General features: G+C 47.2%; 1 protein-coding gene across 2 annotated transcripts; it reads left to right on the top strand.

Moving 5' to 3' along the window:
* Positions 1-44,163: 44,163 nt before the first annotated feature.
* Positions 44,164-61,702, top strand: SSTR5 (somatostatin receptor 5). 2 transcript variants are annotated; one of them, XM_075899799.2, is made up of 3 exons: positions 44,164-44,274; positions 45,785-46,036; positions 59,527-61,702. In XM_075899799.2, exon 3 carries the CDS (start codon positions 59,584-59,586, stop codon positions 60,694-60,696), a length of 1,113 nt encoding a protein of 370 aa, XP_075755914.1. In that variant the 5' UTR covers positions 44,164-44,274; positions 45,785-46,036; positions 59,527-59,583; the 3' UTR covers positions 60,697-61,702. The 2 variants fall into 2 exon arrangements, with proteins under 2 accessions (XP_075755914.1, XP_089625447.1); XM_089769321.1 differs by lacking the exon at positions 44,164-44,274 and having other exon boundaries at positions 45,439-46,036.
* Positions 61,703-71,753: the final 10,051 nt, after the last annotated feature.

Raw genomic sequence — 71,753 nt, 5'->3', positions numbered from 1 at the left:
TAAAAATGGCCACCACATTTTGCCGACTCCGCACGTTGTCGGCAAAAAGCGGCAGTCTAGAGGGGGATCTGTCGAGAAAGAAAGCCTTTTTCGACAGATCCTGTAAACCTCATTTTTTGAGGAATATAGGATCTGTCGAAAAAGGCTTTATTTTTTGACAGATCTGCATCTAGACTGCCATTTTTTTTCTGAAAAAAACTCCGTTTCGGAAAAAAACAGCGGCCATGCTTATGCTAATGAGGCACAGGATATTTAAATCCCGGCTTCATTAGCAATTTCGACATGCTTGATTTGCATCCCTTTGTCGACAGAGGGATGCAGTCTAAGATTCACCCAGCCTTCTGCACTAAGCTCTGTGGTGACCTTGCAGCTAAGTCTATCATCCAACAGCCAGGGTGAGATAGCACTAATTTCAGCAGAGGTGTAAGTGCCAATAAGGCGAGGAAAATAAAGCCCCGTTATGGATCTGTGGGGTCACGTTTCGTGGGTGCAGCTGATGGTGGTTTTACCGTTCTGATTTTCACTCATCTTCAACCTCTCATCAGGGAAATGTATCTTTTTCTCCTTCTGAGATCCACTTGACTTATTCCAGGGGTAAAAAAAAAAAAAAAAATACACACAAAATTGACTATAGACAGGTCATCCTGTTGCCAGCAGCTGAAAGAAAGCTCTTAAAAGTGTTTCCACACAATTCATTTTCTTTTCTAACCAGCAGCACTTACACACAAAATGCAGTGACATTCGAATATAGTGTTGAATGGGATTTTAAAGCACAGACCTTCCGTGAGCATTTGTTTCACGATCTTTTAACTGAAGATACATCCACTTTCTGCAAAACGCACATATACACACTGACTGGTAGATTCCACATGCAGTGAAATGGAACAACGCGTCTGGCTAAAATTAAATTGGGACTAAAGATCAAAGGAACGTAAAAACCCTTTCCAGTCCTACTCAGGGTACTCAGACTTGGGGTCCAAACACATGAATCATAGAACCCTAGAACTGGCTGGGACCTCAAGTCCAGTCCCCTGCCCTCACGACAGGACCAAGCACCATCTAGAGCAGAGCTACTTAACTTTGGAAGCCCCGGGGGCTACGATGATACTCATAGCACATACTGAGGGTTGCAACTTGAGTGTGGGTGCATGTACATGCAAATATATATGCAAATACATACAAATAGTGTCTTTCATGCTAACCAGCAGGAATACAAAGATTAAGGCAAAACGACCCAATACACAAGCCCCATTTAAGTCAGTTCTGCTGATATTAATACAATGCAACATTTACCTGATTTCCACTCATCTGACAGCACTTTTAGTGAGCAATGACAGTCCAGGAATTTAACTACTAAAACGCAGCTCAACAGAAGACCGTTATATCGACTACTTTTTTGTTTTGGCTCCCACCAGTTGAGCCCTGCGTAAACCCAAACCGCACCCACAGGCTGCAAACAAACGGGCCACATGCAGCCCATGGGGGTCACGTATTGAGTAGCCCTGATCTAGATCATCCCTGACAGGTGTCTGGCCAACCTCCTCTTAAATCTCTCCAGAGATGGGGATTCCACAACCCCCCTAGGCAATTTATTCCAGTGTTTCACCATCCTGACAGTTAAGAAGTTTTTCTTCATGTCCAACCTAAACCTCCCTTGCTGCAGTCTAAGCCCATTGCTTCTTGTCCTATCTCCAGAGGCCAAGGAGAACAATTTTTCTCCCTCCTATACATGGGGATACAGGGACAAAGAATGGGGACAAAGAATGGGCAGGAGCTTAGCTTCATCCCCCTGCCTGACGGCCAAAGAGGAAGAGGCCAAGCACCAAATTACTACCCTGCTTCCCCAGGACCAAGACTGAAATAGGAAAAGGATTGCCCCAAAGAGGGGTGTCTGAGCCTTTTGGGACTACTCCCTGAAGAATGCTGCTGATGCACCACCCCTGGCTTAGGAGAAGCTGGGCCGAAAGTCATATGCGAACACTTACCTAGTTTTCCTCTTTAGAGAAGTCTAACGCATTGTCCAGTTGCAGAAACCAATTCCTCTTTCACCCTCTTCCTCACAGTGACAAGACTGACCAGCAGAGGGGGAGGTGGGCACACTTGGCGTGGACTCGTTTCTAGTCCTAATGTCTTTCTTTCCTTGGCACTCATGTTGAACACCAACTTGGAGTCTCATGCAACCAAGCTCCTCTTTACGCAGGGGGAGTGCGCCTCTCTTTGCCCCAGCACCCCCTACTCCTCCCCTTTTCCTACCACCCCACCACTGCCCCACCTCCTTCCATCCCCTCTCCTGATCATGAACATAGGAATGGCCACACTGGGTCAGACCAAAGGTCCATCTAGCCCAGTGTCCTGTCTGCCAACAGTGGCCAATGCCAGGTGCCCCAGAGAGAATGAACAGAACAGATCATTATCAAGCGACCCAATTGCAGAGGCTATGGACACCAATCCTACCCATCCTGGCTAATAAAAATGGATGGACCTATCCTCCATGTATTTATCTAATTCTTTTCTGAACCCTGTTAAAGTCCTGGTCTTCACAACATCCTCTGGCAAGGAGTTCCACAGGTTAACTGTGTGCTGCATGAAGTACTTCCAACCCTGCTCCTCACCCTCCTTGCCAGTGATTCCCACATGCCTCTGAACAGCTGATCTGTGGTGGGCAGAAGCCACTAGGAGGGAGCAGGAAAGTTGATCAGCTATGCTGCTGGCAGGGAAGAGGCACTAGAGGGAGGAAGGGATCTTGGCTGTTGGCGGGTGCAAAGCAACCACCATTTTTTTTGCCATGGGTGCTCCAACACTGGTTAGACACTCCTGTGGACAGGATGCTCTTCTACATGGCCCATTGGTTTCTTCCAACACGCCTCTCCTTGTGTTCTGGTATCTGCCAGCACCCAGGCACACTGCCTGAGGCCACAGTGAACTTTGCACCCATCTCTCTCAGAAACACGGTGGTTCCACTGCATTCCCTAAGACACAAGGAATGATCCCACAAGCACTTATGGATAGCTAGCCAAGGTCTTTGAAATGCCCCCATTACCTTAGTATCTGAGCACTTTAGGGTTCGGATTATCCTCTTAACACATCCGGGAAGTAAGGACACTGTATGTACAAAAGGGAAACTGAGGCACAACATAGCTAAGTGACTTGCCCAAGGTCACATAGGCAGTCTGTTGCAGAGAAGAGAATGCACTATGGCTCTCCCATGGCCAGGCTAGTGCCCTAACTATTGTACCACCCTTCCTTTTATGCCAGCAAACATCCCTGGGCTGCATTAAGTAATTGATTCATCTGTAATTAATGTTGAATATGATAGCTAATGAGCCAACGCAGCGAGGGGCTACCAATACAAACTGCTTCTCAGAGCTGCCTTGCCGAGCCTAGCTCAGAATGGCAGATCTCTTGCTTCTGTTTTCAGTCATGGTGAAGGAGGGTCTCTGAGGCTGCCATTAAAGGTTCAACAAGGACAAGTGCAGAGTCCTGCACTTGGGACGGAAGAATCCCAAGCATTGTTACAGGCTGGGGACCGACTGGCTAAGTATCAGTTCGGCAGAAGAGGACCTGGGGGTTACAGTGGATGAGAAGTTGGATATGAGTCAACAGTGTGCCCTGGTAGCCAAGAAGATGAATGGAATATTAGGGTGCATTTTGGGGTGCATTAGGAGGAGCATTGTGTGCAGATCTAGATAAATGATTATTCCCCTTTATTTGGCACTGATGAGGCCACATCTGGAGTACTGCATCCAGGTCTGCCCCCCTCCCACTATAGAAAGGATGTGGATGCACTGGAAAGGATCCAGCAGAGGGCAGGGGTGGATATAGGGCAGGGCGAACGGGGCGGCCACCCTGGGCCCCGCGCTTCAGAAAGCCCCGCGCATGCACCGTGGCAAAGGGGGGGGGCCCCACGGAATTATGCTGCCCGGGGCCCCGCAAAACGGTCATCTGCCCCTGGCAGAAGGCAACCAAAATAATTAGGGGGCTGGAGCACATGACCTATAGGGAGAGGCTGAGGGATTTGGGCTTATTTAGTCTGCAGAAGCGAAGAGTGAGGGGGGATTTGAGATCAGCCTTCAACTTCCTGAAGGGAGGTTCCAAAGAGGATGGAGAGAGGCTGTTCTCAGTAGTGTCAGATGGCAGAACAAGGAGCAATGGGCTCAAGTTGCAGTGGGGGAGGTCTAGTTTGGATATTAGGAAAAACTATTTCCCTAGGATGGCGGGGAAGCGCTGGGATGGGTTCCCTAGGGAGGTGGTGGAATCTCCATCGCTAGAGGTTTTTAAGTCTTGGCTTGACAAAGCCCTGGCTGGGATGATTTAGTTGGGATTGGTCCTGCCTTGGGCAGGGGGCCGGATTCAATGACTCCTGAGGTCTCTTCCAGACCTAGGATTCTATGATTCTATGAAAAGTGCAATATTTGGCGAAAGAGTATTTATCTTGCAAAGAAAGCAACATTCTGGGTCTTATCGATATCACTCAGCCATGAATTTATGGAAGCCCAGGCCCGTGCTGTGTGTGTGTCCAAGGTCGTATGAACCCGAAACAATTAGACAGTTGTATGGCTAATCGCTATTTATGGGCTTTGCTCATCCCTGATGAGCATTTGAGTGGCTTCACTTACCACGATGAAGCAGCACCCGAAGGCATTTGCAAACCACAGTCCGTTTAGAAGAAGGGCAACCAAAAGGTCACCCTATTCTTTCACAGTAATTGAGCCCTCAAGGCTTGGTAACTAATTATAAGGATACTAATACTTTGAGAGCACTGATAAGATTGAAGCTACTCGTTCTAGCGGGGCGTTTCAGTGAGCGTATCGATTTAGTCATTTCTCAAGTCTCGAAAGCCCCTTCACAGAGAAGGAATGTGAAGGCTTGAAATCCCAAACCTCCACCGGCCCATTCCAAAATCCACGGGCGCCCATTTGGTCCTCAAGATGTTTTCCTTCTGCTTCGAGCTACGTTTTGTAGTTCTAGTCCGGATGCAGAAATGTGAAAAGAACATAGAAGCATAGAACTGGAAGGGACCTCAAGAGATCATCAAGTCCAGTCCCCTGTCCTCATGGCGGGACCAACCACCATCTAGATCATCCCTGATAGATGCCTGTCCAATCTGCTCTTAAATATCTCCAGTGATGGAGATTGCACATCCTCCCTAGGCAATTTATTCCAGTGTTTGACCATCCTGACAGGTAGGAAGTTTTTCCTAATGTTCAACCTAAACCTCCTTGGCTGCAGTTTAAGCCCATTGCCGAGTGAGCAGCTGGGTGGGCGGGGCCAGGAGCTGGGCAACGTGGGGCCCTGAATGTGCCGTGGGGCCCTAAATGTGTGGGGCCCAAGGCAACTGCCTCTCTCCCCTTGCCCAAAGGCCGGGCCTGGCTCCCCTGTCCCGGGAGACTGTCTTGGTTATGACCATCTTGCGGCCCACAGGGATGAAGGAGGGCCGCTCATACAGCCCGCTCACTTGCCTGGGTTGCCCGTCGTTGGTTTAAACATTTCACTGCAGTAGTGAGACCCGTGTTGAAGGTGCCTGTTGCTAGGATACATCTGAGATGGGGGCCTAAGGGGGCCCTCGAAGAGGACGGGGTGCACAATCAGCCACTGATGGAGATGCTGATGGGGGATTGCTTGGAGGAGAGGCCTCTTGGACCTTGCCCATGGCTTGAACCAAGGAGGGTCACCTAGGAAAGTAGAACCTCCATATGGGGATAGGGCTTAACAGGCCGGAGCCTGAGGCTTTGGCCTGAGGCGGACAAGCCCCCAACGCCACAGCCCAGAGGTAGTACATGAGAACAAGGGAGCACAGCCGACCGTTCAGTGTGACACAGAAAGGCACAAAGAAACGCAACTAGAAATAACCATGAAACATGAGAGCCGTGACACGTCCCAGCAGCCCATCACGATCAGGGGTTGCTTTGCAGGCACCCTGCCTCATTAGCCCCCCTCTTGTGGGCCTGTGGTGCACTCCACACCCCTTCTCAGGGTCTGGTTGCTGTGATAACACAAGGTTTCGAAAAAGCAAGCACACAAATGTGGCACAGCCTCTCCTCCTGAGATAGCGCCCCTTCCCGCTGCCTGGGGAAAATGCAAGGTGTAACTGGCCTTCTGTCAAACCCACCCTCCCACACCCAACATTTAGCTGGGTCTTCTTACCTGACCCCAACTCCCTTCTTCTGGGGTCCCTGCAGGAGACCTTCTAGCTCTGTCCCCTCCAAACTCTCTCTGGTATTTTATAATCTAGGTGCACCTGCTCTGGCAGGGAGAACAGCACCTCTTTGAATCACTGCTTCCAACCATGCTTGTTGAGGGCCAAGATTTTGAACAGCAATTCCTGAAGTGGGGTGCTCCTGTTTGAGGGGCCCAAAGAGATGTGTCGCAGGGTGTGTCTAGACTACATGGTTCCGTCAACGGAGCCATGTAGATGTGGCAGGACGACAAAGGGAAATGAAGCGGTGACTTAAATAATCGCCTCTTCATTTAAATCAAAATGGCCGCCACACTGTGCCGATCAGCAGTTTGTCGGCACAGCATGGCAGTCTAGACGGGGCCTGCTGACCCCCAAACCATTTGTCGCCAGATCCTGTAAGCCTCGTTCACTAGGCATAAAGGATCTGCCGACAAAGGGTTCTGGGGTCGGCAGATCCCCGTCTAAACTGCCGCGCTGTGCCGACAAACAGCTGATCACCACAGCGCGGCGGCCATTTTGATTGAAATGAAGCGGCGATTATTTAAATCACCGCTTCATTTCCCTTTGTTGAGTAAACTAATCTACATGGCTCTGTCGACGGAGCCATGTAGTCTAGACGTACCCATTGGGTTCTGACATTCAGCAAGCACTGAGAAGCCAGCCTCAGAACATCCACCTCTTTCAGGTGTCACAAGTTGGAGACTCAACATCAATTTAAACAGTCTTGGTGAGATTACAGCTCATCGCTGTATCATGCAAGGAAGAGTCTAAGATCACCCTGGACATCTCTGTGGGAAAAATGACTAGTTCTTTGGCATGAAGAAGACATAGAACAGCCTTATCTTGTCCTTCAACCTGACTACTTTGGCCTGGAGGCCTCAGCTTATGGAATAATTCCTTTTCTCTCCTTGGGCGGAAGAGAAATACCTCAGTGTGCTGCCTGCGCTGTGTCCATGGGGAAGGATTAGGGCCTACATGGTGTACGCAATCTATTGCCACTAAAGTCGAAGCAAGGAGGTAGCTAGGCAACCCTGGAGAGAGAAACGTTGGACATGTCTGTCCTGAAAACCATCTTGAACCCTAAAACTCTCTTCAGCAGTCTGAAAAACATGCATTCACAGGGCACCTCAATCTATTTTTCTTTTTGAAACTCGAGAAATACGAGACATGGCTTTGAAATACAAGCAGTGGGCGTCCATCAGTTCTGAAGATCAAGAGCCAGAATTGACACCGTGGCACCGTTGAAAAAAAATAAAAAATAAAAAATAAAAATAAAAATAAAAAATAAAAATAAAAAAAACCCGTGGGGGAATGCATTAATAGGAGTATTGTGAGCGAGACACGAGAAATAATTCTTCCACTCTACTCTGTGCTGATTAGGCCTCAGTTGGAGTAGTGTGTCCAGTTCTGGGCACCGCACTTTAAGAAAAATGTGGAAAAGAGCAACAAAAATGTTTAAAGGGCTAGAGAACATGAACTGTGAGAGGAGAATGAAAAAACTGGGTTTGTTTAGTTTGGAAAGGAGAAGGCTGAGAGGGGACACAATAGCAGTTTTCAAGTATCTAAAAGGATATTAGAAGGGAGAAAAATTGTTCTCCTTGGCCTCTGAGGATAGGACAAGAAGGCAATGGGCTTAAATTGCAGCAAGGGAGGTTTAGGTTGCACATTAGAAAAAAGCTTCCCTTAAGGGGGGTTAAACACTGGAATAAGTTGCCTAGGGAGGTTGTGGAATCTCCATCATTGGAGATGTTTAAGAGCAGGATAAATAGACATCTATCAGGGATGAGCTAGCTCAGGGGTAGGGAACCTCAGGCCTGGGGGTCGGGTGCAGCCCTCGGCTTGCCTGGATCTGGCCCCCCTTGCTGTCCCCCTGGGATCTGGAGTGCATCAAATCTACTAGGTTTGGCCCCTCTAGGCTCTGGTACGCAAGGGAAATGTGCGGAGGTTCTTTCTTCTTCTCAGTGGGGGGGTCACAGTGAGGGGTTTTTCCACTTCTCACTTGGGTGTGGCCCTCGAGTGGTTTTTCTGTGGGTCAGGGGCCCCTGACTCAAAAAAGATTCCCCACCCCTGCTCAAGGAGGTGCTGGGTTCTTCCGTGGGGGCAGGGGACCGGACTTGATGACCTCTCAAGGCCCCTTCCAGTTCTAGTGTTCTGAGAGTCAATTCTATAATAGAGCCAAGCTGATTTATACCAGCTAAGGATCTGGCCTGAGGCGTCTCATTTGGGTCTGGGATTTTCAAAGGTGCCTGAGGAAATTGAGCCCCCAAATCTCTGAAAACCAACGGGATTTAGACGCCTCGTTCCTTTGGACACCCAAGCCCCAGCGCTTAACTTGAAAACATTGGCCTGGGGCAATCATTGGGGAAAACATAGCGAATGGCCAACACTCGCTGGCAGCCAAGCCCCGCCCTCTACCGAGAAGACGAGGAAGAGGTGGGGAGTGGACCTGAGCTTGGGAGAAGAGGTGAAATGGGAGCAGGGCCTGGAGCAGAGGGGGTATTTGAGTAGCCCCCCTACGCAGCAAGAGAGGAACCTGGCACCTATGCGTTGGCATCTATTCTTTTTGGCTAATGGATTTGTTAAATTCCAGCGATGCGTTCACAATCTCTCTTCTAGGGATCTGGCCCCAGCTACTTGTATTGTGTCGGGAAGCCTCTGAAACCAGGGAAATGTGTTTGAAAAGACAGCTCCTGGCCCCTCCCACGTAGTTCAGTGGCGGGGCAAGGGGAAAGTCCAATTACCTTTCAGTGTCAGCACAATAATGTGATAGAGGCAATTAAGGAAGGGGTTGCTGTCAGGCTCCGTTTTCTTTTGCAGGTAGCCCCTGGAGTTTCCCACAGTCAACCTCCCCCTCCACCCTTCCGCATCATGAGAAACTAAGTCAGAGTTGAAGTATAGACTACAGAAGGCAAAATAACCAAGGTACTTCTGGACACATTTTCCTAACATCTTCAACTGACGTCAGCTGAGAATCTGGCCTCAGTCCAATGAACTCTTACCTGTAAAAATTCAGGCAAAGGGAAAACCTAGTGGCTGTGTCTACACTGGCAAGTTATTCCGGAAAATCAGCCACTTTTCTGGAAAAACTTGCCAGCTGTCTACACTGGCCGCTCGAATTTCCGGAAAAGCACTGACGATCTAATGTAAAATCATCAGTGCTTTTCCGGGAAAACTATGCTGCTCCCGTTCAGGCAAAAGTCTTTTTCCAGAAAACTGTTCTGGAAAAGGGCCAGTGTAGACAGCTCAGATTTGTTTTCCGTAAAAAAGCTCCAATCACAAAAATGACGATCGGGGCTTTTTTGCGGAAAAGCGCGTCTGGATTGGCCATGGACACTTTTCTGCAAAAAGTGCTTTTCCGGAAAACTTTTCCGTTAAAAGCATTTCCGGAAAATCATGCCAGTGTAGACGTAGCCAGTGTGTATTCTGTGCACCACAGAGCTTCTTAAATGTATAAAAATCACACGCAGGACATTTGCTCACTACCAAGAGTCAAGTGTTTCTCAAAATCAAGCAGCATTTTTGGCCAGCAACGCCTAGCCCTTTGATGAGAGCATGGCATGGCACTGTAGAGATTTTTCTGAAAGTTTCCTGTAGTGTCATAGGTTTTTATAGCAGTCATTAACGTCTTCCTCTTTTTCGGTGTCGTGGGATTCTTGGTACGTAAGCATTTAGAGTGCAGGAAAGATGGCTATGACAGATAAATTCGTCTCCCCATGATTTATCGCTGATATTTGACTGCTGTTGTTAAGAATGAATTATGAGACTCATACGAACCACATTGCTTTCTATGCAGGGCAGGCTAAGCTTTGCTCAGTCTAATATCACAAGCCAGAACACCTAAGATGTGAACATTGAAAAGCTAGGAGAGACCAAAGGCAGATAGCTCAAGAGCAGGCCTCATGGGCTACGATACAAGGAGAGCCTCTGGTGTCATCTAATTCCTACCACATCCTTACAGTCAGCCCAGAGGTGCCTCTGAGGTATAGAGTATAGCTCACGAAGGCTATGACTTCACTCTGCAGAAGAATGCTGCTGCTGCGATTGATCTTCCAGAGTTTGATTTAGTAAGTCTAGTTCAGTCTTGCTAAATTGAACTCAGAAAGCACCTCTGCTCTTCCCAGTAGTAAGAGAAGCCAACGGGAGGATTTGCTCCCATCCGCCTCCCCCCATGAGGACACTGCCAAGCTCGGCTTAAGGGAAGCCAACTCCAGCTACGTATTCTACACAGCTGGAACTGCGTACCTCAAGCCGAGCTGCCAGGTCTAGTGTAGACTTGGCTTAAAAGATCATTTGCAGCTAAAATAACTTATGGGAGGGGAATGAGAGGGATACACCCCATGCTGGAGAAAGAAAGGTGTAGAAACAACTCTGGGCCTGGGAAGCTCCAACCTGACAGGCCTACTGGGCATGCTCCAATTGGAGAAGGGGCTTGAAAGGGAACGTCTCCTGCCCAGCAGAGTGGTGGATGGAGAGAGGCTGGTCTGTGCTCACAGCTGAAGAGGAACTGGGTCGGGGGGCCATCCCAAGAGAGGGCTGTTGCTGACCCGCTTGCTGGGGCTGTGCGGCCGGCGGTTGGAGGAACTGATTGTGTTGAGGCGGCAGAGGAGTAGCCAGTCGCTGCGGGGGACCACTGCCCACATCAGCAGCTTCTCGCCTCCCCGTGTCTTTCAGCAGGACAGGCCGCCATGCCTGTGTGCGCCACCACTTGTGAGTGGGAGCGGGCATCTCCCCCGGCCGTCTGAGTCTGAGGCAGCTGCCTTGCCTGGTGGCTTGGGGAACCATAGACCCAGACACATAGAATCCTAGGGCTGGAAGAGACCTCAGGAGTCAGAGTCCAGCCCCTCTGCCCAAGACAGGATCAATCCCAACTCAGTCAACCCAGCCAGGGCTCTGTCAAGCCGAGACTTAAAAAGCTCTAGGGATGGAGATTCCACCCCCTCCCTAGGGAACCCATCCCAGTGCTTCCCCCCCCTGCTAGGGAAATAGTTTTTCCTAATATCCAACCTAGACCTCCCCCACTGTAACCTGAGACCATTGCTCCTTGTTCTGCCATCCGTCACTACTGAGAACAGCCTCTCTCCATCCTCTCTGCAACCCCCTTCAGGAAGTTGAAGGCTGCTCTCAAATCCCCCCCCTCACTCTTCTCTTCTGCAGACTAAATAAGCCCAAATCCCTCAGCCTCTCCTCATAGGTCATGTGCTCCAGCCCCCTCATCATTCTGGTTGCCCTCTGCTGGACCCTCTCTAATGCATCCACATCGTTTCTGTAGTGGGGGGCCCAGAATTGGACACAATACTCTAGATGTGGCCTCATCAGTGCCGAATAAAGGGGAATAATCACTTCTCTGGATCTGCTGGCAATGCTCCTCCTAATGCACCCTAATATGCCATTAGCCCTCTTGGCAACCAGGGCACACTGTTGACTCATATCCAGCTTCTCATCCACTGTAACCACCAGGTCCTTTTCCGCTGAACTGCTATTTAGCTAGTCGGTCCCCAGCCTGTAACAATGTTTGGGATCCTTCCTTCCCAAGTGCAGGACTCTTGTCCTTGTTGAACCTCATCAGATTTTTTTTGGCTTAATACTCTAATCTGTCAAGATCACTCTGGACCCTATCTACGTATCTACCTCTCCCCCTAGCTTAGAGTCATCCACAAACCTGCTGGGGGTGCGATCCATCCCCTCATCCATGCCATTAATAAAGATGTTGAACAAAACCGGCCCTAGAACCAATCCTTGGGGCACTCCGCTAGAAACCTACCGCCAACCTGACATCGAGCCATTGATCACTACCTGTTAGGACTGACAATCTATCTGGCTTTCTATCCACCTTAGGGTACGTCTAGACTACATGGCTCCGTCGACGGAGCCATGTAGATTTGTTGTTTTGGCAAAGGCAAATGAAGCCGCGATTTAAATGATCGCAGCTTCATTTACATTTACATGGCTGCTGTGCTGAGCCGACAAACAGCTGATCAGCTGTTTGTCGGCTCGCATGCTAGTCTGGACGTTCCCCCTGTCGACATCAAAGCCCTTTGTCGGCAGCCCCGGTAAACCTCATTCCATGAGGAATAACGGGGCTGCCGACAAAGGGCTTTGATGTCGACAGGGGGAATGTCCAGACTAGCGCGCGAGCTGACAAACAGCTGATCAGCTGTTTGTCGGCTCAGCGCGGCAGCCATGTAAATGTAAATGAAGCTGCGATCATTTAAATCGCGGCTTCATTTGCCTTTGCCTATGTGTCTAATCTACATGCCTCTGCCGACAGAGGCATGTAGTCTAGACACAGCCTTACAGTCCATTTATCCAATCCATACTTCCTTAACTTGCTGGCAAGAATATTGTGGGAGACCATATGAAAAGCTTTGCTAAAGTCAAGGTATATTACACACACCGACTTCCCTATATCCACAGAACCAGTTACCTCATCATAGAAGCTAATCAGATTGGTCAGGCATGACTTGCTGTTGGTGAATCCATGTTGACTGTTCCTGATCACTTTCCCCTCTTTTCCCAGGAACAGGGGCCCTCCCACCAGATTCTGACTCAGGAACCTTTGAGAAATGGTTAGATCCAGTTAATTCTCTCCCCTGGGTTTCTCCTTGCCTTCCATACCAAGAAGGAACGGGCTCATAGGAGACAACTAGAATGGAAAGGAAGCAAAGGTGTCTTAAAACCACCATTGCTCACACTTACACCTCCCTCCTCCTGTGTTGTTCTAGGTGGTCCTTGGCTACAGCCAAATATCTGCTGCAACAGCTCCTGGATTTCTTTGGTTCATTCCTCTGCTTCATCATCATTGGCCTGGAAAATCCAGGACGTTTTGAAATTGCCAGCCACAGCAGAATCGAACTGCAGAGAACCCCACCCTTCAGATACTTGTAGACAGTTTTGATTTCACTTAACCCATCACTTAGAGGAATGGTGCACAATGGAACTGCCCAAAGGTAGGGCCAAGTCACCCTAGACCATCCCTGACAGGTGGAAGCTATTCCAGAGTCCTCATGGACAGAAGGCAGGAATTTAAGAGAAGGCGGGAATTTTTAAATCACTTTGGGAAAGAGAAGACTCTTTTTCCAACTTGGGTTTTCGGACAAACAAAACAAATGACCAAAAATGATTTTTCCTCCCACAAGACATTTTTTTAAATGAAATCTCCATTTTACGACTGAAAAAAACCCAACAAAAAAACAAAAAATGAATTGAGGACAAAGTAACAGCTAGTGCTAGCCCAGAGTCTGGAGCTAATTCATATGTTCCTTGGCTGTTTTCCCCCTCCGCATTTCTTGTATAATTTTCCCATCCCCGTTGATATTTTGGGCTTTCTTGTGGCTTTTAAAGACAGACCCAGGCTGCAGGGGAGACCCAGCAACATGACACCTGAGCTGAAGTTGTTGGAGGCATTTTGCCTGTGCAATGCTGGGAGAAGGAGACTGTCTCTGTGGGTCTTTGAGGGGGACATGTTTAGGAACACAAGAACAGCCATACTGGGTCAGACCAAAGATCCATCTAGCCCGGTATCCTGTCTGCTGACAGTGGCCAAAGCCAGGTGCCCCCAGAGGGAGGGATCACAACAGGTAATCCTTACCTGATCCCTCCGCTTTCACCCACCTCCAGAGAAACAGAGTCAGGGACAACATTCCTACGAATCCTGGCTAATAGCCATTGATGGACCTAACCTCCATGAATCTATCTAGCTCTTTTTTGAACCCGATTAAAGTTCTAGCCTTCACCACATCCTCTGGCAAGGAGTTCCACAAGTTGACCGTGCACTGAGTGATGAAAAACTTCCTTTTGTTTGTTTTAAAAGGAGTGGTTGCTAAGTGTGCAGTGGGCACTCTTCCCACACCCATGCTGGCCTCACGTCACCCAGCCAAGCGAAGAGAGAGTGGGACCTTCAGCCAGTCCTTTGGGGGGGAATAGTGACTGAAGAGTTCGAGAAACTGTGCCACTGGCATAAGGTCCATAACACGTCAGCTTCTGTGGCACATCAATTGAACTGGGGCTGGGTTGCCCCACAACGCACCCGCCTCCCTTTTCGGATGCAGCTACACCCGAGTATATAGAAGAACTCACCGCAGGCACCTTTGGGTTCACTTTGCGCCACACCAGGGAATTTGCTGGACCAGAGAATCCAACCCTTCGTCAACCTCTCTAAACCAGGATTCTCTGCTCCAGCAAGTTCTGTGGTCCACGGATGTTGCTGGAACAGAGTCCTGGTGGAGGGCTGGTGGCTGGGAGCCCTTCAGACCAGGAGCTGGGCTGTCCAGTATGGCAGGAAACGGAGGATGGGGAGTGGCAGCAGAAGGAGGCTAGTGACAGGTGGGGCAAACCAACAGTCAGGCCATGGATTGGGTGGCTTGCTAGCAGAGGGGGCCGGATATGACCTGCCCTGGTTGGGCAAAACCCTCATCCAGGACTGGTCAGGTCCCAAGGGTGCCAGTCCCAAGATGTCCAACTTTTACTTGAAAGGTGGCTTGGTATGTGTAGTTTTCAAGTGTTTTAAAATCTATGAACCCATCAGAGGGAAAGGAAGCAAGCGTGAGTTCTGTAGGACACCCATGTTCCCTGACCACTAGAAACTTAGGGTATGTCTAGGCTACACACTTCTTTCGAAAGAGATTATCTAGACAGCCACAACTTTTTTCAAAAAAAAATCCGCTTTTTTGAAAGAAAGCACCCAGGCAATCTTTTGAAAAAGCCCTGTTTGCGGTCAAGAATGCCTTTCAAAAAAAGAGCGCTTTCGAAAAAAGGCATTCTTCCTCATATAATTAGCTTTACTGCGGTCGAAAAAACCGCTATGTTCTTTCACTTTCATTTTGAAAGAACGCGGCGGCAGTCTAGACGCAGGTGAAATTTTTTAAAAAAAGGCCACTTTTTTCGAAACAAAATACAGGACTATGTAGCACTTTAAAGACTAACAAGATGGTTTATTAGATGATGAGCTTTTGTGGGCCAGACCCACTTCCTCAAGAAAGCTCATCATCTAATAAACCATCTTGTTAGTCTTTAAAGTGCTACATAGACCTGTATTTTGTTTCAACTGCACCAGACTAACATGGCTACATTTCTATCACTTTTTTCGAAAAAACTCTGTAGTCTAGACATAGCCCTCGGGTTGCTTGTCCTGGGTGCAGAAAGAACTTCAGAACCGCCTCCCCTCTGCCTTGCGACAAGGATTTTTCACATCGCCTTAAGGCGAGCGGAAGCACTTGCAAGATGACGGATGGGAGATGGAAGCAGACCGACAGAGCTCGAATGCTTGAGAGATTTTTCCCTGACTTGTCCTTCACTTCACTCTCTGGAGGCTCGAGCGGGGAGGAACAATGATTTTTCATCCTTGCAGGCATTTGCTTTGGCGGTTCCTTGCTTTTCTCTCTCTCCAGCTGCTCATTGAAGATAAGCAACTGGGCAGCGTGTCCTCAAAATAAATTAATTAATGATCCCAATTCTGGGGAATAAAACCCGAGTGGATTGTATAACAAACTAACGGCGAGCGAAGAGGCTGCTTCTTGCACGGGTTCGGTTGGAAATCTCTATGCAAATGTTGCCTGGATGGATTCCACAGGCTTTGTCTAACCATGGTTATTAATCCCTATGGCCAGACATGTTTTCTCATGGGGAAATCCAAACGAGGAATCAGTCAAACTGCCTGAAGAGTAGGACATGCGGGTGGCTACACGGCCAGAGGACCAAAATGAAGGGAAATAGCAAAGTCCTCTGGTGTTGATGGCAATGTCATCTTATTGCTTCCTTTTGTTTGGTTTAAACCTGCTGCCTATTAATTTCATTTAGTGACCCCTAGTTCCTATATTGTGGGAATAAGTAAATAACTTTTCATTATTCACTTTTTCCACGCCAGTCATAATTTTATAGGCCTCTATCATATCCTCCCTTAGTCTCCCCTTTTGTAAGCTGAAAAGTCCAAGTCTTTTTAATCTCTCTTCACATGGGACTTTTTCCAAACCGCTCATCATCTTTGTTGCCCTTTTCTGAACCTTTTCTGTTGCCAATATATCTTTTTTGAGATGAGGCAACCACATCTGTACACAGTATTCAAGATGTGGGCATACCACGGATTTATATAGCGGTAATAAGGTATTTTCGATCTTATTCTCGATCCCTTTTTTAATGACTCCTAACATTCTATTTGCTTTTTCGACTGCCGCTGCACACGGAGTGGATGTTTTCAGAGAACTATCCACAATGACTTCAAGATCTCTCTCTTGAGTAGCTGTAGCCAAATTAGTCCCCATCATTATATATATATATATATATTGTATATATACACCTATCAAGGATGGTCTAGATTGGACAGTGCTTGGTCCTGCCATGAGGGCAGGGGATTGGACCTGATGACCTCTCAAGATCCCTTCCAGCTCTAGGATTCTCTGAGCTCCATGGTTCCAACGAGGTAGAAGTAACAAGAACTTCCCAGCATCCCATCTAGATTCTCTGGGAAACTCAGCCCTTGAGGGCACCCTCCTGGATAACATGGAAGGTGCCCTTGGAAGAGAGGGTGACCCTCCTGGCTGGACTGCTTTTTGGCCAGAATCTGATGGCAGCATGAGGCAACGCAGCTGCCCTGTACCCTCAGATCTGTCCCTGAGGGTTTCCTGCCTCAAATTTTGTATTTAAATTCCAATTCATGTGGAGGCTTCTCTCCTGTTCGCTTCTCACGAGGCCAGGGATGACCCACAACATTTTGGCACTTGAGGCGGGGAGCTCAAATGACGCCCCCATGCTCCTTCGCTTGGGCCAAAACTTTGAAAGGTCTCAGTTCTGCCTTCTTCCTGTTCTACTCTACCACCATCTCTGGGCATCTAGAGCAGAGAGAATACATGTGCAACAGTGGCAGACACAGTTTTCTACGCTCTGGGTCCTAGTGGTGCCCACCTACAGTCTGGCACCTAAGGTGGCCGCCTCATTTCACCTCATGGTAAGACCAGCCCTGCACTAGGCCTTCCCTCTTATTTTCAGTTGCAAAATGGAGGAAGAAGAGATGAAAGGGAAGCCAGAGAGGGCAAAACTTCAAAAAAAAAAAAGTGGCTTTAGAAACTGAATGTTTTGGTAACAACCTTTCCCAACATTTTTTCAAACAATCGTTCCCTTTCCAAAACCTGCGGAGGGTGAATTTGTTAAAATGTCTGAATGTTAATTTTGCAAAGAGAATTCGTGGGATTTTCCCTGCCCTGTCTCTTGGACAAAGAGGTCCCAAAACTTAAGGCTCACCACAGAGCTCCTACGTCATGGAGTGACTGTGAGCCTATCAATGGATCTACACTGTCTCCAATCCCCCTCTGTCAGGCGGGGATAATATTTTGCTGACTCCCATGAGTGTTGTGATGCAACGACACTCAGGCTGGCTATGTCTATACTGCCTCTTTTGTCAGCAGAGAGTATGCTAATGGAGCGTTCATTAGCAACTTCTTGCACTTCATTTGCATATTCTCTGCTCGAGGCTTTTTGCGCAAAAACAAGCAGTGTAAACCTCTTGTGCAAAAAGCATCGGAAGAGATTATGCAAATGAAGCATGAGAAGTTGCTAAAGAGCGCTTCGTTTGCTTTGCCTCTTCTGCAAGAAAAAAGGCAGTGTAGATGTAGCCTCAGGGTCATATATGGAGGTAGGCAGAGTCCCTGGATGAACAGATATCTGAGACTGTGTCCTAGCTTTTTGAAAACAGATAAGGAGACAACGCCTGAGAACAGGTTCAATGCAATGTCTAAGGGAAAATAGAACAGTTAATATGCTGAGTCACTCATCCGCTGAGTTCTAAGTAATAGAAAGCGCTTACTCATAAAAGTTATTGCACAGGCGGGGCTTTTGCACAGAGGCATGTTCTCAGATAACGCTGGCAAAGGTGACTGTCATAAACGCAACATTGTCTTATGTTTTGCAAGCTCCACAACTCCGCCTCCATTATCCGAGGGCCTGCACATTGCATCTACGGCTGCAGGATTTCAAAGAAGCTGTTTGACAAGAACTGCCGTCATCTTGTGTGTAGGCAGTGGTGTTGAAGCCGTGTTGGTGCCAGGATATTAGGCCAGGTCTACGCTACCCCAGAATTGTGTAGCTGGAGTTGATGTACCTTAAACTGAAATTCTGGGGTGGCCCCATTGTGGGATGTCAATGGGAGAGACTTTCCTATTGACTTCCCTGACTCCTCAGGACTCTGAGGAGTTATCTGGGTTGATGGAGGTGCCCACAGTACTCGATTTAGCAGGTCTTTACTAGACCTGGTAAATTGAACCCCGAACGATCAACCTCCAGCACGTTGAACTTTCCGGAAGTATAGACAAGGCCTTCGAGAGACAAAGAGGGTGAGGTGGTATCTTTTACCTGAACAACTTCTTGTTGGTGCCAGACCTCCTCTTCAGGTCTGGGAAATGTATTTCTGTGTGACATTTTGAAGGTGAAAGAAAAACAAAGTTAAAAGTGCAGGGAGATAAACACCGGAGAAATTACACTTTGGCAACTGCTCTGCGACGGCCACTGAAGAGATAAAAAAAAGGGGGATGAAAGAATACAATTTAGAGTAAATGCTGGACCTTTGCAGCATGTTATCACATCTGATTGAATCCAGGGGGAAATTGTTGCTGGCAAGGAACGTTCCTTTTCATGGGAAAAAAAAAATCTCGTTCTGATTTCCAAACTAAAGGGAAGTTTCACTGGCGTAAATGAATAGAGTTAAAGCCAAGAACAGGACAATCGCTTGCCACAAAAAAATAAAGTGGACCACATTTGCAGATCCTCTACAGGAGCTTTGCAAGCTTGAATAGGCCTGCTGATGGAGGACAGGACAAAAGAGACAACTGTCCCATGCTTGGAGAGTCAAAAGGGCCACTTCTGCATTAGCAGCGACGGAGCCCCGGGGCCTTTAAATTGCAGCTGTGGCACGCTCCAGGCAGCACTGAGGGCTGGAAGGTGTCATGTTCTGGGTGGTGCTAAGGGCCAGCTGTCCAGGCCTTGCCCCTTCCAGGATCCCACATCCACCTCTCATCCACCTTGCCCAGTGCCTGGTGAGGCTGTGGGCTCCTCTGCTCTTTGATTAATGGCTGCCGTTTAAAGAGGTTTTGGGTGATGCAACGGCGGCCATAGTGTCCGGAGCGTACCAATGAGCTGGACTCAGAATCGCCACCGTCTCAGGGGGATTAGCATGGATTCTCCCTCCAAGCCACCTTTAGTAAAGTAAGTGGCATGTTCTGTAAATGGACTGGACCGTGGCGCACAAACTCTATGCAGGCCTGTGGTATGGTACTTGACTCTTCGCCAAGAAATTCCCTCAGTATTCCCCGGAAGAATGGGGCATAAGAATTGTGAGCCTGGGTCCGTACCCCAGGCTTATCTGCATTAACATTTTGTCATCAGCTGCTTCAGAGGAAGAGAACCCTTCAGGTGATGGGGTTGGGCTGGTCTGCCCCCGCGCCTCAGGGCTCCGAGGGTGTGGCTACACAAGGCGCAGCGAGTCTCAGAACCCAGGTCTATGGGCTTGGGTTCCTGCTCAGGTGCTGAAAATAGCGGTGTGGGCATTTGGGTTAGAGCACTGAAGCCAACAGAGAAGGGTGGGCATCCCAGACCATGCCCGAATGCCCACATGGCCTTTTTGAGCACCAGAGCGTGAGCCGGCGTCTGTAAAGCAGGCTCTGAAATGCACAGTCCCACGGTGCTGTTTGTTGGGCCGACCCTGATAGCTCGGAACGGCGTGAAGCCTGAAACACAAGGTTTAAGATTGCGAGGGAATGCAGGCACAGAAGGCCCCTTGAGTCTGCTTCCCCGAGTGCTGATAAAGCCACTCACCCTCACCTCGTTGCTCTCTGGGGCTTCTCACCACCCTGTCCTAGTGGGCCAGATCGTCTGGTCTCTCCTAGTCAAGCCACAGAGCTAAGATCATTGCTCTGCACAGTCGGCCTGTGGAACTCCTTGCCAGAGGAGGTTGTGAAGACTAAGGCATTAACAGGGTTCAAGAAAGAACTAGGTAAATTCATGGAGGATATGTCCATCAATGACTATTAGTCAGGATGGGTAGGAATGGTGTCCCGAGCACCTGTCAGAGGCTGGAGATGGATGAGAGGAGAGGAATTGCTTGACGAATCCCGGTTCTGTTCACTTCTTCTGGGGCATCTGGCAGCAGACAGGATACTGGGCTAGATGGACCTTTGGTCTGACCCAGGTTGGCCATCATATTCTTATGTTCCCCTGAAGAGCAATGCAGACACTGAACCTCTTCCGGTCGGAGGAGAATGCAGTTCCAGGCACAGCATCCAGGAAACCAACCCAGAGATAGAACCAGAACCTCAAATAAACCATTCTGGCAAGTCCCCTTTAACAATGAAAGGAGCATCCACATGACCATTATTTCAAAATACAGGCAGTCCCCGGGTTACGTACAAGATAGGGACTGTAGGTTTGTTCTTAAGTTGAATTTGTATGTAAGTCGGAACTGGTACATATTGTAGGGGAAACTCTAGCCAAACATTTCTCCAGAGCTCAGTTTTATTCTCCCACACCCCACTTCCCTCAGTCCTTTATTCTCAAGCTGAGGTGTCTGCTGAGAAAAGCCGCTCCGCGTCTCCCTGGTCTGCTGGGAGGGGCGCTAGCTTTGCGTCTCCCTGGTCTGCTGGGGGGAAGCAGCTAGTGTGGGGTTGCCTCACCCCGTTTAAGTAGGGATCCGATGTAAGTCGGGATCCGATGTAAGTCGGATCCGTGTAACCCGGGGACTGCCTGTAACGATGGCAAAATAAGAACTATTCCCTGAGGAAAGCAGGAGGACAGATTTCAAAATAACCCAGGCCGTTATTTTGAAATAACCGCCTTGGCAGTGTGGACGCTCTGCTTATTATTTTTGAAATAAGAAGAGTTATTTCAAAATAACTCCCTAGTGTAGACCAGGGCCAATTGACCAGCCTGTAATTGGCTGAGCTGGACATTTTTTTGCCATATGGACATACTTCATGTGGCACTGAGGGAGTCACATTCTTTATGCTACACTTTACCCACCTGTCAGATAAGCACAATAATTCTCAGTGACTTAATCCATATTGGTAAAGGTCTTTGAGACATTTGGACGAAAAGTTTCAGTGTAAGGCATTATAGCTGCTTCGAAATTATGAATTAAAAGGAATGAAAGGTAAAACAGCCTGTTTAAAAAGCACAAAATGCCTGCTCTTCCCAAAGGAAACCATGCAACCCACCAGTAATGATACAAGAAAATATATTCCTCTGATTAGATAATCATTCTAGCTCTGAATAGATGGCCGAGCTAATGAGACAGGCTCTCTCCCATGATCAAGCAAATGTAACGGTATGATTTAATCATGTTGCTATATTATTCCACAAACATCACTAGCATTTAGGGTTTGCTTTTACATTTTATTTATTTTTTCTCTTGTCTGCTTCTCATTAAATGCAAAGCTATAAAACCCAGCTTTTCCGGAATAAGCTGCGAGCTGTCTACACTGGCCCTTGAATTTCCGGAAAAGCAACGATGCTCTACTGTACAAAATCAGCCGCTATTCCGGAAAAACTATTCTGCTCCCGCTCGGGCATAAGTCCTTATTCCGGAACACTGTTCCGGAAAAGGGCCAGTGTAGACAGCCCAGTAGTCTTTTCCAGAAAAGCGCATCTACATTGGCCACAGACGCTTTTCCGGAAAAGGGGCTTTTCCGGAAACGCAGCCTGCCAATGTAGATGCTCCTTTTCCGGAAAAACTGAAAACGGAATAGTATTCCGTTTTAAGCAGTTCCGGAAATTCATGCCAGTGTAGACACAGCCAGCAAGTTTTGTCAGCAGCCTTAATTTTTAACAAGCCCAGACACAGGGCAAAGTATTTTACATTAGCACATGGGCCGTGTCCACACTCAGGGGTTCTTTCGAAAAAAGTACCCTTTTTTCGAAAGAACTTCCCCTGCATCCAGACTCAAGCCGCGTTCTTTCGAAATTATTTCGAAAGAACGCGGCTTTTCTTTCGATGGCGGTAAACCTCGTTTCACGGGGAAGAACGCCTTCCTTCGAAAGTTCCTCTTTCAAAGGAAGGTGTTCTTCAATGTAAAGAGGCCGTCTTCGAAAGAGAGCATCCAGACTCGCTGAGTGCTCTCTTTCGAAAAAGCGGATTTCCTCTATCGAAAGATCCGCCTGCTGTCTAGACGCGATCTTTCGAAAGAGGCTCTTTCGAAAGATGCTTTCGAAAGAAGCCTGCAGTCTAGACACAGCCATGGTTAACTGTCTGTTAACTAACACCAAGGAAAAAAACAGCAAGCAAATGGTCTGGTAGCACTTTATAGACTAACAAAACATGTAGATGGTATCATGAGCTTTCGTGGGCACAGCCCACTTCTTCACCAAGGAGAAACATAAAAAAACAAGAACAAATAAATTAGTAAAGGGATATGTATAGAAAAATGCTACTTGCTTCCAGGGGTGGGGGTATCAAGATGCACTCTCTGCAGGCTACGTGCATGCACAGTTACAACCATTACAAGATGGTAGCGTGTTGCTCCAAATACAGCCAATGAAATCTGCTGGCCAATGGACAGAGGAGGAGTTGTCCTAGATTTGAGGTCTCCTCATCTCCTCTGAGCACTGGGTGTTCAGGTGTAGTTAAGAAGCAACCTCTGCTGTCATTTCTGCCTGCCTTCAGCAGCTCATACTAAGCTACGTCTATACTGCACAGTTATTTTGAAATAAGATATTCCAGAATAGTTTATTTTGAAATAGCACGTCTACACTGCAGGGGAGTCTCAAAATGAGTCCGAGGCAGGCTTCCCTAATGTAGATGTGCTATTTCGATTTAGAGCCCCAGGAGGCATAACTTAAAATGGCCCTGGTGAGGAGCATCTATATATGCCTTATTTCAAATAGCTATTTTGGAATAGGCGTTATTCCTCATTTACAGAAGTCAAAATAAGCCATCCGTTATTTCGAAATTATTTTGAAATAATGGAATTGCTGTGTAGACGGTTGCATAGTTATTTTGGAATAGCAACTGTTATTCTGAAATAACTTTGCTGAGTAGACACACCCTAAGAGAGCACGGCTCAGTCTTATCTAGTGGCAGGTCCACATAAGAAAATAAGGCCCAGATCCTCCAAGGTAGTTAGACTCCCAATTCTTAGGGATTTCAGTGGAATTTAGGACCCTATGCACCTGTTTGCGGAGTTGTTGCAGCCCTGTTGGTCACAAGGCTGGAGATACAAGGTGGGTAAAGTCATATCATAGATTGGACCAAAATCTGTTGTTGAAAGGGACAAACTTTTGAATGCCACAGAACTCTTCTTCAGGCCTTTTTTTGAGAATCTGGGGCTGTCAGAGTCTACTACCACTGCTAGCTAATGGTAGGTCCAGAGCTAAAGTCCCCAATTAAGTAGGTTCTACTTCCTCACTCTAGTCCCACTCAGGACTGGTGGAACCTCTCTAGTCCGGCACTTTCTAGTCTGGAAACCTCTATGGTCCAGCATGATCTTAGTTAGCCGGATGTCCACTTTTCATGTGTGTGGCCAACTGTCCCAAGATCCCATCAAGTTCGTTTACAGCCACCAGTGCTGGCTCTCAGTAACTAGAAAGTTAAAGTCTCTCTATTTTTGGATGTCCATCCTGAGACCATCTTCAGGACGAGTGTTCGTTACATGAGTGTTCAGACTTCTTTGTACAACCAAAAGTTGAAGGTACCCAAAATCACTGATTGTTTTTGAAATCATGGCCTTGGGCTTGACTCTTCTCACAGTTACACCAGTGTAAATCAGAGGCAAGTCCTATGAAGTTCTGGTCTGTATGATGTATACAGTCCGGTCCTTTCTGGGCTTAAAAATCTACAAATATAGCAAAGTTCCCCCTGTGTTAGCTAATATATAGTTCTAAAAGGCTTTTGTGCTTATGCCAACCATGCACCAAAATCCCAGCATGCTCTACACTTATTCCCTGCTGAGGGTGAACTGAATGTAAATTCTGCTGTTTGTGAATGCAGAACATTTCAGAAGGGATGCCAAATATAAACATTATGCTGGGATAATTAATACAAAGTCTTGGTGACCTTCACAATGATTAAAAACTCAGGAAGACAATAGGAATGATCAATACAAGTGCTACACATAAGGGGGATAAATATCACAGTATTCTGAAAAAAACAAGAGGCACAAGAGAGATGCATGAAAATAATGGTTTGTGTTGATTGGAACATTTTCCATATTGTTGTAGTGTGTGTGTGTAGGTGTGCTATTTGTGTGTGTAGGTGTACATACACACACACACACATACACACATACTACAACAAAATGGAATACACACAAACACACACGTTAAATCATCTTTTATGGTTTGGAACAGTGAAAATGTAAAGTTGCAGATCTGTTCCCTAGATTGAGTAATGGTATTAACCCTTTTGGTAGAGTGCCGATTTATTTTTGACTGATAAACATCAATTGAACTGAGCTATCAACATCTTATCAATAAAATAATCTAACAAGGGTGAAAGTGAGTCAACTCTTTTTCAAGTCTATACCCTTTTGGAGCCACTGTGATGTCCAGTTTATTCATCTTAACCCTGGTCTACGCTAGGGGTTTTATTTCAAAATAACCCCCCTTAGGTTGAATTAATAAGTGGCGCATCTGTACGCCACTACGAAGCCCATTATTTCCACACTACAAAGCCCATTATTTCAAAACAACGGGCCACTTAATTCGAAATCTGTACTCCTGCTTTTCATCGTGTGCATCTACACTGCATCCGTAGGTCAAAATAAGCTATGCAAATTGTACCTTATTTTGATCTATTTTCGAAATAAAGCACTATTCCAAAAAGTCCCTGAGGGTTACAGGGATGCCAGAATAGCATGCCTGTTATTTCAAAATATGTTTCAAAACAACGTGCGCATTTAAAGATGCAGAATAGCTATTTCGGGATACTTCCAGTATCCCAAAATAACGCCACTGTCTAGACGTAGCCATCAGGAATAACACTAATTCTGAAATAGTTATTTCAAAAAAATAATGGTACTGTGGATGTTCCGGTGCCGCTATTGCAAAATAACGACTCCCCAGAGTAATTCAAACTAATTACTCCCCAGTGCTTCCTGGGGCTCTAAGTCAAGGTAGCGCATCCACATTAACGGAGCCTGCCTTGGACTCATTTTGAGCCTTCCCTGTAGTGTGGACACGCTACTCTGATTTTGTTATTTTGGGAATTATCCAATCGATTTTAGTGATTTCGAAATAGTTTCCTAGTGTAGGCATGCCTTTAGTGTCCTAACTAAGGAAATTAGAAGAAATAACTCATGAGTGATTTAAACTCACTACAGACCACAGTCAGCAGCGGAGTAACCGGAGTTTTATTAAACAGATGGTATCGTTTAACTCTGTTACGTGATGGCAACTGTTGTGCTAAATAAGTTCACAATCTCACAGTCTAGATCCAAACCGATGGGTGTCCACATCACACCTAGCAGGCGCTGGCACCAAACTGAGCTGAATGGCTGAGGACTGAGTTGATTAAAGAAGACAAAACAGGTTAGGAATGTCCATTCACATACATGGGCTTCAACGTCCTAGTGTATCAACACCTGTAATGGCTTCTGTCCCCACATCTGGTGAACACCCCTTTCTGGCTGGGTGCAGCTGCAGTCTTTCAGTTTATGGTGACCTCTGTCAATGGTTTCTCTGGTACTCGGCCCTCCTGCAGGTTCACACACACAGTATGTGAGTCACCACAGAGCCCCTCTGGGATATATAGACACCTATCTCTGTTGGTGTCTCTAGGGCGCAGTCTTTAAGTGGTATGGGTCTGTACCTCCCACAGGGCTTCCTCCCGGGAGAAACCATCTTCCTGTGGTCCTCCCTGGTCTCAGTTCTTACTCAGTCTCAAAATTCAACCGGGAGCTCCTTCTTCCCCCACCCCTGCCATTCCTGCCCACATCAAGCAGTCCATAATCCAGCTGCTCTACCAGCCATTCAGGAAAAACCTACTCTCCTGCCCAGCTCCAGGCAGCAAGTGACTGAAGCAACTTTTATATGGCCCCGAGTGGCTGCTCCTTGCAGCCTCTCTCATTGGTTGCTCCCGCCTACCACTCTAAGACACTCGTAGGACTTCTCTTCTGCTCCTTTGGGAGTGTGGCAGAACCCGGGGCCCTCCAACAGGGGGCCTCTGGACTGCCAGTCCTCCATCACAGCCCCTTGCAAATCCAAAGGGAACGTCTCCTCTCTGTGAGATGGGGAAGTGCTATTGACCCATGTTACACATGGGCCACCCAAGCAAGAAAAGATGAACGACTTGCCCGTGTTCATACAGCGCGTCTACGCCCAAACGGGGAATTGGATGAGATTAAAAAAACTGCTGAGTCACAGCCCAGCGCCTTCACGATGGGCGCATGCACCTGCCTGTGAACAAAACGGTTTACCCAGAAGAAAACCTTTTTCAAGGACGTCTTGCATCCTGTGATGTTACAGCCACCCAACGTGGTGCGTCTGGCTAACGCTTATACATGCTCTTCGGCCTTGTAACTTTCCCACTGGAGATGGCGGCAGTGTTTAATCGCTGCTGCTAAACCAAGTCTCTTTCATCTTCAGAACACTTCGTTTGAGGCCAGCATCCCTGGCAATTCTGTGGACCGGCTTCAAGCACAGAAGGATGCGGCATCAGAGCGTCGGAACTTTCCATTTAACGAAGCGGCCCTCTTCATCGAAAAAGGACAGCTCTGCTCTACGGCTCGCACCAGTTTAAAGAGGAGTCTGGCAGAGAATCAAAGGAGGCTGGAGACGGGGAAGGCTAAATGGTTGCTCACATCGGTAGTTACAAAATGAACAATGAATCACTAGGGAACTCCGCTCCAGCAATTACAACGCAACAAAGAGTCACGCAGGAGGTCTTAGAGGCTGTGGAGAGATCCATCTGCCATCTGCCACCTTTGGATAATAGTCCCTCTCTGTGCAGTGAGCCGGCACTGGCCCTCTTCACCATTTCAATCCCTTTAAATCGTATTTTGAGGGCTTGTGTGATGTATCTGCCATTTATTAACCTCTTGCTTCAGAGTGAACGTTACTCTATGTGCAGGGTCAACCCCAAAGGGGGCATGGGACCCGGATAACCTGCCCGCCAATTCCCCAGGCAACCCCTCCCGCTACAGGCCATGCCCCGCCCCTTCTCTGCTCCCTTTCCCCTTGACGCGGAGTGTGGGGGAGTCACCAGGCCCTGCAACCTCATCTGCAGCCAGATGTGACTCTCAGCCATCAGGTAGAGCGGAAGGATTATTGGTTCACAGGGATACAGTATAGCACAGACGTGTTGTCAACACCAGCACCAGAAGCAGTGAGTGCAATCCAACCTGCGGAGAGGGGGGCCCAGAGACAGCATCCTGGGGCCTTGTCCCTGCATCCTCAGCCAGCCAAGACTAACTCACACCCTCAGCCACCGGTCCCAGCCTGCAGGCAGCCCCGCCTCCTCCTTTGGTCAGCTTCTAGGGCAAAAGGTGTTTTCTGGTTACATCTCCCATCCAGGCTCGGGTTACAAGACAGCCTGAGCCATTGTGTACATGCTGGGCTGGCAGCCTCCCTCAGTGAGTCACACCCAAAGCTCCTATCCCCAGCCGGGCACCAGGGTAGTGCCCAGGGAAACTGAGGCACACACCAACACACAAAGAGTTACTACAGAACAGCACAGGACAATAAGAATCACGTGCAATGTAACGAAGCAAACAGAGTGAACACAATCCCCCCTACGTCAACCCTCCAGGATACTGTGCCCCTGTCACCCTCCCCCGCCCAACTCACCCTATGGGCGGAAGAAGCTGGAACAGTCCAGCAACTGGCTCCACTCCACTGCACCATGGTGCCCCCCTCAAAACCTAGTGGTCCTGAACCAGGGACTTTGCCAGACCAAAGTCAATGCTCCCCTGCTGGCCACTGGCCCTGCTCCCAGCTGCCAGCCCCGGCCACTGGGTTCTCCTACTGGTCTGGCCTCCTGGCGCATGAGGCTACTGCTTCCCCCCCTGCTGCCAGCCTGGCCTATGGCTTCCCACCGGTGCCAGCCCTCTCCCGCCAACTTGGCCTGGGGCTTCCCAGAGGCTGGCACAGCCCCCCGCTATTGGCATCGCTGGGATTTCCTCTCCATTGCCGTCACTGGTCTGGCCCAGGGCTCCCAGCTGCTGCCAGCAGGCCCCCACTGCCAGCCCCTGCTGTGGCTGCCTGGCCCCAGGCGGGGGATCTTGGTTCCCAGATTCCCAACAGACCCTGCTTCCAGCTTCCGGGGCTGTCTGGTTCAGCAACATCCATGGTTCTGCTGGAGCACCGATGTTGCTGGACGCAAGAGTCACAGATGTGAGACGTTCATCCGGTAGCACTATTCCTTTGCCATGGCTGGTGTTAAAAATAGCTGATCCCTGCAAACGTCAGTCAGGGTGCGTCTACGCAGTGTCGCTTTGTCACAGTATCTCTCTTAGGGCCTGGTCGCCTGCCTGGTCTCCAGGAGAAAGTCCAAACCGGGCCAACTAAACACCCAAAGTTTTACCCACCTGTTATTTTATTGACAATTTCACTGTGCACGCTCTAACCAGTCACAGTAACTAAGTTGTCTCCAGGGGTATGTCTACACTACCCCACTAGTTCGAACTAGCGGGGTAATGTAGGCATACCGCACTTGCAAATGAAGCCCGGGATTTGAATTTCCCGGGCTTCATTTGCATAAACTGGGCGCCGCCATTTTTAAATCCCCGCTCATTCGAACCCCGTGCCGCGCGGCTCCATGGGGCACGAACTAGGTAGTTCGAACTAGGCTTCCTATTTTGAACTACTGTTACTCCTCATTCCACGAGGAGTAACGGTAGTTCGGACTAGGAAGCCTGGTCCGAACTACCTAGTTCGTGCCCCGTGTAGCCGCGCTGCACGGGGTTCGAATGAGCGGGGATTTAAAAATGGCGGCGCCCAGTTTATGCAAATGAAGCCCGGGAAATTCAAATCCCGGGCTTCATTTGCAAGTGCGGTATGCATACATTACCCCGCTAGTTCGAACTAGGAGGGTAGTGTAGACATACCCCAGGTTTCTCTATGGAGTGGAAGGGAAACCTGAGCCCACCCTCTTTCCAGGTCTCGGCCCAGGGCCCTAAGCACGGGGTCCCTTTCTGTCACAGCTGGTGGGACGTTATCCCTAAATGTACCAGCCCTTGGGCATCCACTCAGCCCTACCCTAGGCTAATTCCCCTCAAGCTCCAGATGAGCTCGACCTCCCTCCCTCTCCCTCCAGACTGTCTCCTTCCCTGTTTCTCCTCCACTCTCCCTAATAAGCTCCCCCCGGTCTCACATGCTCCACCCCCTTGCCTTATGTCCCCCCCCCATCAGAGTGACCTTGCTCAGTGTGCTGTTCCTTCTGCTGGTGAGTCCCACCCCATCTCGGAATGCCCTGCGGCCTTCGGATTCAACTGTGCCGTGGCTTCCGTTTGCCACTCGCGGACACTGTCCACCGGCGGAGAATCCCCCTTCCCTGGCGCTCACAGCACTGCAGCAGGGTGTTCCCCATTGCCCTGCCGCTCTCGCCCCATGACCCCGTCACACGCTTATTTTGAGGTAATTTCGAAATAGCTTTGTGATGGGCTGGACTAGGCCCCAACACCTCCTACAGGAGGCCTTGCCAGACCCCATCCCATGGGAGGAGTGGAGAAGAGATCCTCCAGACACTATAGAGTGGCTGTCTCTGCGGCAGCCAATCAGGATCCAGCAGAGGGGTATAAAAGAAGCTGCAGGGCTGAGGCCTGGCAGTTCACTTCAGGAGCACAACCCAGCCAGGTCTATACCTTGACTGGGAGATCAGCACTACAGCCAGCTCCCAGTGTGAGCTGAACCTAGATCCAGTGGCCAAAGACCAGCCACAAGCAGAGACTCACTAGCACTGTGGACAGGGCTAGTCAGATCCTGGTTCCAGGACTTTGAGGGCGACCAGACAAGTAGGCAAGGACCCTGCATGGCACCACTTGGCCGCAGTGGGGTGCTCACCAGCGGGTGGACCCATTACAAGCTTCTTTCAAAATTTGGCGCTGTTTACACAGCACCAAATTTTGAAATAAAGAGCAATTCCGACAAGTCCCTTAGCCCTCGTGGAATAGCGCGCCCATTATTTTGAAATAGATTTTGATATAACAGGCGCGTGTAAAGACGAGGAATTGCCTATTTCAGGATACTTCCGGTAGCCCCGCTGTGTAGACATAGTCTCAGATAAAACTAACACAATATATTGCTTGAAAGTTCTGTCTCAAAAACCTATGCTTGTAATAACTGAAAATGCCTACCATTGTATTTCATTATATTCTGCAACGGGGTAGACAACAAGCAGCCTGCAGGCCAGATGTGGTTTGCCAGGGTTAGCCCCCTGTGGGCCGTCAAATGTTTTAGTTACCTGAGCTGCTCATAGCTCCCATTGGCTGTGATTCACTATATCCAGCCAATGGCAGCTGCAGGAAGCAAGCACGGGCCAGGACACTGCTATAAGAAGAACCCATTAAATCATTTTTGAATGCAGCAAGGGCATGTTTGTTGACCTGAAACACGAGTAAAGTGATCTATTAAAATTCTCTCACTTAAATTCCCTGTAATCAACTGGTCCTCTGACACACATTTGGGTCATCCCTTCAGGCTTTGTCCAATGGAGTGCTAGTAATTTGCATGCCAGTTTGGAGAAGAAAACCCTGACGAAGAGCTCAGTGAAAGCTCGTCTCTCGCACAAACAGAAGTTGATCCAACCAAAGATATTTCCTCCCTCGCCTTTGTCTCTCTAATATCTTGGGACAAACTACACTGCAGAGAAGAACATTCTAAGCATCTCTCATGACCTTACTGCATTGGTGAAATTCTCCCTCACTGAGTCTAGTCAGCGGTGTTCAATAAAACACAAAATAGAAGAAAGAGAGAAGTGTGAGGGAGGAGGGGAAGTTGTTCTCTTAAAAATGATAGTAGTTAACTTTTGCCAAATCCTCAGTCCATACGGATCATCCAGAATCACAGCCTCTGCACTCAGGAGTTACAGGAAAGGGGGCAGAAGGAGGAGGAAAAGGAAGTGGGGGAGAGAATGTAGAATTGGGTCACGGCCCTCCCCCCATGCTGATTGTTTGTATAGCTCTTGGAGCTCACAGAAGCCTTAAGTCATGGAATGATTTGAACATGACCAACTAGCAATTGGTGGCTGTGGTCACCAGTGGGGTTGGCAAAAAACATGCTCTCCAAACTCATTTTGGACAGAAAGCTTTCCTAAAAAACTCAGGGCATGTCTATACTTCACGAGAAGATCGACACGCTGGAGGTTGATCTTCTAGTGCTCGATTTAGCTGGCCTAGGGTAGACCGCCTAAATCAAATGCCGAGGGCAACCCCTACCGGTCTTGTTTTCCTTCTTCTATGAGGAGTAAGAGACACCAAAGGGGGCATTTTGCTCCTGTTAGCCTCCTGCCACTGCTCGGCTTAAGGTAAACTGACTCCAGCTATGAATTTTGAGTACCTCCTACAGTGACCAGCCTGGTCTAAAATAGACCAAGCCTCAATACCCCTCACATGAGAATCCTACAGCTGAAAACAGAATGATTGTAGCCAACCCTCCAACTATTACACTTCTTCAACATCGCAACAGAAGGTCGGAATTTTCCTGGGAAAATACAGACAAAATATGGTCTTTTTTAGGTCCCAATTTTCCCTCAAAGCAAAACTCCATTTTTTTGATCCACTCCAGTCAAAGCTTTGAAGATCATGGATAGAGTCTTCTGGGTTTGGAAAGTGGGTAATGCTTTTGGAGCACCCTGGCAATTAAAGGAATAAAATTTATTTGCCAACTGAAAAAAAAACCCCAACCTTGCTTTACATGATTTTTAATAGGGTATCTGGTTATAGGATGTGCTCAAGGAAAATACGTTTCTAACAAGATGACAGGATGGAGAACTGCATATGCTTAGCTCCTTGACAACCTACCTGCAGAACCTAATATTAGTAAAAGAGATTTCTCTTCCCTATCCACTGAAGGCAGTGGATTTGAAACATATTTTTTTGTTTCCATGGGATTTTCTTTTCAAGTCAGCTGCAAATAACCCAGCAACGTACGTCCAAGGTGGTATTGCGTCAAACAAACTAAGCAGCTAATTGAACTCTGCTTCCTTCTTCTTCCTCTAAAGAAGGTTTTGAGTACAAAAGAGGGACCTCTGTGGATCATTGAGCACATTGTCACAGTGCACAGTAACTGGATGCTAAGATAACGAACAACTAACCAGAACTTTAGACCAATATTCCCTCACTCTTTTCTAATCATGTGCAGATTTTTTTCCCCTCCATGTGTGGAATAGTTTTTTTTTTATGTGCACCAAAGTGTGTGTGAATGTGCACCATCAGTAGAAGTAGAAACCTAGCTCTGGGCGTTCTAACCAGCTGGGCAGCATTGAAATCTCTCCTGAGTAGATGCATAAGAACATGTGTTTTAAATTGCTTTGCCATAGGCTCTTCCCAGGAGGTGATTCAGCAATGCAACAACAGATGGGCCTGTTATGAATGTTCTTTGGAAGGGTCCCTAATGGACTAATCTGAAAGCCATTGATTTTTCTCCCCCATCAGGAAGGCCACAAAGAAAACCCAGAAACCTTTCATGGATCCCGCTGCTCCATTCTTCACAGTACACTTCAGAAAAGCATTTCCAAAAAGAGAAACCATGGTCTGATAAAACGATCACCCCCCTGCCCTTGAATTTTCATGCAGAATATGGAATGAGCCAGACCTTCTATGAGGTTGAAAAAAGTTTGATTAACTTCTTGTGAGTCATTACTTTTTAGTTCCCATCTGCCTCTGAATTTCCTGGTAGGAAGATGGCTTGGAGTCCTACCCAACTCCTGTTGCCTACTTCATCAGGGATTGCATTGGGGTCTAGAAGGGGAAGATAGAAGATGCTTAGATTTTTAAAGTTAATGTAATCTGACATTGTACATGTAACAGGGCTGCATTCACCTCCCAAGAGCGCCCCCTCTGGCCAAAGGCATGTGCCTGCATTCTCTCTGTTCCTTGGCCTCAAACTTCTTCAGCAACTCAGCCCCCCAGCTGAGTCATACTCTGTGTGAATCAATCACAAACCTCTTCCAGGAAATATATCTACCAGAGGCTCGTCTTGATGTTCTCTGCTGGTGTCCCTCAGTCTGTTCCCTTCCTGGAGGCACCGTCCTTGCCCTTGCCTCAAGGCTCTATCTGAAAGTCCCAGCATAGTCCATCAGTCTCGAACCAGCTCTTCCCATGAAGCTGTCTGTGTGCTGCTGCTCGCTCAAGCAGGCATACAGCCAGCCTCACAGTCTACACCTCTTGAAAGATCCAGAAACACTGACTGCTGCTCTGTTCCCCAGATTCTTTTATAGGCCTGCCTGGCCCCTGATTGGCCGCTTCTTCTGCAGCCGTTCTAGCCTCCTTGGAGGACCTCTCTATGGCTTCTCTTTTAGGGCGGGGTGTGACAAGGTCACAAATCTCCAGCAGGGGGCCTCAGGGCCTGGTCCACCCCATTGCAATATGTTACAGAAGAAAGAATTTACTCACTGTTTTTTACCACAAAATCCAACAACATGCGGCTAAACTAGTGCACATATTTTAGAAAAAAATCCATTCTTGATTTAATTATCTACACTGCAGGCCAAGGTGTAATTTCCAACTCGCATAGCTGTACCCACGCTAGCTGTAATTTTGTTAACGCTCTAAAAATAACAGTGATGATGCAGTGGGGTTCAGGTTGGACATGTTAGTACAGACCTTGGAACATCATAATTATTGGGCTTAAGCAATTTACCTGCATTGAAAAGTGGACAAAAGTTCACAGAATGTTCCAGTCACACAGGGACAGAGAAAAAAGCAGAAAATATCTTATTGCCTTTATATAAAACCATGGTACGCCCACATCCTGAATAATGCATACAGATGAGATGCCTTATCTCCAAAAAGATATATTGGCATTGGAAAAGGTTCAGAGAAGGGCAACAAAAATGATAAGGAGTTCGGAATGGGTCTCCTAAGATTAAAAAAAGACTTGGACTTTTCAGATTAGAAATGAGGAGACTAAGAGGGGATGTGATAGAGGTCTATCAAATCATGACTGGTGTAGAAAAAGTAAATATGGAAAAGCTATTTACTTGTTCCCATAATATAAGAACTAGGTGCTTACCAAATAAAATGAATAGGTAGCAGGTTTAAAACAAACAAAAGGAAGTTTATCTTTACTTGATGCACAGTCAACCTGTGGAACTCCTTGCCAGAGGATGTGGTGAAGGCTAGAACTTTAACAGGGCTCAAAAAACAGCTCAATAGATTCATGGAGGTTAGATCCATCAATGACTATTAGCCAGGATGTGTAGGAATGTTGTCCTTAGTCCAGGGCTACTCAACTTTGGAAGCCTTTGGGGCCACAATGATACAGCACATGTCAAGGGCCACAACTTAAGTGTGGTTGCATCTAGGTGCAAATATATATGCAAATATATGCAAATAGCTTCTTTCACACTGATGGGCATGAATACAAAATTTAAGGCAAAACTATACAACACTCAGGTCCCATTTAAGTCAGTCCTGCTGATATTAATCAAATGCAATATTTACTTGATGTCCACCCGTATGAGAGCACTTTTAATGAGCAATGACAGTCCAGGAATTTAACTACTAAAATGCCTATCTACAGAAGACTGTTATATTGACGACTTTTTTGTTTTGGCTTCACAAGAATCCAGGAATTTAACAACTAAAACACAAAACCACCCACACCGCACCACGAGCCGCCTGTTGAGTAGCCCTGCCTTAGCCTCTGTTTGTCTGGAAATGGATGACAGAAGAGAGATCACATGAGGATTACCTGTTGTGTTCCCTCCCTCAGGGGCACCTGCTATTGGCCACTGTCAGCAGACAGGATACTGGGCTAGATGGATCTTTGGTCTGACCCAGTACGGCCGTTCTTACGTTCGTTTATCTGTCCTCTGGGAAATGGGACTGGACTTTAACACTAACATTAACAACAACACAACAAATAGTCTAGTATCACCTTAAAGACTAACAAAACATGTAGATGGTATCATGAGCTTTTGTGGACACAGTCCACTTCCTCAGATGACTGAAAGTGGGTTGTGCCTATGAAAGCTCAGACCAGCTACATGTTTTGCTAATCTTTAAGGTGCTACTACATTATTTGCTGTTTTTTAAGTTTTTCCTGTTACGGACTAATTCAGCTCCCCCTCTGAAGCGATTAATAACAACAGTTTTGGCCCGTCTCAACTAACTTCTCCTTTCCATAAAAAAGGGATTGTTATTACCAACTGACGAGGAGTCCTGTGGCACCTTATAGACTAACTGAAGTGTAGGAGCATAAGCTTTCGTGGGCAAAGACCCACTTCGTCAGATGCATGTAGTGGAAATTTCCAGAGGCAGGAATAAATATGCAGGCCAGGATCAGGCTGGGGATGACGAGGTGGATCCAATCAAGGAGGATGAGGCCCACTTCTAGCAGCTGATCTGGAGGTGTGAATTCCAAGAGAGCAGAAGCTGCTTTTGTAGTTAGCAAGCCATTCACAGTCTTTGTTTAATCCAGAGTTGATTGTGTCAAACTTAAAGATGAACTGTAGCTCAGCAGTTTCTCTTTGAAGTCTGGTCCTGAAGTTTTTTTGCTGCAGGATGGCTACTTTTAGATCTGCAATTGTGTGTCCAGGGAGATTGAAGTGTTCCCCTACAGGTTTTTGTATGTTGCCATTCCTAATATCAGACTTGTGTCCATTGATTCTTTTACGTAGGGACTGTCCTGTTTGGCCAATGTATATAGCAGTGGGGCATTGTTGGCACATGATGGCCTATATTACGTTGGTGGATGTGCAGGAGAATGTACCAGTGACAGTATGGCTGATCTGGTTAGGTCCTGTGCTGGTGTTGCTGGTGTATATATGCGGGCAGAGTTGGCACCGAGGTTTGTTGCAAGGATTGGTTCCTGAGTTCGAGTTATTATGGTGCGGTGTGTAGTTGCTGGTGAGAATATGCTTCAGGTTGGTGGGTTGTCTGTGGGCAAGGACCGGCCTACCTCCCAAGGCTTGTGAAAGCGAGGGATCATTGTCCAGGATGGGTTGAAGATCACTAATGATGCGTTGGAGAGGTTTTAGCTGGGGACTGTAGGTGATGGCCAGTGGTGTTCTGTTGGTTTCTTTCTTGGGCTTGTCCCATAGCAGGAGGCTTCTGGGTACACGTCTGGCTCTGTCAATCTGTCTCCTCACTTCCTCGTGTGGGTATCACAGTTTACAGAACGCTTTTGCAGATTCAGACTAACACGGCTACCCCTCTGATACTTATTACCAACTGTGACACCACATAAAACCCGTCAGATGTGGTGTTACCAGATTTGCCCAGTACTCTGGGGTATGCTCATTTATTAGGGTTACTCTTATGGGGCTGGGGGGAGGTTAACAATTCTATCAGTGTGCTGCTTGTGCTTACTTGTGCTCTCATATGGAGCTGAATTCTCCCTGCTGCCAATTCCCCCTCCCACTGGAGCTCTCCTGCAGAAACTAGGTTTCTCAGGACGGGGTTCTTACCACCTTGGCAACACACACAGGCACTCACACCCACTAACAGAGCACATCTCAGAGGACTGGGTAATCAGCACTCACACGCTGACCCCTCACATGTCCCTGCACTCAGCTGGCTGGGTTTCACAGCAACGCCCCCCTGCACCCTCATGTGCCTTTCGACTCAGTGGGCTGGATTAAACAGCACTTAAAGCTGCCATCCTCATATGCCCTCAGGTTCAGCACTTCCCTATCCCCATTTTCACACCACAATCATTCACTGGTAAACCACACGATGAGCAAACCCCACTGGACTTTGGGCACTACAGGGATCTTTAGCTTGGGTACAAAAGCGTTGTTGCAGAGCGAATGGGGAAGCCAAAAAACACCCCTTGAGGAAGAGTGAGTGAAAGAGAAAGAAAAAGAGAGAGAGAAGCAACCAGCTTAATAATGAAAGTTATTTATTTCTGAGTAGTGAATAGATATCAAAGGGTTACAATATTAAATCTAACAGTTAAATATTAAATCTACATTGAAACTGATTACAAATGTTAGGTAACCATATAACAGTTTACATAGGGCAGGGTTAGGAGGCTATGCTTAGAGAGGTAGTTGACGGGAGGGAGAGAGAGAGAGACCTCACCACTCCGTGGAGCTTGCACTGGTCGGGGTTCCCAGATGATGATGGTAGCCGGGGGTCCAGAGGGCAGGAGACAAGCAGAACAGAGCCCCCCGCACGATCAGGCAGGAGATGAAGAAGTCTCAATGGAACTGATGCAGTTTAAATCCAGGTATCAGAACAGTTTTTCTTGGGGCAAGGAGAGGAGTTTTTATAAGGATAGGACAATAGATCAAAGAGAAAGAGACAAGACAATAGAGACTGATCACCCCTGGTTATGGGTGATGTTCCTTGAGCGAGCTCACAATGCAACGAGGCAGTTTCAGTATTTTAGATGTCAATAGGATCATTACTAGAATTGGTCTGATAATGACTAATTTGGGAGTGCGCAGGCCTGGGTTCATTAGCCTCTGGAACAGAGATTTCCCATCAGGCAGTGCTTCTCCGCTTTCGGTATCCCATAGTTCACTGCGGTTCCTGCCTTGGAAGAGCTGGTCTGCATTCTGTATGCTAGTGAGTTCTATCTTCAATGCAGATGAGGCTGGGGTGTTTCCTTAATAAGTTTAGGCGTGTCTTCCCTGGCCTTTTCATTGCTTTGTCTGATTCTAGCAAAGGCTTAGGGGAAGAGGGGAGGATGGTTTTCCATGAATGTCACTTTCTAGCTCCCCAAGAGAAGAGGGCTGGTAGGTAACAGTGGAGGTGAGGGAAGGAAGAATGTTCCTTCTGAAAATGCTCTCCGGCAAGAGGGGTAGGAGAATACTGCCTGTTGTTCAGAAAAAAGCCTCAGCTTAATACTTTCCATTTTAAGTGCCTTCACTGGTTTCCTTCTTTCCCCTCCCCTATAATTGTAAGAAAAGGTTAAAAGGCTGGCCACGGATCCAAACCACCTGTACTTTCTGGCTACCAGCCCCCAGACCTTGTGGAACATTGTTTACTCTTAGACCAGTTCAGCACCAAGTTCACGCTCCGCCTCTTTGGGCCCATATATCCCATCTGAATTCATACCGCAGATGTCAGGCAAGCTTGCAGAGCTATGGACATGATGTCCTTTCTTCCATTTTTAGCTAAATTAAATCTAGCATCAGTAGGTCTACGGGAATTGTTAGTCACACCTCCGACTATCGTGTCAAAGCCTCCAGCTGGTGGAGAACTGATCACAGGGACTCTATTCCTGCGATTAATCCCCCTCAGTATTATAAATTGCGTTTTATCTCCACGTTCATGATTTCCAACTCCATCTTCCCGTCATTGGATCTTGTTCTGTCTTGATCTGCTGGACTAAAGAGTCTACCTACAAACAGCGTCTATAAAGACCCTGATCAAGGAGCCCCTTAAACTTGGGACTAAGCTATGAGGAAAAAGGCTCTTCTGGAGAGATTTCAGAATAATTGTCCAGACCTAGAAGACTGAAATTGACTCAGGCTAGATTCAAATGAACATCCAAATATATCTTCCGTCTGGCAAAGTATTTTTAGACAGAATCAAATATGTTTTGTCAGATTTTTTTTTATCTCAGTGAGATGTTTGTTTGTTTTACAGGACTTGGCATTTTCTTCCCTGAGCTACAAGCCAGCATTTGAACCCACAAGAGGCTCACAGCTTCCACAGCCTCCCAAGTATCCGACTTAATACTAAGAGCTTCAAACCAGTGGAGATCGCTGTGTTTCAAAGCCAGCTATTCTGGTACAACAAAGCCATGTGGCTCAATGAATAAGGCACGGGCTGGGGAAGTCAGGAAACTGCCTTCATTTCCCAGTTCCTGACCATGCCACGTTCCCGTTCTGTGCCTCAGTTTCCCATTTTTGTAAGAGAATGCAGCTTTCCCACTTCCACTGAGACTACTCGTGGCTTTAAATACCAACTTGCCTGGTGGCCTAAAAGCACTAAACAGTTTTGTGGAGGCTGCAGCAACTGGCGCAGAAAAGCACAAATTTGTCCCATGTTTCCTACTGGCCTGAACAACCTTTCATAGAATCCTAGGGCTGGAAGAGATCTCAGGAGGTCATGAAGTCCAGCCCCCTGCCCAAAGCAGGACCAATCCCAATTAAATCAACCCAGCCAGGGCTTTGTCAAGCTGAGACTTAAACACCTCTAGGGATGGAGATTCCACCCCCTCCCTAGGGAACCCATCCCAGTGGAAATAGTTTTTCCTAATATCCAACCTAGACCTCCCCCACTGCAACTTGAGACCATTGCTCCTTGTTCTGCCATCTGCCACCACTGAGAACAGCCTCTCTCCATCCTCTTTGGAACCCCCCTTCAGAGAGCTGAAGGCTGCTTTCAAATCCCCCCTCACTCTTCTCTTCTGCAGACTAATGAAGCCCAAATCCCTCAGCCTCTCCTCGTAAGTCACGTGCTCCAGCCCCCTCGTCATTTCGGTTGCCCTCCTCTGGACCCTCTCCAATGGGTCCACATCCTTTCTGTAGTGGAGGTCCCAGAACTGGAGATGTGCTTGGGCTGAACGAAAATCTGCCTTGCTGTTCTAGTGACCGAGAGTCACAGCTCCGAGGCCTCAACACTTCCAAAACGCGTCCGATCAGGAGCGGGTTAAAATAGGCTGAGCCCAAACAAAAGACGAGTCCTCATTATTCTGTAATAATATTTCTGTCCCCTTCACGCAACCCGTCTCTGCTCCTTCCTTTGCTGCTCATCAATTAATCCAGCAGGGAAAACAGCTGACACAGGTTTCCAGTGAGTTTTTCTTCTCAAGCAATCTCGATACCGCCTCTATTTTTCAGCTGAGTTTTGACAAGTCAATTTCAAAAGCACAAAAGGTGCTTCACCCGCAACCTGTTTTTATCGTTCGCTCCTAGCAGCCAACTCTCCCCCTCCCCCGCTATCCTTTACATTTTATTGCTAACCAATGTCATTATCACCATTGTCCTCATCATTCAAGAGTTTGCATTGTTAACGGACCAGGCTTTGACACTACCTTTGGGTGTGAGCAAAGGCAAAATAAATGGAAACAGCTGTCAGACTTACGTTTCCTAGGTGGGTATTTACATTTTTAAAAAGCACAAGACTGAACTAGCCTGATCTTTAGCAGCACAAAAGCACACCAAATGAAGCAATTGCCTATAATGGCAGCAAATACAATAAATACTGTCGGCAAAAGTGATGAGCCCCTAAGAGCGCAAAATCATGATTATGAACATGAGACATCTCTTAGGCTACGTTTACACTGCGAGTGTTTTGCGGAAGAGGATATGCAAATGGAGTGCTCATTTGCATAGCTTGCATGCTCATTTGCATATCTTCTTCCAATCCTTTTTGAAGAAGAGGTTTTGCCATTAAAAGTCTCCGTATAGATGAGGCCACTTGTTGGGAAAAAAACCCTTTTGCGCAAGATCCTGTAAACCTCGTATTTTGATGTACTTGGGCTGAGTGAACATTTTAACAATGTGCTTTGTTTTACGTTACTCTTCAACACACACACACACACGGGTCATCTGCTACGTAACGTCACAACTTTGATAGGAAAAGTGCTAGAGATGCTTGAAGGCTCTGTCACACCCTCCAGCTTGTGGTGTGCCGTCAGGAGGTCAGACTAAGTGAGCGGTTTTCAACCTTTTTTTCTCCTGACCAATGCTGCAGCTAAGGTTTTCAATCCATGTGCAGAATAAACTGTGTTATATGCACCAAGGCACGGGTGGATGTGCACCACCAATAGAAACACATGCTGGCAGGCTGTGGGCACTCTGCCAATTAGATGGGCAGCACCTGAACCTCTCCTGGGCAGCCGCCCCAGTGCTCAGCTTACAGGGAACACTGCTCATGACCCCGCTGAAGAAAACTGTTGCTGCCACAACCCAACATAATGTGACCAGTGTGCGGGCTCCAGGGGTGAGGCTGAGGATGGGAGTTTTGGGATGTAGGAGGGAGTTCCAGCTTTGGGCGGCAAGGCTGGGGCAGGTGGGGCTTACCTTGAGGGTGGTGCAGAGGGCAGGGCTAAGGCAGCTTCCTGCCTCACCTGGCGCCATAGACCAGGCTGCGCCCCAGAAGCAGCCGGCAGCTGGTTCCCAGCCAATGGGCTTGTGGAGTCCCTCTCCCCCTAGGAGCCAATCCTGTTTCTGGCCACTTATGGGGCACAGAGCAGTCTGCAGTGTCAGGCCCAGCAGGGAACTGCCTTAGCAGCTCCACTGGTCACCTGATCCCCCTGCAGCACCGACACCCAGTGCTGGGTCGCGATCCTAAGTCTGAAAAACACTGACTGAATGGTCACCAGGGTTCTTTCTGGCCTGGGAATTTACAAGACCTGATCCTTCCAGCTCCGACACATGGGCAATATCTGCATCCAAACAGAGCCGCGTGGATTTCAGTGAGACCTGTGGCACAGAACGGCTGGCAGAATCAGGATATTCTGTGTTAATTTTTGTAAGGCAGGCACTGTCCTTTTCCCTACCTATCATTATGAGCCTCTGGGCTCTTCCTGGGGTCTTTAGTCAAAAATAGTAATAATGATAGGTGAGCTTTTTCCCAAATGCTCGGTGCAGGCCTCACTTTGCTCCCATTGGGAGTTGGAGCATTGAAGTCAATAGGAGCAGAGCTAGATCGACGCTGGATGCTTTTGAAAATCCAACATCGGGGCTGGAGCCGGGGTAGCGTGTATTCCATTAGACCCAAGGTTCAGTGGCTCTCCCAGCACCCCAATTATGCCAGCACCCCTGGGCTATGTCTACACTGGCGGGTTCCTGCACAAGAACTCTTGCACAAGAACACGTCCACGCGGCCATGTGGTTTTGTGCAAGAGATGTGCTTTTGCACAAGAACATCCATGGAAGCGTGGCTGCTCTCTGGCGCAAGAAACCCCTGCCACGCATCCACACGAGCTCCTGCGCAAGAAGGCTCGCACCTGTTAGAAAAGAGCGTAGCTCTTGCACAAGAAGCCCTGTCTTCTGACACCGTACTGTCAATCTTCTTGTGCAAGAGCAGGCGGGGCCGTGTGGATGCTCTGCGGAAGAACGGCCGTTCTTGTGCGAGAACTCGCCAGTGTAGATATAGCTCTGGAGTCCTACCCAATAAGTATTTGCAAGGTCCAAGTCTTTATGCAGAATTTGTCTTTTAGTTTAGAGACTCACGATGAATTCAGTGTATTTTCAAACAAGTAGTCCTGCCGCACCTCTTAGGGTGCAGAATTTGCATATCTTCTTCTGATCTCACTTTCGAAAACGAAGCTTCGAAAGTGAAAGTAATCAAGACACAATTTTTTTTCAGCAACTCTCCCCCCCCCCATTTTTTTGAAAAGTCGCTTTTCCTCAAAAAATGAGCTTTACGCAGCTTTTCCAAAAGGGGTGGGGGGAGTTTGCCAAAAAAAAAAATGCATCTTGACTACTTTCACTTTTGAAAGCTCTGCTTTCGAAAGTGAGATCGGAAGAAGATATGCAAATTCCTGTGGAATTTTCATATCCTCTTTCGAATCTTCCGCGTAGTCTAGACGTAGCCTTAGAGACTAACCAAAATATGGAGAAAATTATGAGCTTTCGTGGGGAAAACCCACTTCCTCAGAGGAGTACGTACCCACTTCTGCTCATCCGAAGAAGTGTGCTTTGCCCGTGAAGGCTCATGACCCTGTATATTCTGGTTAGTCACTTAGGTGCCCAAGGACCGCTCATTGTTTTTAAAGTTATAGACTAACACGGCGACCTCGCTGAGTGTGTTGTTTTCTTTCTTTCTTTCTTTCTTTCTTTCTTTCTTTCTTTCTTTCTTTCTTTCTTTCTTTCTTTCTTTCTTTCTTTCTTTCTTTCTTTCTTTCTTTCTTTCTTTCTTTCTTTCTTTCTTTCTGGAAATTCACCTATGAGAGAAGTTGACTTTAAATGAATCCTATTTTTATTCCACTTGATAGTCCTCTCCTCTCTCCCCCCGTAGCCATTGTATTGCCTTTTGTCTGACGCATTTTCCAAGAAGGCAATCACAACCTCCTTTCTGGTTTTCTACCCAATGCTATTTTTATCAGCTGGGTGCCCCCTTGTCATGGCCAGCGCGGGCTGCAGCCTTCGTGTAATTGAGCGATACATGATCAGAAATACATCAGTGGACTATATTAGCAAGAGGCATGCTGAAAAGAGCCCTTTTCTCCTTTCCGGGTTGTGTGTACGCTGCTGCCTCGGTGGCAGCGCCCTAATTGAAAAGCTGTGACAGGGGGATTAAGATTGTAGAACTTGTTATGGAGAAGGACAGTCCGTGCATGCTGATGAAGAAAGGAGTGCCCGGAGGAGCCGGCCGCTCACTGAACAGGGATAGCAGCGCAGCGCTCGCCCACACCGCGCACAGGCTAATGTATGTCAACATGCTCAGCTTTCCCACAGCCCAAGGTCGCGTCTGCAGCATGCAGTGGCACTGTGGAGAGGGCTCGGTGAACACACGGGGCTGCAGCGGATGGCTGATTTAGGTATTTCAGCAGGCAGGGATGGGTTAGCACACTGGCCAGATCTGGACACTTTTGAATGGACCCTAAAATCGTCCTCTTCTTGTTACATTCTGTAGGGTCTAGCCTCAGTTATGCCTTGACTGAGGCATTTGGCCCTCACAAAAAATCATTGACTATCCCGGGCACAGGTGTGGGAGAGGGGGTGGGGCTGACATGGGAAAGAAAATATCCGTCTCTCATTTGTTCCCTTGCTACATTCAAAGAGTCAAATACGTCAGCCGCCTAATACCCAGCGCAGCCCCTGGGGAAGTCAAGGGGCTGGCGAGAGGGGAGTAGCAAAGTTTGGCCTGGAGAGTCCAGTGTTTCTCAGAATGCGTGGAGTAGGGGCCTGATCCCACCGAAGTCAGTGGAAAGACTCCCAAGGGTGGAGGGAGAGGGGGGTGTCAGTCCTCAATGGACCTGGTAGGGAGATGGACCAAAGGAGCTAATACGTCTGTTTCCATCTCCATCTCCCATGTGATCTGCTCTTTTCTCCAGAGGAAAAGGGAAAGAGACTCTCCAAGGGCCGGGAGGGAGGCAACTAAGCTGGGTCTGGGATCATGGTAAGTGAGAACGTGTGTGTGCACTTGTGTGTATACCTCTGTGTGAGTATGTCTCTCTGTGTGTATATGGATGTGTGTGTGTGTGAGAGCTTGTGTATATGTTTGTGCATCTGTGTATATATGTGTGTGTGTATATGTGTGTCTGTCTCTGGGTGTTTGTGTATGTGTGTATGTATGTATGTCTGTGTGTGTGTGCTTGTTTGTGTGTATATATGTGCATATGTGTGTGTGTATATGTGTGTATGTCTCTGTGTGCATGAGCTGGTGTATAGCTATGTAGTGTGTGTGCATGTGAGTGTATATGTGTGTGTGTGCACGCTTGTGTGTATGTCTCTGTTTCTGTGTACATGTGTATATGTCTGTGTGTGTATATGTGTGTGTCTCTGTGTGTGTGCACTGGTGTGTGTCTGTGTGCGCACACGCATGCACGCTCGTGTGTATGTCTGTGTATGTGTGTGCGTATGTACATTGGTGTGTATGTCTGTGTATGTGTGTGTGTGTATGCACTGGTGTGTCTGTGTGTGTCTGTGTATGTGTGTGTGCGCACTGGTGTGTATGTCTGTGTGTGTCTGTGTATATGTGTGTGCGCACTGGTGTGTCTCTGTGTGTGTGTGTGTGCTCGTGTCTGTGTGTGTGTGTGTACACTGGTGTGTATGTCTGTGTGTGTGTGTTCGTGTCTGTGTGTGTGCGCACTTGTGTGTATGTGTATGTGTATATATCTGTGTGCGTGTGCGCACTTGTGTGTCTGTGTGCGCACTGGTGTGTGAGTGTGCGTGTGAAAACAGGCACAGCAAAGCCCCTGCCTCATGAAGACGACAGCGGGAGGATGTGCCCCAAAGCCCCCCGACCCCCCTGCCTGGGAGCGGGCTCCGCACGGCCCGGGGGGGCGGCTGCTTCTGCCTCAGCAGGACGCGCGTCGCCTCCTTCCCCAGAGCGCCGGGCAGAGCCGGGAGACTCCCTGGGTTGCCCCCCCGGCCCCCGCCCCCCGTTTCCCCGGCGCAGCCTGCAAGCCCCAGCTCCCGGGGCTCCAGCCGCGCCACCTGCCCGCGGGGACCCGGCCGCCCAGCCCCCCTCCTCCCCCCCCCGCCCCAGCTCTTTAAAAGCCAGGTTGGGGGGAGGGGGGCCCAGGGCTGCGAGCGGAGCCGCGCAGGTGAGTCTCTCTCCTCCTCCGCCCCCCCCCCCCCCACGCTGCCGGGAGCTCCTGGCGCGGAAGGACCCAGAGCAGCCTCCTAGGCAGGGATGCCTAGTGGGAAGAGCCAGGCTCGGCGCACTCACAGCGCGCTGCGGGCACCTGGCACCCTCCTCCCCCAGCGCCAGCCGCAGCCTGGACGGGGTGAACCCCAGCGCCTCGCCCCTGCACCCCCCCCCCCAGCTTAGGATTCCTCCCCCGGGCGCAGCCCAGCCTCCTTGCTCCGGCCAGGGACCCACCGGCTTCGCTTCGCCGCCCTCTCCCGCGCCCCCGGCACTTTCGCCTGGCTCCGCTCCTGATTCGCTTCGCTTCTCCTTGCAGCGTGTGGCCGGCTCCGGCAGGTAGGTAGCCGCGCCTCCTTGCCGGTGCAGGGACTGACATGGGGCCGTAGGGGGCCCGGGCGCCGCGAGCTGCTCCGCTTCCCCCTGTTCCCACGGCTGCGGAGCAGAGGCGAAGATTCGAGCCCGGCGTGGCTGGATCCGGAGGCAGCGACTCGGAGTCCTTGGCCCCTGGGAAGCGGGGGCAGGTTCCTTCAGACCTTGGCTTTGCAGAGAAGACCCGGTGGGCATGCAGGTAACCCTCCCCCGGCCCCTTGTGCCTTTCCATTTGCCAAAGGAAGCAGGGACGGGACGAGAGGGGGGAGCGGGGAGATAGGTACCGGGTTGATGAGCGTGTGTGTCCATGAGCAGCAGGAGCTAGTTCAGGATTGGGGCCCAAGGTCTCTCTTTTGTTGACCCCTTTTTTCGCCAGTTTGCCACTCGAAAGCCGCAGCAATTCTTTCCTAAAAGATCTAGGCGCCTCGTCCATCTGAGCTGCGCACCTAACTCCCTTTGGTTCCTTTGAAATGCCCCATTTTGCATGGACTTTCCCTCCCCCCCCCCTCTGCTTCTTGCAACCTGTTAGGAAGAGAAAAGTCTTAATAACCCCATTTAGCTTGCAAGCGAGTCTGAGCTGACTTTACCCGAGAAGGATGGAAAAGAGGCTGAGACCAGACTGGAATCCAGTTTGTATGAATAATACACCTTTTAAATCATGCCTAGTCTGAAGTTCTTATTTCCTTAAAACTTTCCTTCTTAGGGAAGAGCTGAAATAACAGAGGAACTGTTTGCAAAGCTATGTGAAAAGGGGCCGCTCTGGGAAGGATACATATATATTGATCCCCTCTCCCCCCCCAAAAGGGGATTTATGTACCTGTCTCTTTGTGGGGTCCTTCATCAGGGCAGGGAGAGGGGTTGTTTTTATGGCACATTTACATTATATACTATAGACTTGGAAGTTCCAGCAGGCAATGTAAACAGCAGTCTAACGTTCCCACTAGAGTTAATGATCAAGCCTATTTAAAATGTATGGGCTGAAACCAGTCTGAAAGTTTATCTTTCCTAAAGGACAGATATTGCCGCGTGTGTGTTCGTGGGTGATAAATAGCTCCAGGGATGGCTAAAAGTTGCTCTCAAAGGCAGCAGGGACTGCAGGGGAGCTCCATCAAGGAATCTTAGCCTGGTTGTACATGTACATTTCATATGTGTCCATGGCCAGCCCTAGGCAATCACCTTGCATACAGCAAAAACTGCAGTGTTTGCCTAATAGAGGTCAATTTTTAAGGGAAGCACAAAGTTGTATAGGGATGCTTTAAAGTGATCCTTTGTAGGGGAATAGGGGGGATAGAATTGACTGGGGAGGTGGTTGTTGAAGGTGCAGATGCAGATCTGGGCATAGCAGACATGATCAAGGACACGCTGTTTGATCTTTGTCATAACCAATGACCTGGAAAGGTGATCGAGATACAAACAGTCCAAGCGGAGCAAACGGCTGGAGTCACCGTGATGAGATTATGTGAAGCGCAGTGCTTTGTTGGGAAACAAATGCATAGCATTTTGTTTAGTTAGGGCTACCATCCAGGCTGAAAATAACTCCTCTTTGCGTGTGAAATCCAGTCAAATCTTATTAATAGGGTGCCTGCAAGCATCGGTGTGAATTCCTAAACATGGTTGCATTTATCACCTGTTTATGGATATTTGCATGAAAGCCCTTTCATTTGCATGAATTATAGAATTACTGAATCACAGAAATGTAGGGCAGGTGCAAGAACATTGACAGGAACAAGTGGTGCTGGTGGACAAAGAAAAGTATTCACAGTTCCCTCATCGCTATTCTTCTGCATACAACACTTTAGACCACTTCTCAGAGAGCAGAAATCGTGTCCTGTGTCTTATGCATCCACTCACACACCACAAACCATCACAGAATGAATAACTTATGAACACGCCGAAGTCTGGAAACATTTGTGTGAAATATTCTGCAAAGCCTTGCAAATTACAAATACACATTCAGGAACAAATTATAAGCTGAAAAGGGCACAGTTCATCGGATAATTTATCACAATGAAATATTTGTCTTATTTTAATATGTATATAATAAGAAATAATGGCTGGACATGAAAGTAATAACAATAAAATTATCAGCAGAAAAATACAATTCCTAAAAATCTGCTGTTACCCAAAGCTCAAATGGTAATACAATGTATATGTGCCCTCAAAGTCAATCCATATTTGCATCATCAACAAATCAGGTGCAAAAAGCTCTGTTTAAAAAAAAGAAAAGAAAAGTTGTATTTTGTGGAAAATGTAAAATGGAATGATTTTTTTAAATTTTGTCAACAGGTTTTGAAAATATTTCTCTCATTTAAAATTATGTTTTTCTAATGGGAAAAAGGGACATTTTAAAAAGTGAGAAAAATGAGTTTCTCTCTTTGTTTTCAATCTTTCCACCCCCTTTTCTATGGGGAAGATGAGTGGGAAGTAAAAACTGTGAAAGTGGACTGTCAAAAAGCTGAGAGTTGCTAAAAATAATTCTGATTGAAAAATGAAACATTTCCACAAAAGCAGAAATGTCCATTTAGAAAAAAAAAGTTTTTTTTTAATTGCAAAAACTTTGACCAACTGTTTATTAAGAGAGAGTTGAGGTTGGTGATGTAACAGCTTTTATTGGACCAGTGATAGAAATGTAGCTGTGTTAGTCTTTAAAGTGCTACATAGTCCTGTATTTTGTTTCAGCTACACCAGACTAACAAGATGGTTTATTAGATGATGAGCTTTCGTGGGCCAGACCCACTTCCTCAGATCAAATAGTGGAAAAAAATAGTCACAACCATATTTGATATATATGGTGGTGACTATTTTCTTCCACTATTTGATCTGAGGAAGTGGGTCTGGCCCACGAAAGCTCATCATCTAATAAACCATCTTGTTAGTCTTTATTGGACCAGTTTCTGTTGGTGGAATGGGTAAGCTTTTGAGCTCTGGGGGAGGAAGACACGTACATGAAACACTTAAAAGTTGGGAGTGATTGTTAAGCAGAAGGGGTAATATGGGAGGAGGTCACCTGAAATGCAGTGGAAATTGGGAGTTGGATTGCGATGCATAAAAACTTTGAAGGTTGTTGGCAGTTCTTTGGGGATGCAGGCAGCATGGCCTACCTCTTCATTCAGCGTGATATTTACAAAGTCCTAACAGGATACAGGCTGTCCTCGCTAGAAGTCCAAGATACGTTCCAAAAAACTTGGACTTATAGTGAAACAACTTAAAATGGGGAATTTTTTCCTGCGGCTGACTTCCATTTGTGCAAATTTGGGGGGGAGGGGTTGGCATGACTTAAGAGTGGGGAATGGGAGGACTTTTAACGCATCAGTTCCTGCAATTGTGAATGACTTAGGTGCGGAACAGATGTATACCGGGGCGACTTAAAGCGGGGACCCCCTGAAGCTGTAATGAGCCAGAGAATCAGTGTCCTTGTTAAGCTTTTGGTATCTAGCAGTTTTATTACATTACTTTACCCCCCTGCTGACTCCAATACATATTCCTCTGAGGACCAGATCCTCAGGTACAGTGTATGGGAGTAGTTCATTTGACTTCAGTGAAGCTGCACCGCTTTCCATAGGCTGAGAGTCTGCTCTTTCATTACAAGCCCTTCCTCTTGCTTCACCTGTTAAATGAAGAGGGTTTCCCTCCCTGCAGTCCTTGATGGAGCTGCAAGGGGTCTGCAGCCCTGCCTCCCCTACACTTGCATTTGTCCTGGCTTCACAAAAGGAGCAGCCTTAGGAGGCAGAATAGTGTTTTCCCCAGGAACTGAAATTGGTTTGTGTGTGTGTGTGTGTGTGAGTTTGAATTTACAAGATGAGTGTCAGGGCTGATGAGGGGTGAAGGTGGGCTGCATGGCACCATAGTAAAAACTGAAAAATGTTTCATGACCATTTTATTAGATTTAACTCATGCTTTAAAATCACACAAATTAAAGTTGGCTACTCAAGCCTTCTATGAAGCATTACGTCTACGTCCTTCTTGGTTTCTTGTTATAATATTGCACAACTCTGTTATTGAACTTCTCAAATGCAAGGCGTTCATCTTCGGTGGCTTCTCGTGTGTCCGGTACTTCCATTCCTTCAGTTGATATGCTCATTAGTTCATTCACATGATCAGGCAGAAGGCGACTTCTTACAGAACACAAAATTCTATTCAATGATGAAAAGGAACGCTCAACTGTAGCTGTTGTGACTGGGAGTAGCAAGAGATGAATTCCTACGTCTTTCATCCCAGGAAACATAGCACAAAGATCCGGTCGAGCCAGTAGTGATGATAAAAAAGGAGTTGAAGTCAAATCTTCATTCATTCGTCATATGCACTCTGTGTTCAAATTCCCTATTCTGTCCAAAGCACATGGCAGCCCCATTGCTGGTAGTGCCTCACTCCACTCAACTGTCGATGTTTTATAGGACAGGCATCTGTAAAAGCTACGTAGAGATTGAGTAGAATCTAGAAGTCGCTGTTGTAGATTTTTAAGAATCAAGTCTGTGTACTTTTTCATTTTTTTTAACAAACACTTCTTGTCCTCTTCACTTAAGGATTCAATATAAATGCCTTCATTAGTCAACTTCTGGACTGAAACCTTTGCTTCTTCCAGTACTTTTTCAATGGATAGGTCTCTGATTGATCCAAATGTAGCTTCTATTTCTGGACAAAGATCTACTACTGTTGTAGCAGATGCCTGGATGGCATTGTTTAATGACCCAAGTGGTTTCAACAGTAGATTTACGAGAGAGAGAATGGCAGTAGTCTTCTCTGAACGTAGTAGCAAAAGTAATACACCAGCCTCACTACTTAGATCCATCCCATCTTGTCAGATACTTTCCAAAGCTAGTAATAACGGCTGGAGTAATTTTAAGACAACAGCAAATAATGCATTTTAAAAATCTTGGCCTATTAGGAAATATATTTATATAAGTTTCCATTCCCAGTAACAAATCTAGCATTCTGGAGTAAAGTCACTAAAATATAGTCCAACGAATAAATGTTTATTTAACGTGCCCCTCATTTTTCCCTCCACCTCACCCCACTCACTGATGTTGTCCTTGGTCAGTAGAGACTCAGAGTTCAGATGTGCTTTTACAAGAGTACACCTCCCAAGTGGGGGACAAGAAGGCACCTTGCTTGTTCCTCCAGCTGCTCACTGTTCGCTCTGGCCACTGCTGTTCGTTGTACCACCGTTTACTCCTTCGCTCTGTTGCCAATGGCCCTGCGCCATCACCGTCTCCTGCCACCTGTCACTGTGACCTCTGCAAGTTCCACCCAGCTCTCAGTGATTTCAGCTGAGCTCTCAGTAGGGGAACCTCGCTGCTAGTGCAGTCTGGGCTGTCGCTTACACAAAAACGCTGTACCCACAGGAACACTGTCCCCACAGCAGGACTAAGCACTTAGACCTGGTTAGCAGTGAATTCAGCTGTAGTGGTTACTTAACAAAACAGAAGACTATATATGGAGCCCAATCAGCTCTGTCTTTAAACAGTGGAGAGTGGCAGGTCAAATAGAACTTGTGACTCAAACATACCATCAAGCAAAACTCCTGTCCCCACCCTCTCTCTTGATGCCCTCAATCAGTACAGGTAAAGTACAGTTCTACTGCCCTTTACTCATACAATAAGAACAACAACATTTCATCCCTCCCCTCCCCCCCGTGCATTTAAGTGATTTGTAACCCAACCCCAGCCAAAATCTATCACTTGGGCAATACAGCTCTGTTTGCTGGACACCTAGGTAGATGAGGTGTGAATGTAAATACAATCTGGTCCTGAAGCCTTTTCCCCCAGCCCCGAGCTCATCACTAGCTGTCAGGGAGAGCTCATTTTGACTTTGCTTGCAAATCATTATTTGAAATTATTAGGTTGGCCAACATCACCAAAATGAATGCACTGACATTGTCATAAAAACAGCAGCTGTATAAGGAAGCTAGTCTATGTTCGTACTTTTCAAATCTATTATACTTTGGAAATTTGAATTGAAATTGAAACATTAATACACACTTTAAAAGCATATACAGTGTATGATAAAATGTGTATCTGACAAACAACCACTAAATTGGCAGAAACTAGTTCACAAAACTGGGGGCGAGGGGAAGTTGGGGAAATTCAGTGGAGGTATACATCCCTATGGGGGGGGGTGTAGGGAAATCCCTGGCCATTTTCCTTCCCATCAAAGCCAGTAGCTGCACTGGAACATAGGGGAAACCATAGAGAAACAATCAAATGAAGGTAGAATTCTATGGATGCTAGACATGTCCTGGGTATTTGCTCATGGAGAGTTTTCTGTTGCTAGCAGCATCACTTGCTTTAAAATAGGATCCACCTGGGTTTGTATTTTCTCCGCTCCTGAAGCTTATTCTCCACTTGAAAGCCATAATCTAGCTCTCTGCTCCCTTAATTCTCTTCACACCAAGTAAATTTGATGCTGTACAGAGAAGATTATGATTCCAGGTAGGATTAAGCTGCAGGAGCTGAGGAAATCCTTACCCACCGTGATTTTGGGTTCTATGCAACGCCTTCCTGGTCTCAGTTGGAAGACATGTTTACATTCTGAAGTATTAGGCTTGATAAAGCAGAGCTTTGTTATTGTAACTACAGTACTGTATGAAGTGCAGTTTGGCGTAAGTACACTGAGTGGCAAGCCTAACTTATCAATGCAGCTACCTGCACTGCACATTCAAATGGCACCTTTAAATGTGCAAATGGCCAACTATGCATCTAAGCGACCATTTGCAGCACAAACACCTGATTTTATGTATGCAATCAAGGTAATTCAATGAGGTGTCCTGTAGCACCTTAGGGTATGTCTACACTACCACCCTAGTTCGAACTAGGATGGTTAATGTAGGCAACCGAAGTTGCAAATGAAGCCCGGGATTTGAATTTCCCGGGCTTCATTTGCATCTTGCCGGGCGCCGCCATTTTTAAATCCCCGCTAGTTCGGACTCCGTGCCCGCGTGGAACAAGGTGTACTGGTAGTTCGGAATAGGAAGCCTAATCCGAATTACCTACTCCGTGCCACGTGTAGCCGCGGGCACGGAGTCCAAACTAGCGGGGATTTAAAAATGGCGGCGCCCGGCAAGATGCAAATGAAGCCCGGGAAATTCAAATCCTGGGCTTCATTTGCAACTTCGGTTGCCTATGTTAACCACCCTAGTTTGAACTAGGGTGGTAATGTAGACATACCCTTTACAGGCTAATGGTGCATCTACACTGCATCTGCAGCTCAAAATAAGCTATGCAATTTGAGCTATGCAAATTGCATAGCTTATTTCGAGTCAGTTTCGAAATAGCTTCTTCTGTCATTTGGCACTGTCTATACAGCACCAAATTTCAAAATAACAATCTCTCCCGAAACATTCCCTTATTCCTCATGGAATGAGGTTTTCAGGGAAGTCAGAATGGCGAGCCCGTTATATTTCGAAATAAAGGGGTTGCTGTTAAGATGCAGGATAACTGTTTCGGGTTACCTCTGGCATCCCGAAATAGTGCTGCAGTGTAGACGTAGCCTAACAGATTTATTTGTGCATAAACTTTCGTGGGTCAAAGCCACTTCGTTAGATTCACGGGGATAATTGTACATCCAAATTATGCACACAATTGGAAATGTAGAGTTTGAAGAATCTAGTCTTAGCTTATTCAAATGGAAAAAAATATTTTAAAATCCTATTTACTTCTCTTCTCTCTAAGCTGTTTATTTACCTTCCACATGTCTCTCAGCTTGGAATATGAGAAGCAATAAAACTAGTTTTGCCTTTGTTTATAGTATTTTCATCCTCACTTTTTCAGGCCAGCAATGATTGAGTTTCAGATATCTATTTATTCCAACCCCACATATATCATCAGAGGAGTTAAACCTGAAATCTCAGCATTGAAACCCTAGGGTTTAATGGGTGGAGCTACAGGTGTAACTCCATTAGTTGGTAGCAATAGTAGGTTCTAAGACCACATCTTTACTCTGCAGAAGATCACTCCTGCCACAATCGATCTTCCAGAGTTTGATTTAGTGAGTCTAGTTAAGACTCACTAAATCAAACTTGGAGGGTTCCCCCACTGGCTTTTCAGTACTCCTGCTCTTGCCAGGAGTAAGGGAAGATGCTGGGAGCATTTGCCCCCATCTGCCTCTCGCTGGGGGGATGCTGCCAAACTCGGCTTAAGGTATGTTGACCCCAGCTACGTATTCTACGTAGCAGAAATGGCATACCTCAAGCCGAGCTGTCGGCTCTAGTGTACACATGGCCTTAGTGATGACAACATGTCTCCAAATCGGGAATGTGGGTTATACCAGCCTATGATATGAGAGAACTCCTTGAAGGCAGCTTTCTTGAATCCTTACAAAACTTAGCCTGAAAACCTTTTCATTGTGCAGTGGCAGTCTGAACACTAAAAAGCAACCAACTATTGGGACTCATTAGGAAATAAATAGATAATAAGACAAAATACCATATTGCCTCTACATAAAATCATTGTATGTCCACATCGTGAATACTGTGTGCAGATCTGGTCATCCCATCTAAATAAAAAAGAAATACTGGATTTGGAAAAGGTACAGAAAGGGCAACAGAAATGGGTAAGGGTAAGGAACAGCTTCTATATGAGGAGATATTAACAAGACTGGGACTTTTCAGCTTGGAAAAAATGACTAAAGGGGGGGATATGTTAGAGGTCTAGAAAATCATGAATGTGCCGGAAAATCGAATAAGGAAATGTTATTCATTCCTTCACTAACATAACACAAGAAGCCCACCCAATTAAATTTATAGGCGGCAGATTTAAAACAAAATACATTATTTTTTTCACAGTAAACCTGTGGAACTCTTTGCCAGGAGATGGTGGAAAAGCCCAAACTATAATAGGATTCCAGTAAGAACAAAATAAGTTCACGGAGGATAGGTCCCTCAAGGGCTACTAGCCAGGCTGGGAAGAGAGGATGTTCCAGGAACAGTGAATGGGCAACAGGGGATAAATTGTAATGATTGCCTCCTCTGTTATTCCTTCTGAAGAACCTGGCTCTGGCCATTGTGGAAAGGCAGGGCTAGAAAGACCTTTGGTCTGACCCAGTCTGGTCATTCTGATGTTCTTATATAGAGGTGAAAGGTATTTGCCCCCTTGCTGTAACCACTAGACCCCATTCCCCTCCCAGTGCTGAGATAGAGCCCAAAAGTCCTGATGGGGTCTGTCTCGCCACAGAGTTGGTAACAAAGTAAGAATACATATTAAAATGTTAAGGCTAACCAGTGTCCCTTTTAGCCCTTACGTGACTTGTCAGAATATGTTAGTGTTAAAGCAGGGTGGGTCTAATATTTATTTAATTTTCTTTCTTTTATATAGGAAGTGGATACAGTGCTCGTGTAGGATAACTGCTAAGTTGCCTGCCAAAAAAAGTAGAGTTTTCAAGTGCCTTGATAGCCTGGATAGGGATGATGTGTGTGTGTGTGTGTGTGTGTGTGTGTGTGTGGGAGGGGGTGGAAGATGGGGTTGGTACCTCCCCTCCCCATTTGGTGCTTGGCTTGTACTGAGCATGCTCAGTAACACTGCTGGCGCTTCTGTCCTCATTCCATCCTCCCATGCTCTGACTCCCTTTCCCCCCCCATCACAGCATACACAGGTCACCCCCTCCCCCAATCTGAAATGGAGCCCCTGATTTTCCCACTGGCATTCCCCTGGCTTTCATTACCAATTATCTGGCTTGCAACTCACAGGAGGCACAGGAGAAAATGACAGAAGATCAAAATGTTCCAAAGCTGCCTGAGCCAGCACACGACCAGCTGTAGCTGTAGGGTCATAAGAGTTAAAACTTTGCCCACACATCTCCCCGCCAGCAGGGCTGAGCCCGCGATAGCTGTGTTTATGCTTCTCCCCCATTAAGGCATCAAGAGCCAAAATGTAGGTACGACGGCAGATCCTTGTGAATTCAGCCAGCGCTCCGGGTGTCACTGATTGATGGAAATTTGTGAAAGACTTTGCGATAAAAATTGCAACATGATGAGGTTAGCAGAAGCATTTTATCATGTAAGCAACAGCTACGTGGTTTCCATGGAACCGAAAATACAAAATGCATCAGAGGGAATTTAATCAGAGCACCAGGGCGAATGCTCCTGCTTTAAAAGAAAAAAAAAATCTGCTGCAGAATCTCTAAAGAAAAAAGTCATTAGACCCTTGCCTCTCAACGGAGATCTGTCCCTTCCAGCCGCAAAAGTTCCTTTCCCAACCAGGCTGGGACACAGTCAGACTAGTCACAGAAACCCCCACCCCACTTTCTGCAGAAAGTGGGTGATGATAATGTATTTGATAGTGTCTCAGCTAAGAAAGGGAGAATAGGGTCTGAGGGAAATAGGATGACGTTTAATAAGGACAATGCAAAGTGCTCCACTTAGGAAGGAACAATCCATTTCACACATACAGAAATGGGAAGCGACTGTCTAGGAAGGAGTCCTGCAGAACGGGGTGTAGGGGTCGTAGAGGACCACAAGCTAATGTCAGTCAGACACTGTTGCAAAACAAGCAAACATGAATCTGGGCTGCATTAACAGGAATGTTGTGAGCATGACACAAGAAGTCATTCTTACACTCTGCTCTGCGGAGATTAGGCCTCAATGGGAGTATTGTGTCCCGTTCTGGGTGCCACATTTCAAGAAAGATGTGGAGGAACTGGAGAAGGTCCAGAGAAGAGCTTCAGAAATGATTAAAGGTCTAGAACACATGACCTGTGAGGAAAGACTGAAATAACTGGGTTTGTTTAGTTTGGAAAGGAGAAGACTGAGAGGGGACATGATAGCGTTTTTCAAGTACCTAAAAGGGTGTTAAAAAGAGGAGAGAGAAAAATTGTTCTCCCTGACCTCTGAGGACAGGACAAGAAGCAATGGGCTTAAATTGCAGGTTTAGGTTGGACCTTAGGAAAAACTTCCTGTCAAAGTGATTAAACACGGGAATAAATTGCCTAGGGGTGTTGTGGAATCTCCATCACTGGAGATATTTAAGAGCAGGTTAGAGACAAACATCTATCAGGGATGATCTAGACGGTGCTTGGTCCAGCCGTGAGTGCAGGAGACTGGACCTGATGACCTCTCAAGGTCCCTTCCAGTTCTAGTGTTCTGTGATTCTGATTCTAAATATTAATTTAGCCCTCTACTCTTTAGCTTGTGAGCTATCTGATCTCAGAAGCTATTTACCTACTGTATCTAATGAGACTTTTCTATCAAGACCATCCCTGCTGTGTCTGAAACACAAGGTCGTGTTCATCTATTCATCAGTTACAGCCTCTGCAAATTCATCCCCAATTTCTTTTCTCCCATATTTGCAATTGTTGCATAGTGTTTAATAGCAAAGGGAATCATTAGAGCATTTTGTTGGATCGTCTATAAATCTCAACCCCCCTAAAATTTCATTCATTTGCTCCTGTATGGGGCCCAGTTACTTGTGTTTGGCTAACACATGTCTTCCAGAAAGGGCCTCCAGTGTTGACTGGAAGACATCAAGAGATGAAGACGCTAGCTACCTGCATGGACTCTTGTGTTCTCCAGCCACCACCTCCTTAGGTTTTCTGTCCTAATCCTTGTGCATTTTTGTCTTTGCTGGCCTGTCTTCCCCCATTGCAAATGACAAAGCAGACCTTATTCTCCGGCTGTTGACTCCCAACCGGCGAACTTCAGCATCAGAACAAACTATTTCCTACTCCTCCTGAGAGCTGGAGGAACCCACACGATGGCCCACGGTGTAGGGAGTAGATGAAAGAGAGTGAAGTGACCTGGTGAGGGACACCAGAGTTAGTAGTGTACAGCCGGTCCCCAACTTATGAACGAGTAACGTTCCAAGCACTTGGTCGTAACTCTATGTGTTCGTAAGTTGGACCCCATTCATTTCAATGGGACTGCGCTGTTCGTAAGCATGGATTGCTGTTTGTAAGTCGAGGCTGTGCTTAATGGGAGACTGGTCGTAAGTCGATGCCTTTGTAAGTCGGGGACCAGCTGCAAACTCTTCTATACTGGGTGTTTCACTGCTCATTACACTTGTAGTGGGGCTTACTCAATGCCTACCCAGACTGAGTGCTCATGCAAGAGAGAGAGTAATAAATAATACCAGTGTGAGGCAAGCACAGTGGAGGCAGAAGCTTGGAATATTTTCCCCGCCCTTACTCAACTTGATCAACAAACCTTAACTTCTGCTCAAATGGCGAGGGCAAGTTGCTTCACCTCTGGGCTTTGTTTTTCCCCCTCTGTAAAAAGTTTGATAATGATGCTGGCCGCCTTTGTAAAGTGCTTTGAGATCCTCTGATAAGAAGTGCTCTGTAAGAGCTAGGAATTATTATTACCGACTGTCAGGACACCCATCAGAGTCAGGGTTCCCAAAAGGTCTTTCCTCGACATCAAGCTCAGATCACGGTTTGGAGTCGTGCGGAGAGGGCATGCGGGGTGGGGTGGGGGAATAATGGGCTTAGCATGCAGAGCTGGAAATGAGCTGATCTGTTCCTTTCTAAAGCAGTTTTCTTTGCATTGGTGAGTGCCGTGTCTATTCTTAAATGTTCCACATTGTAGGGCTTCCCGCTGGAGATATCAGTGAATTTATATGAGGGCTTTGTTTGCTGTAATGGATGGTTTTATTTTTCCACACCTACACAGCTGTTGATGTTTCCCGTGGGTTTTTCAACAAGTTCAACCAGGCAGTAAGTGGTACCTGAATCTATCAGCTCAGTTTACTTCAGTGTAAGTAGGCAGATCTGGGAAATAGGGTGGTAGAGAGAGGCACCGATGCAAACATGAGACTTGGTGTGAATTTTAAAAACACCCTTCTCCCCTCCGGCACTTAGATTTGGAACTTGGGTTCACATCTGTTGCTGCTCACAGTGGAAGACCGCTTAGCCATTATAGGCCAGATTATAGTAAACGAGACTGGGGTCGATTTTAAAGCATTCAGCAGCTACAGCAGAGGCCAGCCTTTCAAAAAATACCTCAGCCTAGCAGGTTCTACTGTGATCCTTTGGATGGTAAGCGCCCTTTGAAAAATCGGGCCCTAAATTAATGGCTGATCTCTTTCAGGTGGCAAATCAGGTGGGGTTTCCGCACTGGAAAGCAGGGAATTTCACCTGTTTTGGCCCCTGGAAAGAGGTGAGGCATACGAGGGATGAGTTGTGGAATCATTCGGTTGCCACATTGTCTTCTGAGGTAGCATGGGAGAATGCGCGGGAATGAGCATTTTATGCTTTCTTGGGAATAGATTGCACATGCTACCCACCTGCCAGTATGACGTTCTGAATCCAATATATACAACTCATTTTTGCTGTCTTTGTAGTCACCATGGGCTTGACTTAGAACTATGGATCCAAACGCCCTGAATGTTGCAGCCTTCAAAATCTCCGTCTGTATTTGAATCTTCCCTCTCTGCCTTTGTGGTGCATTCCTCTACAAACAGCTCCCGAGAATGAAACGTAGATTTAGTTGCCCCTATTATGATGAGTTATTGGTCTGTTCCAGCGTGGTGATTCTTATATTATTATTTATTGGGCATGCTGGATAGCCATGCAACACCTGCTTGATACAAAAGCCGATTGTTGATTACACTTGTAATTATGTTTATGGTACACTGCGCCATGCCGGCAACAGATGTTTAATGTAAAACCCAGTTCTGAACGCAACCCATCAATTGCAGGGTGTATAACAAAATAAAAATCCTTTAATTTGTTCTTCTCTTTCTTCTTTCTTTTTTCTTATGTCAGGAACAAGATGCTTGAAGTTTAATCTAGCTCAGCTTTAAAAGGACTGGGAAAGGGGAAATGGATCCTTTGTATTACCCCAAGACTTTCGGAATGGAAGTCAGTGCCCAAGACGTCAATTCCTCCTCGCTGATCAATGTGACGGAGAATCAGACTCTGCCCAGCCTGTCTATGCCCAAAAATGTCCACACAGTTCTCACCCCCATCATATACCTCCTTGTATGTGCCATAGGACTCAGCGGGAACACTCTCGTCATCTATGTGGTTTTGCGGTATGCCAAGATGAAAACAGTTACCAACATTTACATCTTGAATTTGGCGGTAGCGGATGTGCTCTTCATGCTTGGCTTGCCATTCCTGGCTACTCAGAACGCCATCTCTTATTGGCCCTTTGGCTCCTTTTGGTGTCGGCTTGTTATGACCGTCGATGGCATTAATCAGTTCACCAGTATATTTTGCTTGACTGTCATGAGCATGGATCGCTACCTTGCCGTGGTTCATCCCATCAAGTCCACCAGATGGCGGCGTCCACGGGTGGCCAAACTGATCAGCACGACAGTCTGGACTTGCTCGTTCTTGGTGGTTCTTCCAGTCATTATATTTTCAGATGTCCAGGAACACCTGCACACCTGCAACATGAACTGGCCGGAGCCTGTCAACATATGGTCAGCGGCATTCATCATTTACACGTCGGTCTTAGGATTTTTTGGGCCTCTGCTGGTGATCTGCCTCTGCTACTTGCTGATCGTGATTAAGGTCAAGTCTTCTGGGCTCCGGGTTGGGTCTACAAGGCGCAGGAGGTCCGAGAGGAAAGTCACCAGGATGGTGGTCATCATTGTGGTCGTCTTTGTACTGTGCTGGCTCCCGTTTTACATACTGAACATTGTGAATTTGATATCCACCTTGCCGGAAGAGCCGGGGTTACTTGGGGTGTACTTCTTTGTGGTGGTTCTATCCTATGCAAACAGCTGTGCCAACCCCATCCTTTATGGATTTCTCTCTGACAACTTCAAGCAGAGTTTTCAGAAAGTCTTATGCCTCCGGAAGGGGAATGGCGTGGAAGATGGAGATCCAACCAAGCACAGGCAGGAGAACAGTAGCCGCTTGCAGGAAGCAATGCTAACCCAGAGAAACACAGAATTCAATGGACATATGCAAACAAGTAAGGTGTAAAATCCTGGCTTGAAAACTTGTAAATAAACAGATGAGCTGAAAAATGGGGGTTATGGAGGGAGGGGGAGGATAAACACAAGAGATGAAACTGAAATGCAGTAACTCACAAGCTCAAACAAATGTACATAGATCCCCCCCTCCCCGCCATGAAACAATTATGGAGTATACTGGATTCCGTGAATGTTTATGGCTCTCTAGCTAAGGCAATCAGATGTGTGATCATTTTCATGTTTTATGTGCTGGGGAGAAATACAGTGGTTCATTCTGGCTGCTCTGTGCCATTCAGGTGATGCGAGGCAGCTGCAAGCCTGTTTTAACCATCCCATTTGCTTTGCACTGCTGGATCAGCAACAAGGCAGAGGTGATATCGGTTAATATGTCCCAAAGTATTCTGGAAAGTATAGGTGCCTGGTGGGGTTGCAGGGAAGCAGGGAGGGGGCATGAGGAGGCACCCCATTTAACAACTGACATTTTTTTGGGGGGGATGTAGGAAGGCAGTGCCCCTCCGACCTGCTACCATGAGTCACCTGTGCTCAAAAGTTTGTTAAGTTAATGTTTTACATTTTTTTTAAAAGCACTATTTCTTCAGTGGCCATTTTCAAAAGTCACAGAACTCCCAGCACAAATATACTGATCTTGGACGTCTGTAAATGCCACGGTTTTGAAATGCCGCTTATCCGTTTGCATTGTTTTGCTGTCATTAGTCTGCAGAAAAAGACTCTGAACGTAGCACCCCAAAGTTCTGCAAATCAATGGAATGCCCCCTCCCAGACATAAAAACACCCTGAAAAAGAAATAAACGACTGAAATGGAAAATTCATTCATACTGCATATAGCATTTAAAACCAAACTGCTTCTGAAATGTAACGCCATCACTATGTAAATGGCAGTGATTGTGAAGTCCTAAAAAAAACCTCAAAACCTGTTATGTGTCTATTTATTAGTTCTGAATGTCCGTATGGAGCTGAATTTCAATTGTTATTTTCAGAAATTAAAACACGTTGAATTCCGTCTTGGCTAGTACGCGCGTATCTTTCCCTAAGACGCTGCATGCAGAAACCGATACAAATCCTTGATGCTTCGCTTAACATTAATAATAACAATAGCTGAATCTATGAATTTTATTACAGCAGGGCCTATGTGCTCCAGCCAGAATTAGGGCCCTTTGTGAAAGGCACTGTACTCACACCAACAGAGAACAAATAGGCTATGTCTAGACTACAAAGATAAATCAGAAAAAGAAATGCAATTTGCGGCACGCAAATTGCATATCTTTTTCCAATTAACTTACGAAAAAGGCTTTTCAGACATTTGGCCCATCTACGCCTGGCCAAATTTTGGAAAAAACCACTCTTTTGGAACATCCCTTCTTCCTCATAAAACAAGGTTTACAACAATGCTGAAAAAACACATCCGCTTTTCCAACTTTTTTTTTAGAAAAGCGGATGCGTTCCTTGGACACGGTAGAGGTATCATGGAAAAGCTCTGTAGTCTAGAGATAGCCTAACAGTTTACGTAGACAGGACAGCTAGGAAAAGGGACGTCAGTGCAGATCCAGGAAGGATACCAAAATCTCCTGCGTCCCAGCCCAGAGTCTTAGCCAAGGGGCCAACTTGCTTCTCATGCAAAATTGAGATGGTGTTTCCCTCTTTCCAGACTAGTGCCTTCATTTTTTAAAATGATACAAGCACACGATTTATTCTGCTTAGAGACTGCTTGCAGGCAGTACTGCCATTCGCCGAGTCCAAATAACCGCAGTGTTTGCAGAAGTACGTTTGTAGGATGAAATGAAAAGGCATGGAAGTGCAGAAGTAAGAGCTAGGAAAGATCTATTCTAACTGGGCTATGCCAGCGGTTCAGCTTTACTGGATTGCTCCCTACCATACACGGGCCTTTTACAACTCATCTGGGGAAGTTTCGCTGAGCCCTAATACACCAAATAAACGTCAGCATGATGTTTGTGCAAGCAATGAGACAGTCCATTCCAACAGCTGTAAACAGGGCATGGGGATAAATTGGTCCTATTTAGATTGAAAAAAAATATTAGAAGAATCATTGTAGAGTAAGAGGGTACATTCAGAGGTTCTTGAATAGGTTGACACGCCCACACCTTGACTTTGTGCCTGTGGTTTTGCAAAATAGCTTGAGTTGTAAATGTTTCCTTACTAAGGGTGTGTCTAGACTACATGCCTCCATCGACGGAGGCATGTAGATTAGCCAGATCGGCAGAGGGAAATGAAGCCGTGATTAAAATAATCACGGCTTCATTTAAATTTAAATGGCTGCCCTGCTCTGCCGATCAGCTGTTTGTCGGCAGATCGGGGCAGTCTGGACGCGACGCGCTGACAAAGAAGCCTTTCTTGATTGGCACAGGTATGCCTCGTGAAACCAGGTTTACCTGTGCCGATCAAGAAAGGCTTCTTTGTCGGCGCGGCGCGTCCAGACTGCCCCGATCTGCCGACAAACAGCTGATCGGCAGAGCGGGGCAGCCATTTAAATTTAAATGAAGACGCGATTATTTTAATCGCGGCATCATATCCCTCTGCCAATCTGGCTAATCTACCTGCCTCCGTCAACGGAGGAATGTAGTTTAGACGTACCCTTAAATGTAAACATGGGTTGTTATCGTATGGTTTTAAGCCACTGATGGAGAAGGGGGGGAAAAGGGAAACTACGTCTGAGTGCAAAACAATGTGTTTCTGTACAAAGCTAAGAGAGCGCATGAGAAGAAAGAAGACAATGGCCCTTATGCCCTGCTGGCATAAAGAGGCGTTACCCCATTGAGCAATCTGGAGTTACATCCACTGAACAAGCATCTCGTGATTGTTTTCACAGTCGATCACTTTGGAACCCTCATCGCTTAGGCCACACCTACACTATGACTGCCGCAGTCGATCTGCCAGGGTTTGATTTAGCCAGCGAGTCTAGTGAAGACCCACCAATTTGAACTCAGCAGATGCCCCCATCCTCCTTCCTTACTCACAAGGAGTAAGGGAAGCTGATGGGAGCGTTTGCACATCACCAAGTAGGTTGGTGTCATAATCTGTATTTTACAGATGGGGAAACTGAGGCACTCATTGGCAGAGCTGGACAAAGATCCAGGGTCTCCTGCAGCCCTGTCTGTTGCTGTAACTGCTAGGCAATGCTGCAAGTTGGGCGTGGTCTGCCCCTGTAATTTGACAATGGTGCTATTGCCAGTAGAGGTGCAGGGCCACAAAATTAATCATGAGCCTGTTTGGTTCACATCTGATGTTATGTCCAAGGTGCTGTGAGTGGATTTTGGGTCCAGCTGCGAGGCCCTCACCTTGATGTGCTTCATATTAATCAGCGTGACACATAGTCTAGGCTCCCAGGGTAAAAAAATCCAAATATTAATTGCTAACGAAGCTCAGAAAACACTGGGTGATCCAGGCGCTTGCCTTGAGCATACAGACAACAGGCCGCCTGCCCTTGCCTGTCCTGTGGACTGTATCATCTACCACCCTAGCAAGCACATGGCTTTTTTTGTTTGTGTGTTTCACAAAAATATTATCAGTATATTACCTTGGGGTCTTCCAGAAAGGCTCTTGCAGCACTGTAACAAGTCATTAAATCTCCTAAGGACACAACTCACCACCACTTGTGCAAAGACAGCAGTACCAGAGGAAGGAACCACCAGTGAGTTCAAAATCGAGAGTAACGCTGCTCCTCTCCCTCCCCAACATCAGTGCCCCATGAAAATACCAGCACTCCACAGCCAATGGGCAAAATTCTGCCACACAGCAGGTCTTGGCTGGGTGCAGCATGAGAGATGTTGCCTTTGCTTTAATGGTTGGGAGCCTGTAAGTTAGGTGCTTGTGCGGCCGCTCAGGAGAGTTTCCAATGCTGCTCAGCTGATTAGCAGAACACCCAAAGCTAGGTTTTTCCGTCTCTGTGGGTGGTGCGCAGTGAGTATAGTGGCATATATAAATGTACATAGGCCACAGTTCGGTTCCAAATGTCCTCTCAGACAGATTTGAATTCTTGGGGTCCTCTCATTAGCAGAACTAGCGTGTTGTAATACGTTGTGTGTGGCTCATTATGTCTCCCTCTGTACTTGGTAGTTATACAACGTGGCAGTATGTCTCCCTCTAGTGGCTGGATTTGGTAGTTATTCAACTTGGCGGTATGTCTCCCTCCAGTGGTTGGTCTTGGTAGTTATTCAACTTGGCGGTATGTCGCCCTCCAATGGCTGGACTTGGTAGTTATACAGCTTGCACCAATGCATGACGCGTGCAGGTCGGTCGGTCTCCTTTAGCTCAAGCCATACAGGTCTCTGGTTTTGGTGCTGAGAGTTCTGGTTTCAGTCCTTCACCTCCCAGCAGCCCTGATGTCTGTGTGTGCATGGCATCCCAGTACATGTATATCTCAACTGGGTAAGTCCTCCCTCCTAAGGAGCAAGCTGTTCTACCCAGAACAGCTGTGCCCTTCTCTGAAGGTATTGATAGAGATTTTCCAGTGAATTTTAAAACCCTGACAGATATCAGCTTTGGAGAATGAAACCTTTGATTTTGCTCTAGATGGGCAGAGCAGAAATGCCTTAGCACAGTCCTCCCTCCACGGCACCACCAGCCTGGAGCTTTCTAGGCAGGAGGAAACAGTTCTCCTTCCGGGTCCTTTCAGTCTTTGGCCTCTCAACTGGGGCTACCAGCAAATGCCAAACATGCTGGCAGGTTTGAGGAGAGGGATAATTGGTGTTGTGGTAACTGGATGGAAAGCAACAGCTCCCCTAAATGGCCATGGACCCGTTGAATTAGGCTCTAGTGTGAATTGCACCATGTGAGCAGGGACATCATTTTCTACAGACAGTCAGGCCTGGATTAAGGCCCTGGCCAACAAGATAGGTGCCCAAGTCTCAAATTTGTGCCCCCCCAAATCATGGGCCAGAGGGCCGAGTAGTTCCCAACCACCAGGAGGAAAAACCTGAGGTGTTCTGTGATCCTGTCCACTCAAATTAGGCCCAACTTTGCTTCCATCATAATGGAGGAGTGTCTGGGTCAAATCAGAGTGAGGAATGACACGACCGTGCACACATGGTCACGGTGCTCCTCAGACTGGGCCTGCCTCCTCGGGTGGCCAGCTGGTGGTTATCTTTTCGGCTGCCTGGCATGCAGTGATTGGCATGTGGGTCACTAGGTCACTGGGAGCATTCTTAGGGTGGCACTCGGGTCTTCTCCGGCACCTCAGTCTGCTCATGTAATGGCAGAGACTCCTGTTCCTCTCAATGTGGAGGACTGAGAAGTGGGATGAATGGACCACTTCTCCTTAGGGAAAATGGGATGCATGGATCCAAGGCTCACCAGCAGGGAAGACTAAGGGGTGAGAATGGAGTGAGGCAGGCCAGGGCTCCTGGGATGAGATAGCAGGAGGCTGAGGTGACTGGGATGAGGTGCATACATGAGATCGTCAGTGTTCTTGCGGCCAGTGTAGACAGCTGGCAAGTTTTTCCACAAATGGCCTTTGGCTCCCTGTGCTCACCGGGTGCAGGGAAGCTGTCTGGTGTGGCAAAATGGTGTTGGCAAGATGTCAGCAGCTGGTGGGAACCTGACGTGGCCAAACAGCCTAACCTGTGGTTTTTAAAGGGGCAGCGTCCTTTTTTTTTTTTTTTGGTCTCAGCAATTCTTGTGTGGCTCTTTGAATTTTTTCCACCGCTGTTTTGTCTCTCTTTGTTTAATGGGTTGGCCACCCCTGGTGTAAACCTTCCTCATGGCTCTTAGGCAGTCGCTTGATGCCACAACCTGGCCCTAGTCTAGTCACACAACGTCTATACATTCCACTAGTCACACAACGGCTATACATTCCCTGCATTGTCAGGTCACAGCAGGCACATAGCAACTTTCCCTTCAGGACAATGTGTAAACACTATTTATTCCCATTCCACTGTTTCCATCTGCTGCCACCCGTGGGATGTTCCTTGCCGGTATCCTACCCAGACAACTCGCATACGTTCTACACATGTGTGGCAGCTGTCCTTCATTACCTCACCCAAGGTGGACAGGAGGCTTTGTGTCTATAAAATGCTGTGCCAATGCACACAACTATGGATGTGTTTCAGTGTGGCATGGAAAGCTGATGACTACAGAGAAAGAGCGGGGGAGGGAAGGGGCAGGTCAGCTTGACAGAGAGGAAAGAAAGAGAGCTTTGGGTGCACACGACTGGTACATTTGGGGACCTCTGGTGATCAGTGACGTGCCTCTGTGAAGCCAAAGACTACAATGGTCATAATAACTGGACAGGACTTTGTTCCCAGCTCTGCCATGGCCTACAGTGTGACCTTGGGTACACCAGTAGGCCTTTCTGTGCCTGAGGCCTACTGACAGGAATTTGGAGTCCCAGGCAGAAGTCAACAGGCCCCCTGTTTCCCTCCCTTGGCCATGGTCACAAGCCTCCCCCCTTCCAGAGAAGCCCCACACTCTGTCCCCCTCCCCTCCTTTCCCTGGACCCAGCCTGCCTGCTCCAAGGAAAGGCACAGCAGTGTATCTTGACTGACAGACGCTTTTGAGTAACCCCACTCAGGAACCTGCATGTCCAAAGCGTCTTTCAGTCAAGAGGTGCTTTTCCGCAGAGCTCGTGTGGCAGCGACCAGGGCTTCTAAGTCCTTCCAAATGGTCAGACTCCTGACAATTGCCCTCATTTGCCCCACTGTTGGCAGATCTGAGGACTCAGCTCCTTGGTACCGTGCGTGGTGAAAAGCACTAGTAGGTGTAACGTACTGAGCCCCACCGATGGGCATAGTGTGCTACGAAACACAGGGAAGCCAAAGTCCCCTGCCTTCGGGAGCTTGCAGCTTCGGAGGCCAAGACAACCTGCAGGACCCAGCGGACCAGGGAATCAAAGCTGCCGCCAAAGGGTATGGAGCGGCTACCTCGTGGTACGGGCAACTCTTGTGATTTTTAGCTTGCCAAGTTTTTCCTGCCACTCCAGCTGCTGCAACCAGAGAATCCCAGCCTGAATTTCAAAGGAAAGGCAGGGTTCTAGCTCCCACGCGTGTGGAGAAAAGCTTGGAAACGGGACGCTTTCCAATCCTAAAGGGCAAGGACCCAGAAGGCAAATAAATTGAACCTCAACGTTCAGTGTGGGTTTTTTAAAAAAATGCCCTGATTTTTAAGCTACTCTCATGATGTTTGAAGTCCTGGGGTCATGATTTTGATATGCTTGGGGATGGACAGGACTGCTCACTGCAGCTGGGGAGGGTGTGGGGGGTCGTGGGGAGGAAAGAGACAGGTCCAGGGGCCCAGTGATTCAAAAGGGGAGGAAGAGGCGATAGCTGCCCCCAGACCCTTTGAATCATTGCCAGAACCCACTGTGACAGGCTCCACATAGCACTAAGGGCTGGCTGGGGGGCTGAGGGGGTGTGACTCACTCTGGGCAGTGCTGAGATCTGGCTATTCACCACCCTGCCCCTTCTACTCAAGTCCCCATTCTTGTCAGGAGCACAGAGCTACACCCCTCCCTCCACCTTGCCAAGGGGACTGGCAAGGCTGTCAGCTTCCCTGGGGGTGGTAATACTGGCGGTCTATGGGATTATTCTGCACAACTTGGAAAGCAACCACTTAAAGCAGTGTTTCTTAAACTTTTTAAGACTGAGGAACACCAAACAATAGTTTGTTTTATGTGGAACACCAAGGATTTTTTGCTAAGAAAAAAAAAAAAAGCCTACCCCTTTAAGGGCGGCCATTTTGAACTCTGTTCTCCACGGAACACCACCGACTGTGCCGTGGAACACGGTTTAAGAAACACTGACTTAAAGTGTTACGTCTGCCCTTCTACAGCTTAGGATAATACTTACTACTGACGGGCTTTTATAAGGGGGAGGCTATTCTACAACTTTCAAATCCCAAACTGGATCCAGATGTCACACAGTTCCAAATTTGGCCCTGGGGAAGGGAGGCGGGGGGAGGATGGGACACTTGAGTTGGCTTATTACCGATCAGGAAGGGGCCTGTTGTACAATTCCGCATCAGATCTGGATTTAAAACCCAGCTCCGCAGAGTTCAGGAGTGTTTGCGTCTGGCCTCAACCGAATGTAGACACATTTTGAAGTGGAAGCCTGGCCTTTGCAGGGCACTTCAGGAGTGTTGCTTTAAAAAAAAAAAAAAAAAAAAAGGAAATAAACCACTACGAATTTTAACTATTGAATTTAAGCTTCAAGATGCATACAGGCTGTGTCTAGACTGGCAAGTTTTTCCACAAAAGAACGTGCTTTTGCAGAAAAACTTGCCAGCTGTCTACACTGGCCACAAGAACACTGACGATCTCATGTAAGAAATCAGTGCTTCTTGCAGAAATACTATGCTGCTCCCATTTGGGCAAAAGTCCTTTTGTGCAAAAGGGCCAGTGTAGACAGCTCAGATTTGTTTTGCGCAAAAAAGCCCCGATCACGAAAATGGCGATCGGGGCTTTTTGGCGCAAAAGTGCGTCTAGATTGGCCACAGATTCTTTTCTGCAAAAAGTGCTTTTGCGGAAAAGCATCCGTGCCAATCTAGACGCTCTTTTCCGCAAATGCTTTTAACTGAAAAGTTTTCTGTTAAAAGCATTTGCGGAAAATCATGCCAGTCTAGACGTAGCCATAGAGTCATAGAACACTAGAGCTGGGAGGGACCTCGAGAGGCCATCAAGTCCAGTCCTCTGTCCACCTGGAAGGACCAAGCATTGTCTAGATCTCAGGATGGGCAGGACTTGAATCCACCACCCTGTACTCCCCAGGAAAATGTCATATATCCTAGGCCACTGAAGAACCCACACCACCTCCCTACCTTCAGCTCATCCCTGACAGGTGTCTGTCTAACCTGCTCTTACATATCTCCAGTGATGGAGATTCCACACCCTCCCTAGGCAACTTATTCCAGTAATCTCGACAGTTAGGAAGTTTTTCCTAATGTCCAACCTAAACCCCCCTCGACGTTAAGTGCCTCTGTCCCTTTCAGGATCTGAGCCATGACAACTGGGGATGTGTGAATACAAAAAATGAAATGGATGGAAGAGTGAGTGTGTCCGAGTGAGCGACAGACACACATGCACACACACACATCACAAGCAACCTCCCCCCCTCCCCCAATCGTTTCCTCATGAGAGTGGCCAAAACCATTCATAAGGACCAGCAGCGGGGAGGAACGGAAGAAGCCTCATTCCATTGAGCAACAACAGCTGGGAAATGCTGGCTTCAAATGTCAGCCAATCTGGTATTTTTTTCCTCTTTCCGTGAGAAGCCAATGTCCAACAGCTCAGCCACTTTGAGCAGCGTGGGGCACTAAGGAGGTGCAGTAAACAAAGCCCCAGCCTCGTACAGGCTTTGCACACACAGATCGAAGTGGAGCACCAGGAGATATCACTGTCACAACGGCACCAGGCGCTTACGCATAATCTGCTTATCTTTCCGCAGTAACACACTGGAAAGAAAAGCAAGTGATGCCTGATGCGAACATGCTTTATAAACATGAACGTTGTGCGCAGTCTAATAAAGCCACCAGCTTCTATCCTAGAGGAAAGGAAACCCTTGGGTTTTAGATTGAGGAATATGCTTAGTGCACATCCATAATTTTTATTATAACATTCCAGTTCTCAATCTGAGACAGAAAACTGGGCCATAGTATATTGTAGTATCTAGATAACCTACCGTATGCGCTTTGTTCCTTCAGACATATTTTAAAGACAGTCCTTTAATCTTTCTGTCAAAGCACTTTGTGGGGGAGAAGATTGTCAGAGGTAACTTGACCGTCGAATGAAAAAAAACCAACATTTTTGCTTGTGCTTTCTGGATTCTCAAGGCCATTTTCTAAACAATCAAACTGTTACTGTTGCTGTTAGTGTCCCACTAGCACTGAGATTAAGGCCGTACTCGGCTAGGTGCTGTACAAACCCCTAATTAGAGACAATCCTTTGTCCACAGCGTTTAAAATGTAAGTAGACAATCCAGTCTAAAGGTGGAGAAAGAAAGTACAGTGAAACCTTTGTTATCGGCACTCTGTTAACCAGAAAACTTTATTAACCAGCCTTGCCCCCAGCCACAATACTGTCACATCTTCAGGCGCACAGGCCTGGCTTGGTTTCCCATGATTGGCTTAACAATTTTTTAGTCAAGAAGTACTAATCATTTTTAACTCAAAATAGAAATGTGAGACCAACTGCCTCACACTACAAAACTACCAATATTAAAAACTCGAGTTTTACTATTATTGTCCATTGGTTTTTCCTAGGTTGGTGAGACCCTCAGATAATTGGAATTTTTAGATAACCAGAATGTGTGCCAGATAACTCAGGTTTTACTGTATTATTATCCTCATTTTACAGACAGGGAAAACTGAGGCATAGAGCAATAAGTGATTTGTCCAAAATAGGAAATTCATTTCAGACAAATTCTGCGGGCAGGTGGGGGGAGGGGGAGAAGTTGTGTAGTGTATAGAATGTTCTCTGCCCAGAATAGAACCATACATGACAAAAAAATAGTTAATGATTCATTTCCTAATTACAGGTTGAACCTCTCTCGTCTGGCTCCCTTGGGACCAGTCCGGTTCCGAACGAGAGTGTTTTCCAGGCCACAGGAGATCAGTGTTTTCTAGAAGCATTACCTACACTTCCGTTGCTTACTGTGCATTTAGAGGCCATTTAGGGGCAAATTAGAGCTAGTGAACAGCACACAACACTCAGAACCAGGACTGGTGGCTGCAAACAAACTTTATGGGGCCACGGGAAACTTGGCCACACCCATGAAAAGTGGACATCTGGCTCACTCAAATCATTCTGGACAATGGATGTTTCTGGATAAAATTGTTCTGGAGGAGAGAGGCTGAACCTGCACCTCACCCAAAATCCGGAGGAGAGATTTGGACGGGGTGCAGACAAAATCTAGAACACAACATAAAGCAGAGCTACTCAACTTTGGAAGCCCTGTGGGCCACAATGATACTCACAGCTCATGCTGAGGGCTGTAACTTAAGTGTGGTTGCATATACACGCAAATATATATGCAAAGAGATTCGTTCCCATTGACGGGCATAAATACAAAGAGTACGGCAAGACTACACAACCCACACGCCCCA

This window comes from Pelodiscus sinensis, chromosome 15, assembly GCF_052426305.1.
Source record: "Pelodiscus sinensis isolate ZL-2025 chromosome 15, ASM5242630v1, whole genome shotgun sequence".
NCBI lineage: Eukaryota > Metazoa > Chordata > Testudines > Trionychidae > Pelodiscus > Pelodiscus sinensis.
The sequence above is the reverse complement of the archived record's forward strand: the minus strand, read 5'-3'. Positions and strand labels throughout refer to the sequence as shown.

Bases quoted from the DNA above. Each gene is read 5' to 3' on its own strand.
- SSTR5 (XM_075899799.2), top strand. From the start codon at position 59,584: ATGGATCCTTTGTATTACCCCAAGACTTTCGGAATGGAAGTCAGTGCC.